This window comes from Macadamia integrifolia, chromosome 11 (assembly GCF_013358625.1).
Source record: "Macadamia integrifolia cultivar HAES 741 chromosome 11, SCU_Mint_v3, whole genome shotgun sequence".
Classification (NCBI taxonomy): Eukaryota; Viridiplantae; Streptophyta; class Magnoliopsida; order Proteales; family Proteaceae; genus Macadamia; species Macadamia integrifolia.
The window spans coordinates 19028135-19100223 of NC_056567.1; the positions used below are offsets into that span (position 1 = coordinate 19028135).

Genomic DNA, 72089 nt, shown 5'->3' on the forward strand with positions numbered 1-72089 from the left:
TAGGTGATATGAGTCTTTCTCATTGGTTGAGAGTCTTAAGCATGTGTCCACGGACCTTCCCCTTTATTGGAGGGATTATCCTTCATTGTGGTTGACCTGGCCAGAATCATAACGGTTAACTCAACTTGGGTTAGCTCCCCTCAATGGCTAACCTGACCAAGGTTAGATCTTCTAACGGCTAACTTAACCATGGTGAGCCCGGGGTTAAGTATCTTGGGGGTTAAGCAATCCTACCTGACCACGGTTAGTGATCGGGTTAGGTAACCGTCTTATCCCAGTTAGCTTTCTTGAGTAAGGTTACAAGAGTGGGGACCTCCCTTGAGAGTAGGTCATGAGGTCAGGGTCTCCCTTGGGAGTTGGTTGAGAGGTCGGGGGGTCCCTTTTGCAGGATGAAGAGCTTAGCTTAAGCTCGTGTTAACAAGACTAGGGGGTATGACTACACGACCATTGACTAGTCAACCACGGTATATGGGATGTCATATGCCCCTCACTCCAGGGAGTACACTTGTACTTATATGGTATATCAATGATGAAAGGGTTTACCAATGATGATGAATACTCTTTTAGTACCGATGGAATGTTTTATTTTTAAGCTTAGGGGATTTCAATGACGTGGAGATAACAAACCTCATAATATACCCAAATATGCAATTAATATGTTATTTCATAATACTAAAATTTAGTATGAAAACAAGTTCATTAGCCCCTTGATGGGGAGAAGTGTCAATTTTAGTCAAGTGGAACCCGCACTAGAAACTTTTTTTTTTTTTTTGCCCAGAACCATCCTTTTTTTTAATACGAAATAAATTATTTGAAATTTATGATAAGAAGTTGTTGAAATCATCAAATTGGGACATTTGGAGCCCAGATCGCATTCAAAGTTTTTGGGTACCCAAAAGCTTAGGTGGGTTATTAACAGCCAGGTCCAAAATAGAGCCAGGCAATTTAAGCACCACAAAGCAATATTTTAGATTTAACTTTAAAATCAACAAGCCGATGTGGCATAGCTCAAGTCAATGTCGAGCGTGCCTCATTCAATGCTTGCTCAATGTTGAATGAGTTTTTCTTCGCTTCGAACATAATTTATTTTAGGTCGAGTCTCTCAATTTAGATGTCGACATATATAGGTCTCATTCAACATTTAGGCACCGTTTGATAATATTTTCAAAAATAAAAATGGATTTTTTAATGTTTGATAAACATGTTTCTCGAAAGGGAGAGAGGATTCAATTACCTCATTTTAGGTTTAAATAGTTAAGAGATTCATCGGGTACAATAACTTTTTTTTTTTCTTTCAAATTATTTTTTAGAAATGACGAAACAAGTCGGACTTGTTTTGACAAAGTTGTTTCTAGAATTGTAAATATGCATAAATTTTGATTTATGTTTCTAGAAACAGGTGAAACGGAACAGCTTTATCAAACACTTTTTAGGCTATTTCTTCGTTTTTGAGAACAAGAATACACAGAAACAACAGAAATGGAACATTGTCAAACGGTGCTTTAGTATCCCCTAATTGTTGAACAATGCCTTAAGTTTCAAATTTTGGGTTTTTTTTATTCTTCATAATTTTGGACTTTATAAGACCCATTAAGTGGGTGAGCCTGTGGCACAACGATTAAGTTCACTATTCCAACATGTTGGTCATAGACTCAAAACTTGGAAACAGCCTCTAGTATCCAGATTATATTAGATAATTTGCATAATAGAGAGTCATTATTCTAGTATACTTAGCCTCATCATTGATCTATATTGTTCTTGAAAATAGGATTTTGTCTATAGGGAGTTAAACTGTCGTTACATTAGAAAACATATGTGTTCTCTGATGAATTAACTAGTCAAACGAACTTATATATTTACATGAGACTCTAGTATTAAATAGAGTATAAAACCAGTTTTACTATAAGTCTACGATTGCTTAAATTTTAGTTGTATTAATAGAGTTATGTTATGATCAAACTTTATTTGAAGTACAATAATATTGTTTAAACAACCATGGATTAATATAAATTTAAGAACATAGAAAAAAAAAAAGAGATAATTTTACCATAATTTTTTTTTTTTTTTTTTTTTTTTGTTTTTGTTTTTAGTAATGTTTTACCATGATAATATTTTTTTTTATAAAATTTTCATATTTGAGAAAAACCTCAACACTTGAAGGTTGAAAATCATCCCTACAATAAAAATTTCAGTTTTTGTTCTTGAACTGGAGGGTTGAATTTTTATTTTTCTGGAAATCTTGAAACTATTTTATTGGATTCAAGTAGGGGTTATTCGTTTTTTTTTTTTTTTTTTAAATGAATATTGTCTTAATTAAATTAAATAACAAATATGGATACATATTGGTTGAAGATCAATAGCCGAAAGAGTTATAAAACTAGGGGTGTCAATTCCAGGCCCGCGCTAATAGACCTAATCGAGCACAACCATTTAAAGCCAGAATCAGGATAGCCCAAATAATGAACATGTCGGGCTAGAGTTCGACACATTTATTTCTAGGTTGTTCCCATTGCAAGGTTGCTACTCGATAGGACTCGATTGAGATCAATTGATTAATAGCCCAACTTAGCTTGACATGTTTAAAGCTTGCTTAAAGCCCGTTTACTAAGCCCTATATGTTCAAAAACCGTTTAAAACCTGATTATAGTCCCTTTGGAAATAAATGTGTCATTAGCTTGTTTAAAGCCCGTATAAGGCCCATTTAGCCTAGTTATTGGCATCCTAATTGAAGACCGATACCCTGCCGTTTACAAGTGGGACCATGCCTAACATATGAAGACTAATTGTTTAAACTAGCCGGTCATGAGCATGGTGCAAGGTCCTAAAGTGGGGAAACCCAACCTTTATTTTGCAGTCAAATGCTTTGGATATATGCTCTAACCATATTTTTGTTTATTTTATTTGTCATGTCTTGTATTTATATTTATTTCATGTTTCACCAAGTAAATAAGAAGATCGGTTTAACCAGGTGGACTGTAGTGCCTAACACTTTCCTCGAACTGCAACCAAACCCTGTCCCTAGCTTTTGGTTCGACCAATTGTGAGGATAACACATGATGACGAGGGCAAAACTATCCTTTGATCAGTGATTCCCTTGGCAAGGCTTCAAGATAAATCCAATAGGCTACTCATTTGATGAATGCTATTTCCGTACAATTGCTTTTTAGCTTTTATCTGTGAAACTCAATTTGTCTTAGTGTAATCTGATATCGAGTATGCATAACTTCTCTGTTCTGTTTTCTCCATCTCCTCTATTATAGGCAACGATCTTCTCATTTCAGATCATCATGACAGCATATGGGAAGGGCTTCATAACTGCAACATCACTCTCTCATCAAATACTCTCTCTTCTTTTTGTTGCGTATTTCTATGTCACATTACACTCTACTTCGGACTATCTGATCAATGATAAGAAACTTGTAGTAAAGAGAACGATTCAAATATAAAAGTTGAGCTGATCAAGAAAATCGGTCAATACATATCAACATGAGTTGGTTCTAGGAAAGATTTCGATCAACTTAACCAACAATGAAAAGCTTTTACTAAGAATTAAATCAATTCCAAATTTTTTGTTATTGATCGATTATCAGAAGATAAAATTCGTACTAACGTGACTTAATTCAAGGGAAGTTATAAGTATATGGTGTTAGTGGTTAAAGCAGTTACGACCAGGATAGGAAGTGGGGTCTAATTAACTGCCCACTAAATATATGGAAAGTGGACTGTTGTAGTTAAGAAGCTGCCAAAAGAGATGGAACCTCACATAAGTATAAAAATGCTGCTTTGGCAGAATAGAAGACATCATCAGCTGATCATACAAACCATCAAGACTATTTTTTTCATTTCATATTTCTTCTTCTTTTTCAATTTTACTTGGTAGAATAGTATTTCTTTTCAAGTTCAATATTTCCTTTTCAATTCTGTATTTCCTTATCAATTTGTAGTTCCTTTCATGTTCTGTATTTCCTTTTCAGTTCTGTAATTACTTTTTAGTATTGTAGTTCCTTTAACCTCTGTTGGAGCATTTGACTTGAGTTCATTTTTAAGCATCACAATTAAAGAACATTGGTAGTCCTTGGAGCGAAGTTAGAAATACATTCTCGAGTCTCTACGACTCTGGCATGCTCGCAATCTCAATACAAAACTTTCATAGTTCACTTGTACAATTAATTTCCAACATAGACTGACTACAACTCCATCAAAATAAAGACTAGTCAAAGCCACAAATGCCACAACAACAAATATATATCTTCCTTCTTTAGATTGTCATTAAGCCACCTCGAAATGTCGTTAAAGACACGTCATGTGCAAAACATGAATTCCGAAAAACCTACACAATAGATAATGATCAAGACATTATCTCCCTCATAAAAATTCAGATTTTCTTGATTCAAATGATACTAGAATATGATTTGAAGGGCTGCAATTCTTCTTATTTGAGCTTCAATATATAGGTTCGGCCTCTAAACGACTCAAAAAATACATTAAGTTGATGATAGTGTAAAAACTAATGTTCTGAAATTGATTTACCTACATTGTCTAGACCACTTCACCTTGTTCCATTTTTGCCTCATATGCCCAACATTATCCTTGTTTGGACTTCTTCTTGAGGTTTCTTCCTCAATCATACATCTATGTGCAAGTGAAAAAGGAAAGAAAAGTAGAAGTTCTATATCAATGACATTATTTTTCTCTAAATTTTTCTACCAGTTATCATTTGCCCAATAGCATTTTTTACTCCCTTACTTTCATTGGTTCAATTAATACCACAATAAAAAAAGACATTCACAAAATTCAAAGAGATTTAGATTGAAATTAAAGAATAAAATTAAATTCTATTCCATAAAATCAACAAAATGACAATGGGATCTCATAAAGGTAAATGCAATTGGGAGATTGTATCTTCTCTTTCTTATTTTATAATTGCGGCTTTTCCTTTATTATTTGAGAATGACTATTTGATCTATCTCGTTGTCTTTGAAGGGCTTCCTCTGCTTTAATGTTGAGGAGAATTTGACACACAAAGCGTACGACAAGGGTTCGATCCCAAGGCTTCTTCCCTTGGGCGCCAACTCTTCAAGTCGAAACTGCCACCACTAGGCTATCCTAGTGTTCGTTGTGTGTTCTTATTTTGACATGCATTGTTATTCACATAAATATACGAATTCTATAATAGAATTCTAAATTAAAACTAAAGACGTGGATAATATTGGAATCTCATTATGCATTTTCATAAAGCATTTTTAAATCTCTAGTGTCATTGGATCAATATGATTTTTGGGCCTTTAAGAGATTTCCACTTAGTGGGACCCAGATAGATAGAAGTTTCTCATGTGTTTCTTTGTCATGTATTCATCAACCATCATCTATCCACGTTTTTTTGAAAAAGGATGCTCCGTGGTAGCAATCATAGCCCCCAGGATAAGCCCCCATACGGCAAACAGTGCTTCCGCAGGACCAATGTTCGATAGTGATCATAGCTCCATTGAAAAGAAACTTTTGGGGGTTTCATCCTTGAAACACCAATAGGAAAGAAGCATCAACCTCATGGGTTTGGTTCAAACTCGGCTAAACACCTTTCTCCAACTTTCAAAGCATGTGAACACGACCAGAGATTTTTATTTTTCTATTTTTTTATTATTTATTATTGTTTATATTTTTGGAGGATGGGGTCTCAACATGCTCACACCCGAAACTAAAATAGCACATTCTCTAAAAGCCACCAATGGCAATTCGATGGGATACAAAATTTGTATACAGGAGGACCTCAAGTTTTCTATTCATTTGCCAGATTTCTTTTCTCATCTGAGTTTGTTCAGGAAATGACATCAACTTGAAGAAGGCAAATTTGATAAGCAGTTCTTAACCAACTACGCTAAACACCTACTCTAGTCATACGGAGCAGCTAACTCAGCTAAAGACACTTTTCAAGCGTTCTTCGCCACTATACCTGAACATTTTTTTAGGGACTGACGTTCAAGTTGGCCTCTAGCGGTCCTTTATCATCTCCCAAATTTCTTTTTTATCGTTATTGTTGTATCTGCTCTTTCTAAAAGGGAAAAAAAAAATTGAAATCCACCTTGAGGTTGAAAAACGATTGACGGATCACCTCTCAGAAAGGGAGGGATAGAGGGGTACCACTTGACGAATGGCTTTCTGCGACGTTAGGAGAGCAGAGTCCAAACCAAAACCAATTAAGCCATTCTAACATTTTAGAGACATGAAAATAGGCCATTCCGGATCTTTTCCTCATGGAACGAGAAGACTGATGCCACTATTGCCTCTTGGCTTTGCTTTAATAGAGTATATTCGACTGAAAGGGAGATTTTGTCTCGCAAGCAACTTCACCAAGGCACTTCCCAATAAACAACAAGGTTTTGGAAAAACGATAAAAAAGGATCACACTCTGGGTATGGATGACTCATTTAGGAATCTAGAATCATCTCCAAGTACCTTTCTCTATGACATGCGAGATAACTCCCCTATTAGGATCCTTAGTAAAGCCTTCATTAGGATCTCTGTTAGCGTTCCTTAATCAAATCTCTGTTAAGGTTGGAACCCTATTGTCGGTCTCTATGGCCTTATGTAGTCCGAAGGCCTATTTAAATCTGTCGAAAGAATGTCTATCTGGTATCTTAAACGCTTACTTAACAAAGTGTGATCTTATTCCATTCTAGTGGCTTGATTAGTAATCAATGGCGAAAACTAAAAAAAATCATAGAAAAAAAAAAAGAAAAAAGATAGAAAGAAAAAGTGGCATAACAATTAATGCAGTATTATGTAGTCTTATCCCAACAATATTGAGAGACTGTATCAACACTTATTTTTTGTTTTATTTTTAATAAGACACTTGAAATACTAATAGGAGCAGGGGAGCAGTTGGGTTTCCTCATCCTTCTATTAGACCATTTCTTTTGGACCTATGAAAGTGTGAATGCACCATAACAACTACAGTCTCGATTCACTAAATTTAGATTCCTCTTCAAATATTCAAACCTGACTAACTGAGACTTTGGAAAAACGTTAAAAAGCAAAGATTGTTCCTGGAATTGTTGTTTGGGACCCAACACTAAATGTGGAATAGGGAACCGTTGGTTAATGGCATGACAGGGAAGTCTCTTCGGTCCCAGATTCCACGCATTAACGTCACCTCCAAGAAAGGCTTCATCATCAAGAATAATACCACTAAGGATCTAGAAGCTGACCACTTTTTTGACTGCCCCTCAAATTGTGTCAAATTACGAAAGTTACCATTCCTTAATTACTACTGTTTTATTGATTTATTTATGGGTTAATTACAGTGATCTCCCCTGTAGTTTACCTTAATGTTATAAGTTTATAACCATCATCTGTAGGACTGATAATTACTCTGTACCCTTTACTATTGACGGTATCAACTTCATTAGACATAAACTGTTAATTAGTGACATCATGTGATAGATTTTTTTTAAAAGATAAAAATACCCTTTTAGGTACTTGAACTACCTATTCTACCTTTTCAACCCAAACCCAACATTCTACATTTTTTTCCCCATCCATCGACGACAAACAACCAACGATGAAGCCTCCGACGAGGTACCTGAACTTCCCTTTCATTGTAAGCACATCTCTTTCTTATGAATCTATCATCTCTCATGAACTGTGAGTAAGAATCTCTCATCTTTGATGACCTCCCTTTCATTATAATCCCATTCCTTTCTTATGATCCTATCATCTCCATAGTTAGCAAATTTGGATTCGGGAATTATTCGGGCGAAGAATTATTCGGAATAATTCGATTGATTAATTTAAGGATTCGGTCAAAAAAGCGGTCAAAAAAGCTAATTGGGTTTTGTTTTGTTTTTTTTTTTAAATACTGTTTAAGTGGACCAAATAATTCGGTTTAATTCGGTTCGGTCCGAATTATTCGTGTTTTATATTCACTTTTGAAAAAATCGCGAATTTTATCGAATTTTATTTTTAATTCGGATTCGGTTAGAATTTTTGATTAAATTCGGAAAAATTCGATTCAGGCCGAATAATTCGATCGAATTATTCGGCCGAATTGATAACACTGATCATCTCTGATGACCTGTGAGCAAGAATCTTTTCTCTTTGGTGATCTGCAAGCAAGAACTTCTTCACTCCGGCGATATGCAACAGTACCAAATATGATTGAGCTATATAGAGAAATCAATAATTGGAAATATGAGTTTTCTACTAATCAAATGAAAATAGAACAGAAAACCAATGCATTCCGCCATTCTCTCTCTTGTTCTCGATCTGAGTCATCCGACCATTGAAATCTTGTTAATCCATCTATCCCATGAATAAATCCCCATATTTTTGTTCTTATTTGTTGTACCTCTACTACTAAAAGATATTCTAAACCCTTCTTTATAGTTCTTTGCGCAGGCCATTAGTTGTAGAGTTTTCAATTGTATTTCTTTTCTGGTTTTGATTTGATTCGTTGGATTTGACTCGTTGGATTTGACATTTTATTTTAAATGTTTAGATGTGTAGGCAGCATAGTTAGCAAATTCGGATTCGGGAATTATTCGGGCGGAGAATTATTCGGAATAATACGATTGATTAATTTAAAGATTCGGTCAAAAAAAGGGTAAAAAAGCTTATTGGGTTTTTTTTTTTAAATACTGTTTAAGTGGACCGAATAATTCGGTTTAATTCGGTTCGGTCCGAATTATTCGCGTTTTATATTCACTTTTGAAAAAATCGTGAATTTTACCGAATTTTATTTTTAATTCGAATTCGGTCAGAATTTTTGATTAAATTCGGAAAAATTCGATTCGGCCGAATAATTCGCGAATTATTTGGCCGAATTGATAACACTGGTAGGCAGTGGCTTTTGGTTGACTTTATATTCGGATTTGAACTTCAAAAATGCTTTCCTGGTTTGTTTCTTCCCTGAGAGAGTTACGACAATTTTATTGCAACCCTTAGGCTGTTTCCCATAGTGATGAAACCTTAGCATCAATGATTGATCACACTGTATCTCTATCTTGGATCCAATGATTAAATTCCATTAATATTGGTTCTTTTTGTGGTTATAAAATTGTCATTTCAATTTATTTAGTTAACACCATCAACTGCAAGGGTAACAGAATAATTATCAGTTCCACAGGGGATGGTTATAACATTAGGGCAAATTACAGGGGAGGCCACTGTAATTAACCCTTTATTTGTGTGGAGGGTCCGCACCCTTCTCTATAGGCGTAGGTAGGGGTGTCAATCAGTCGCGATGGGTTGGTCTCGGTCAAGACAAGTTCGGCTCAGCAAAAATTTTAGGGCTACATCGTGAACATCTGTTTAGCTAAACGGGCTTAGTTACGACAGATATTGTATGATTTAGAATCGGGTTGGTCTGTCTTGGGTTATAATCGGGCTGCCATAAACGAGTCTTAACCAGACCTTAGTTAGGCTACATATCTATTTATCTTAAACGGACTCTAAACATGCCTTCTTAACTTATATGCATTAGTTGAAGTATTCAAGTTGTCAAGCTTATTCCATTAAAAGCATAGTTCTACCTCAAGCATATCCAGAAAACCCACCATTAATTCACCACCACAATTACATAAATTTCATTTTTTGCATTTTAATTTTCTATTGTTAAAGACACTTAGGCTTTTGCTTTAGTTTTCAATTTTATTGGTGGCAAAATGAAAATTCCAAGTAGTATTAAAGAGGTTGAGCTTAAAGGAATTGGTTCAGGTTAGGATCATAAATATGTTGGGCTGGTCGGCCTCCTGTCGGGCTAGGTGGTTGCACTGTGTACTATCTGTTTATAAACATACGTGTCGAGCTCAAGCCCAACACATCTATTAATAGGGCCAGTCCAAGTCGAGCCATAAACCTATCAGACTCGATCGGACTTACCAGTGTGGGCTTGGAATTAACACCCCTAAGCATAGGGGTCTCTCACGAATAGAAAACATTAGACTTATATATATATATATATATATATTTTATCGAAGAGATTCCATAAAAGACAGCGTGGGAATCAATGGAACCACATGGGCAGAAGCATCGACAACGGTATGGTTTTTGTTTTTCATGGGGTGGAGCAGTCATTTCACCCCTCCCTATATCTCTGTGTCAAGGCTATGCTGTTTTCTGGGTTTTTTTTTTTCCCATAAAAATATTAGTGATAGATGGGCTTAATACCATCAATAATTTCAATCACTTCCACCTATTATTTAATCATCTCCCATATCGATTGTCTAGGACTTTGGATATGCATTCCACCTAATAGTTGATATTATTGGATTAGAATCTAATTGGCTATCAAAGCTCTTGATTCTGCATTTTTTTCATCTACTAACACGACGTGAGGAAAAATGTTAAAATCCCATATCGAAAAATCTCCAAGTTCTCAGTGTTTTTATATACAAGATGAGCAATTTCCATATGATAGTCTGCACTTTTCGGTTTGACTAGGACCGTGGGTGTATCTTCATTTGCCTGTTGATTCCTCCACTTAATGGATCAAGCTTATGGGTTAGAATTTAATATAGCAAAAGGAGTTATTCAACACAAAAATTGACCAATTAATAGTTAATTATTTTTAAAAAAATGATCAATTAATGTATTTTTTTTTTTAACTATTTCCTTGGGTTGTGGCTCGCATTTTCTGTTAAAAAAAAAAATTTTGATTTCAAGCTCTTGCAAAAATATATTGTTTCCTAAATCAAGTGGAATAATAAATTTATCCAAAATAAATTACTAAATTTTAAGGGAAAAAAATAAGTATGAAAGACAAAATGGCCCCTATGTCCAGACATAAGAAGGGATAAAATGACCTCCTTTCCCTTTATGGAATACGGAAACTCCTCTTTTGTTGATGTTTTCTCGTGAGCTCCCATTAGCATAGAGTCAACCATTTAGGAACCTTATCCCAAATTTTAAATAGGCTTTAACAAAGACTTGTATTTGAGTAACAAAATTTGTAATTTTAAAATTGACTCTTAACTATGGTGAAATTTCCCAAAGCTCATTGTTCCTCCTCAGAAATTTCAAAGAGAATTCATTATTCAGTAAAAGAAAGAAAGTAAATTGGTAGAGAATGAATAATTCCATTTTATTTTGGGAATGAAATTAGTTTAATCAATCACCTAAAAGATTACTACTCATTTTATTAACTGAGTTTAATTAAAAAAAATTTCTTTATTGATATATTCAATTTTTTTTTTTCTCATATAAAAAGCATAGAGAAGAAAACCTTGTCCGCTTGTGTGGTTCTATGCTCAAACACAAATAATTACGTAAAAACCATGTTACTCCCATCCCAAATTGGGCAGGGTTCTCTTGCCCAAAAAGCATTTTAGACACATAATCAACCTAGCACTCTCTCTCTCTCTCTCTCTCTCTCTCTCTAAACTTACCTTCTCTATCTCTCAAAATACATTTTAGACACATAACCAACCTCTCTCTCTCTCTCTCTCCCCCTCTAAACTTACCTTCTCTATCTCTCAAAATACATTTTAGACACATAACCAACCTACCACTCTCTCTCTCTTTCTTGGAATTTACCTTCTCTATCTCTCAAAATAATTATTGTGAAAGTTAACCTTATTCAGAAAGAATGATGAAGAAGCCAAATTGGATACTAACTCTTGTTGATTCTTACAAACTTGTCAAACGTTCAATATACAATGAGATCTTGATGAGGTAACTTCAACCTAATTAGGTCTCTCTCTCTCTGGCTCACATATGCCTAGATAATCCAAACTGAAGGTTACATCAAGAATGATGAATAAACCAAATAATATAATAACTTTTTGTAAAATTCCTTACAAAAACATGTCAAAAATTCAAAATGCATTGCGAACTTGATGTGGTAACTTTAACACCAAATTAGGTCTCTCTCTCTCTCTCTCTCCTTGTGTGTATGTTGGGAAAGGGGTGGAAAACTTTCTCACCTATGTAAGATTGTAAGTTAAAGATATGACAGCTCATGAAATTATAGACACCGACGAAATTGTGTGTTGATCACAAATATGGATGTAACGTGGAAATCAACAATGAAACTTTCAAAAAGATTTAACGTAGTAAATCTTTCAATATAAAAGAAAAACCACGGGACAAGTCTGAGGGGAACCACTAAAATCAAATGAAAATAACAATTTGTCACTTCTCAAATTTTGGATCCAATTGGTAATGAAACTTTTTGAAACCTAATAGATACATCTAATGCTACTAGGGTTCAACCACAACATCAACACTAAAATTGACTAAAAAAAAACTTGAAATAATTTACATAGTTTACATTAATGAGGGTACATAGAATGCCAAGACTAACTAGTTTTTATCGATTTAATATATATAATCGGTTCAATAATAATATATATATATACGATCAATAGTTTTTTTTTTATCCTGAATATTATTTGGACCCGGGATAGTCCCTAGAGTTTTATTAAAAATAAAACTAATAATAAAAAGACAAGGGGGGACATAACCCGCTTAACCCCAACACAAGGGGACATAACCCGCTTTACCCCAAAAGAAAACCCTTATAAAATAAATTATTACATTCTAAAGACCGGTAAACTAGCTTTGTCCTCTCGAATGATGCAACTAAGATCATTTGGAAGAGGATCATCACCATAGTAAATCAAATTTATTGTAGTCTCATAAGTAAAATTAGCTAACCAATCCGCTGCTCGATTACTTTCCCGAAATGAAAACGAAATGTGGGCTTTCAGAGAATCGCAGAAGTTGATAACTTCCTGAAACCAATACCAACAACTCCACAAATTACAGGATCTTTGGGTAACCAACTTCACAATCAAGGAAGAATCAGAATTACTATCAAAATCAGAGAGGTCCAATTCCCCACACAATTTCAATCAATCTCTAAGGGCTCGCAACTCAGCCATTAAATTTGAATACACCCCATAGAAATTAGAGAATGCAGCAAAAACATTCCCGTTATTGTTTTTAATAATGTCTCCCCCACCACTAATGCCCGGATTTTCCTTACTTGCACTTCGAAATCAATAGTTTAAATGATTTTAGTTTCTTAAAATAAAAATCGAACCATTTAATAATCCATTTTACTTCTTAATAATAAAATCAAACTAATTAATAAACGATTCGATTCAATTTCAATAAACGATTATTTTGCAATTCTCATTTCACACATTAATACCTAATTAAAGGCCAATGGCACGATTGTAATATCCTCTAAAATCAAGTGTATGTTGCAAGTTGCAAGTACATGATTCCACACAACCATCCAAACCCATAATAGATAGCGTTTTTCAGCAGTTGTTCGTCTCACACCCACCAACTTTGTTTTCTCCGGTCAAAATATGGGCCCCACACAACTCCTGACTTTTCAGCCTACCCCTAAATTCTAAATCCCCCAAATCCATACAAATAGACCCACTTGCCCACAAGTTCCCCTATCTTCATGACTGGAATTGATCATCAGTTACCTCTTTTCACTGAGTTACCTCTCAATGAGAGTGATTCACTAGATATGGTCTTATGTGAAGTCCTAAATGAGGCCATGGCTATCACCAATCCAAGGCTTCCTTCCATAGACACAACACTCCACCACAATCACGCTGGCTTAGAACCGAGTGGGCGCGTCGGAAAGAAGCATTATAGAGGCGTAAGACGCCGGCCGTGGGGGAAATATGCCGCTGAAATCCGTGACTCGTCAAGACACGGCGCGCGTTTATGGCTTGGCACGTTTGATACTGCAGAGGCTGCTGCTTTGGCTTATGACAGGGCTGCTTTTAAGATGAGGGGTGCTAAGGCACTATTGAATTTCCCAGCTGAGGTTGCTGCTGCTGCTGCTGCCAACTCTGTAGAGCAAGGAGTGAATCCTGACTCCAACTCCAACTCTAACTCTATCATCCATAGAATGAATACTGGTGGGATCAAATCAGAATCAGAGAACTCTTCTTCAGTTGTGGAATTGCAGGATTTGGGGTCAGATTACTTGGAGGATTTGTTGTCTCAGATGGATTATCCATCCTCTTCCTCTTCTTCTAGTTCATGTAATGTTGTAACATAATGAAACATATGTAATATACTTTTTCTATGAAAGTAAAAATAAAAATAGAGAGATTAATTAAAGGTTAGTCTCTCTAAGGGTGTTTTATCTTGTCTATAAGAGCACTAGTTGTGATGAATATTGATTGCATGCATGTGTTGTGATTCCATTTGATGGGTCAGGTCTTTTTCCACCACCTTTGCTATGATTTTGGATCAGGTCTCCATACGGCAATGTTTTTTATACGGTGTTTGATTCACACTTGAAATCTAATTAATGTGGAAAAAAATAGAGATTGAGCGGATTCTATATGTAGATCAGAAACTATACGAGGACCTGATCCGGACTTAACTGCTTAAGGCATCTTGAGACAGTCGTGCAGGTGGGCTGGGCACGTGCCATTTGGTTTCAGTCTTTTATTCGTTGTCAGTCATTCATACCTTGGAGGTGTATGATTTAAGCCCTCCCTACCAAGGATTAGTTGTGCAAGTGATCCATCGAGGTTCCCCCTTCTTCTGTTGGGTAGGACTCGAAAGTAAAGATCATTTGTTCTTTGATTGTCCATGTACCTTCTAATTATGGGTGGAGATCCATAGGCTTTCTTGCCCTATGAGGATTGCCAAGACTGCACTGCCCTCTTGATGTGCATTGAATATTTTCCCGCATACCCTCCCTATTTGCCAGTTGGCCTGATATTTTCTTTGTCAAACCGACAAACTTCTCTCACCTTTTAATATAATAACATGTAAATAGAAAGAGAAGAAATAAAATGACCTATGGCCCCTCATGGAGGATACTTAAATTGACCATGGAAGTATGGTTGAATACATGAATTTTGAAATTCTGACTAAAGGCTTTATTTCTTAAAAGTATCAATTATCTTTTTGAATAATGGACTTGGTAATCCCACGTGGGGAGAGAGAGAGAGAGAGAGAGAGAGAGAGAGAGATCATCACTTTCACTATATCAATTGAATTGGATGTGCGTTTGTCACCACTCTTTATGATTTGCTTTGAACACACAAATGCTATGATACCTGCATAGTTATCATATATATATATATATATATATATCCTCTTGGATTTGTACCTTCTAGATGTATAGAGAGTATGTACCAAGAAATAACTGCAGGGAAAGAAACCCTTAATGTTTTTATCAAAAAAAAAAAAAAAAAAAAAAAAGAAAAAAAGAAAGAAAGAAACCCTTAATGGAACAATGAAGGGCCGTATTGTCAGCCTATTTAAATCGTTGGGTAGTTTATTGGCCCTACTCTACCCTACTAGCTCAGAGAATTTTTTCCCTAACAGTACAAAAGAAAATGTCACCAAAGTCTCAAATGCCATTTTTTAGGCACTTTCTTCTTCCTTGGTGTTAAGATACGAAAGCAAAGTTAGACCATTACACATTTCTTATTGCTAACGATTGTTAGTTATTTTTGGAGGTGAACCTTCGGGAGATATGCTAATCGAAGGAACGCTTAGACTTGTTCTACCAAGCTAGTGGTCAGGCTACCAATCTCAAGAATTTAAACTTTCCTTTAGTCCTAAGCCAGTTTCTTGCCTCATAAGATGGTTCTATAGGTTTCTTAAGATTCCATACATTGAAAATTCCGATGATATATTTAGTTTTATTTGTGGAATTTGAAATTTCTAAGTTGGAATTATTTCATGAGAACAGTGATTGAACAAACCGACGGATGCATGGTTGGAAAAGACAGTTTTTGTCACATGTGGGTAAGAAAATTCTATTAAAATCGATTCCCCCTTCCAATGTCAAATTTTGCAGCTACTCATTTCAAATTTTCAGCTTCCCAAATAAGTAAAGAATCTTCCAGTTGCTTCTGGGAGCCATGGTTTAAAGTATCTCCGATATTGATACGATACCCTACGATACGTATCTTAAATTTATCCTACCGATACGATACACACCGATATGATACATGAAATTTTTAAAATCCTTTCGTATCGATATATATCCTAGGATACATACCGATATGCACCAATACACTATCGATACGTACTGATACTCTATGAAAAATATAAAATCGAGGTGAAATATACATTTTGGTATGTATCGGTACGTATCGATGAGTATTTGTATGTATCGATCAATACGTATCGATGAGTATCAGTACGTATTGGTGAGTATCGATATGTATCAATTAGTACGTATCGGTATGTATCGATACAGTGCGCTACAGTCATATAATGGCCAAGATGGGTATTTTTTCAGAAAACACGATTTTTTGAGGGGTTTTTGTTCCAAAGTTGCTACCAGCTATATTTCTCTCTAACTAAAATGGAAATCAAGGTTGGGAACAAGGATTTTACATTTAGGGGATAACAACAAACCTTGAATTCTTAGTGCGATAACCTCAATTTAGTGTTTATGCATAATATATGTTATCAATAGCTTTTTTTAACAAATTTTTTATGCAAAAGTATTTAAAAAGGTGTTTCATATCCATTTATATGCGTATCTTTAGCGTATCTTAACGTATCTCCGATACGATACGATACCCTCCGATACGTATCTTAATTTTGGTCAATTGATACGGAGATCAATACCGATACTTTAATCCTTACTGGGAGCAATGGACTAAGCAGCCTAAAATATCCCCTGGATATCATGGAAAAGACTATGCAATTCCAAAGACATTGGGGTGCTAGGCCTTTAGGACCCAAGTCTTCACAACCGGGCTATGTTAGCCAAAGTACCTTGGAGACTGTTTCATGATACTCATTCAAAGTATGCAACCTTCATGAAATGGGTGTACTTCCCACAATGTGATTAATTTCTTACATGCAAGTATCAGTAACAAACCTTCTTGTGCGTGATGGAGTATACTAGAAGGTAGGAAAATCCTTATGCCAGGCCTTTTATGGACGATTGGCAATGGAAGCATATCCATCTTTGGGAGGATATATGGATATATGAATTCCCACCCTACCGGATTTTAAAGTACAACAACTTCAACCTATGGATTACTATGTGACTTGGATTTTGAGTTTATAGATCAACAATTTTGCTCCTAGAATGCGCAACTCATTAAAACTCTATTGCATCCCACACAGTGTTGTGATTTTTGGCCATCCTTCTATCTTTATTCCCTTGAGATTGTCAGTTGGTGTGTCTTTCCATCCATAGTGATGTCACAAGCTATTACACACATGGGTTCAACGGGTGAAACTTGCTGGCGCCAACTATCAATCTTTATCCTTTCCATATATTTATATATATCTTTACCATATTTGTGTTTATATCAATCTCTTTCTTCCTTATCAATTTAGCAATATTATCTCTTGTAATCTCTTGCCTTTCTTATCCCTTAATCAATAAGATCTCTTAATGTAATTGTGTATATAAGTATGCTCATATATAGTGAATAATATATCTTCAATTCCATTCAAAGCTTGAATTTTACATAGCATCAGAGCAATAATTGTGAGTTTTTTTTTTCTTCTTCTCCATGTCTCAAGAAACCGCCCTCACCTTTGGCACTCCTATTGTAGCAAACCCACTACCTCAGCCACCATTGGGATGGTCGACCCCTCTCTCTATGCTCATCATCACTTTGATAATCCCGGCATCATCCTTGTATCGACCCCCTAAACTAGGGATAACTACCCTACCTGGCGGCATGCTATGCGTATGGCTCTCTATGCTAAGAACAAGATGATGTTTGTCAATGGTTCTCTTTCCCATCAGCTTCTCCTCCGTTCGTGGTTCAAACTTGGCAGCATTGCAACTTTATGGTCCTCTCATGGATCCTGAATGTACTATCTCCTACTCTCGCTGATAGCGTCATTTATGCTGAGATGACTTCTTCAGTTTGGAAGGACCTTAAGGAGCGTGTCACACGCAACAATGCCCCTCGTGTATTTCACCTTAAGATCTCCATCTTCAATATTCACCAAGCATTGATTCTCTTGCCTCGTATTACATGCAGTTGAAGGTATTGTGGGACGAGCTCCCTATTTATGTGGTTGTCCCAACATGTTCTTGTGGTGCCCAATTTGCGCTCCATTCCGCCATCCGATAGGAACATGTTTATCAGTTCATGATGGGTCTCTCTGACAATTATGCATCCACCCGTTCTCAAATCCTAACAATAGATCCCTTGTCTGATGTCTACCGTTTCTATTACTTGCTTCTCCAAGAGGAACAATAATGCACTCTCTCTGCACCACCCGTGCTAGATAAGCTGCCATGGTAGTCGCCAAGGACACTTTTTCAGTCAATGCCACCTCTAACTTGGAAGTGTCAGTGGTGTAACAATTGCAAGGTTCACAGTCATACCCGTACCACATGCTGGCAACTTCACGGCTACCCTCTCGGTCATCAGCCCCGTGCTCGTCATACTTCTTGGGGCATCACTTCCAATGCACCCTCCAATCCTGAGGTTAGCCATGCTCAGTTCCAGCAGGTCCTCACACTGTTGGATTCTCCATCTCCCAGTGCACACCTAGCAGGTACTGTGACTAGTCTCTTCATCTCAGGTATGACTTCTTCCTCTTGGATACTCGACAGTGGGGCCTCTGACCACATGACCCATGATCTCTCTGGCTTAACCAACACCACCCCTTACCCTACTGCTTCTCCTGTGCTCCTCCCTAATGGATAAACCATTCCTATCACACATCGGGTGTCAAAACCTTTAACCCTACCCTTACTCTACATAAAGTTTTTTGCGTTCCATCTTTTCAGTTTAACTTAATTTCCATTAGTAAATTAACCTCCTCTTTGAACTGTACCATAACCTTTTTCCCCACTTTTTGTGCTATACAGGACCTGTCAACGAAGAGGCTAATTGGGGTGGGAACGATGCATGATGGTCTCTACTACATATCTCCTCCCAGCTAGCCAAAACCTATTCTTTCACCATTGCATTCTTCTTTAGTTGTTCGAGCTTCACCCTTATGGCATATGCATCTTGGCCACCCTTCCACAGATCGCCTTCGTCTCTTGTCTCCTTTAATTTTAAATACGTCTCATGCTTTATTTTCCCCTTCCCCCTGTGATGTATGTCATCTCTCTAAGCAAACTCGTTTATCATTTCTTTAAGTAATAATCGTTTCACCAACCTCTTTGCACTCATCCATTGTGATATCTAGGGAGGATACCACACAGCTTCTCTCTCTGGTGCTCATTATTTTTTGATGACTTTTTTTGTGCAACTTTGATCTGTCTCATGCGTTACAAGTCTGAGACTCAGGGACAACTAATTGATTTCTATGAAATGGTACACACCCAATTTGCTTCATGCATAAAATCCATCCTCATTGATAATGGCCTAGAATTTTTTTCACAACCAATGCTTCAATTTTATGCTACCAATGACATTATCCACAAACACTCTTGTGTTGGCACCCCCCAATAGAATGGGGTGGCTAAATGCAAGCATCGACACCTCCTGAAGGTTGCTTGTGCTCTACGATTCCAAGCCCATCTCCCCATTCGTTTTTGGGGTGAATGCATCTTAACCGCTGCGTACTTAATTAACAGGTTGCCCACCCCCATTCTAGATGGCAAATTCCCCTATGAGATCCTTTTCCACCAAGTCTCATCTTATGAAAATCTTCGCGTTTTTGGATCCCAATGCGACGCTCATAACCACTCCCCTAGTCGGCGTAAGTTTGATTTCCGCACTAGTCTTTGCATCTTTCTCGGATACCCATTTGGACAAAAAGGATATCAAGTCTATGACCTCACTTCTTGTTAGGTTTTTATATCTCAGGATGTCACATTTCATGAACACAGATTTTCCTTTTCTCGCATCTCTGAAGTATCTTCCCAATCCGTCATGCCTCTCCCCATCCATGAGGACCTCTCCACACACATCTCCCCTCCTTCAGCGCCTGTGCTCATCCTTGAAGTACTCCCCACACCGCCTGCTACTCCACCCCCCATTGCCTCCACCCCTCCACGGCGTTCTAACTGCCCCCACCTGGTTCCCACTCGTCTCAAGGATTATGTTTGTTCCTCAGTTTCTCCCCATTATGCCCTTGTCCACAGGTACTACTCCCTACTCCATTATTGATTTTCTTTCTTATCATAACTTGTCCCCCTCCCATTTTTCTTTTATTACTGCTTTATCTTCATATCATGAGCCCCGTACATTCACAGAGGCAATCAAGCCAACCCACTGGCATAATTCCATAAAGGTGGAAATTCATACCCTGGAACGGAATAACAATTGGTCTTTGTAGCCTCTTCCTGCAGGTAAGCGTTCGATAGGGTGTAAATGGGTCAACAAGGTCAAGCATTGTGCAGATTGGAAGTATCGAGCGCTATAAAGCACAACTTGTCGCCAAAGGCTACACGCAATAGGAGGGCCTTGATTATACTGATACGTTTGCCCTGATTGCCAAGCTAGTCACAGTTTGCAGTCTTCTTGCTATTGCCACTATTCATGATTGACATCTTCATCAATTGGATGTCAACAACACCTTCCTTCATGGTGATCTCTATAAGGACATTATATGTGCCTCCTCCAGGCTATTCCAAACAGGAGGAGACTCGATTTTGCAAGCTTCACAAGTCGTTGTATGGTCTTAAACATGCATCTCGTAATTGGTTTGCCACATTGACTAGTTCCCTTTTGGATGCTGGTTTAACACAGTCTTTGGGCAACTACTCTCTATTTGTTCAAATCACTACCACCAGCTACACTGTCATTCTGGTCCATGTAGATGATATTATCGTTACAGGGAATGATTCATCTACAATCATACGGCACATCAACTTCTTACACAATCGTTTTCACTTGAATGATTAGGGTAAACTCAAATACTTTCTTGGTAAAGAAGTTGCCTGCAACCTCGTCAGAATCTTTCTTTTTTAGGGCAAGTACACCCTGGACATTCTCTTTGAGTCTAGTGTGCTTGGGTCGAAGCCTGTGCCATTTCCCATGGAGTAGAAACTCAAATTGGATCTTCATATTGGCCCTGCACTAAGTGATCCATCGGTATATCGGTGCCTTATTGGTAGAATGATCTACCTCACCATCACCCACACTGATATATCCTATGCCGCCACTACATTAAGCCAGTTTATGCAACAACTGAGGCAACCCCACTTGGATGCTACCATGCATGCCTTACGCTACCTCAAGTCCTCTCCCATGCTAGACTTATGTTCTCTGCAAAGAGCTCCCTCAATTTGATGGATTTTTCAAACTCTGATTGGGCTGCTGCCCCACTACTTGTCAGTCAGTCACTGGATATGTTGCTCTTCTAGGTGGTAGCCCTATCTCCTTGAAATCAAAGAAGTAGCGAATGGTATCTTGACCTCAACCAAGGTTGTATACCATTTCATGGCTAATGCCAAATGCGAGCTCATTTGGCTACATTGTCTACTTGCCGATCTTGGCATCCTGCATCCCCAACATATGCGTCTTTACAGCGGTAGCCAAGTTGCTCTACATATTGCTGCCAACCTTGTGTTTCACGAGCTTACCAAACACATTGACATTGATTGTCATATTGTTCAGGAATGCCTTCAATTTGGTTGCTTCTCCACGACACATGTTCCATCACGATTTAAACTGGCTGACTTGCTCACTAAACCTCTTGGACGTGACCTTTTTTCAATTCCTTATTTCCAAGTTGGGCGTTACTACCAAACACACTCCAACTTGAGGGGGAGTATTACACACACGGGTTCAATGGGTGGAACCCACTGGCGCCAACTATCAATCCTTATCTTTGCCAACTTGTCTCCCTTATATTTGTATATATCTTTGCTATGTTTGCATTCATCTCAATCTCTTTCTTCCTTATCATTTTAGCAATATTTATTCTTGTAATCTCTTGCCTCTCTTATCCCTTAATCAATGGGATCTCTTGATGTAATTGTGTATATAAGTATGCTCATAAACAGTGAATAATATATCTTTAATTCCATTCAAAGCTCTAATTTTACACAAGCCACCTTAAGTGTCTGAATTTGGGAGCATAACTAGGAGCCGTCCTACTGAAACTCGGTATTCGACCGTCCTATTAATAAATAGAGTGGTACATGGATCTGATATTGGTACCAGATAATAAATAGGATGGAATGGGATTCCAACGGTGCTAGTACCGAAATACTAGTTAGGTACCGAATGAAAACCGGAACCGTCATTACCATTTTAAAGGGTATGTTTATGTTCTCATGTTCAAGTTTTATGATTGTAGTCGGATGTATTTAGGTAGTCTTTTCTCTAATGAAGGTTTTAGCCGGTAGACCTTTAGTTTGTTATATAAACTTATTGGTGATGATGCTGAAACTATAACGAGGCTTGTTATTCTTAATTGTTATTTTGATAAGCTTACAAGTGATCTTAAAGAGTTTGAAGAAGAAAAACCATGAAATTCATCATGATTTTGTATTCTAAGTTGCTTTCTAAAGTAAAAGGACACTTTAGATCTCATAATGATGAAAAGATCCACAACATTAATAATGGAACCATTTCGTTAGGAAACATTGAAATTATTTTCCCTTTTCTACAATGTCTAGATCCATTTAGGAATTGGTACTATTCCGTCCTATTAATAATCGAGATGAAGACCTAGGTTCGATCCAATTAATTAAATGAGATGATTTTGAGATTGACAACTTGATACATGTACCAATACAATCTACGAACCCATTCCAAATACCATAAACCTTCCCTATTGACACCCTTAATTGCCACACATGAGCAGAGTTTTGATCCACTACTCGTACAATCGACTGGTTGTATAAATTAGCATTAACACCTATCGGATGGTTTAGTCACACTCCTAACAAACACTATTAGGTGACCGTGACACCAAGGCTACGTTTGGTAGTCATCCAGAAAAAAGTTTCTGATGATGGAAACAAAAAAACGGAATAAAGCGTTTGGTGTCAATTTAGTGTTTTTCGAATTTTTTTTAACCAAAAGGGGAAAAAAAAACACTAGAAACGCAAAATGATGGAACGACGAAACCTTATTCTATCATTTTAGTTTCGTTCCAAATATAAAAAAGGGAAATTATCTGGTACCACCTTTAAAATTGAAAATAACTTGGAGTAACACCCAAAAATGAAAATAATGTCTAGTAGACCCCTCACTTTCATAAAATTATATCTAAAAAACTCATTCTGTTGGGTTTAAGGCGTTAAGTGATGATGTCATCAATCATTTTTTAGCTAAATTGCCAATCTACCCTTATGGGTATGTTAAGTTACTATAATGACCTTCGTCCCCAATTAGTAAAGCAGAGTTTGGGAAATACTTTCCCAAAATCGACAATCACTGCTCTGATATCCCTAACCTCTGGTCACCGATGCACTGCTTTGCTCCATTCACCTGCGAAGACTACACGAAGGAGGAGCTCAACAACATGAACAAAACGAGCATGGAGGGTGGTGGTCCATCGCATTCGAGGAGCTCTCATGCTTCTTTTGGCAGGAAATCTCGATGATAAGAATCTTGATCTCATGAGGGTTTGGGGTTGGAAAGAAATTGAAGTAGTAGTTATAATAGATGCAGCAGAAACTAGTGGTTGTTGTTGTTGGACAAAAGTGAAGGAAGGTTATGGTGCACCGGAATCCCTCTTATGGGTCTTAAGAATCCAAGCTCTTGGTGAAGTTCTTGTTGTTGGTGGTGATGAAGAACTTGATGTTGTTGCCTTTGGTTTTGTAGTAGTGGTTGATGAATAAGATTGCTACCATGGCCATACCAAAGAAGATGATGAAGATGGTTGGAGTTAGATTCTAAAGAGGAAGAATAAGCCCTTGGATTCACCAAGGAAAGCTCAAAAGAGGTATCGGGTTTCACCGCCATCATCATCGTCGAACCAATGGTGTTACTGGAATCTAAAGCTCTCCTCCAAAAACCAAAATCCATCTCTTCATCTGTTTTCCTCCAAGTTGTGGTGGATTTGGTGTTGGAAGGACTAATTTGAAGAGATAAATCAGGTTGTTCAGGGAAAAGCTCCATCATATGCTCGAGGGAACAGATAACTCTAAAATCTTTTTTGCCCCTTTTTTAATTTCCTTCCCTCTTCTTCTCCTCTTACCTCACTTGTGTATAGATGAGAAGGGGTATTGATCTTAGGTAGTTTCAAAGGTGTCGATGATGTGATTTCATGGAAAAATTTTGGGTTTTGTTCAGATGGGCTTGTTGCTGGGGGCTATCCACCACAGTTGATGCTAGCTGCTGCTATGCCGGAGTCACCTTGCTGGAGTCGCCAGATCTACGCAACACAGCTGCGGCCTTCTGCTGCTAACAGTATACTCTCCCAGCAAAGGTCACGGCTAAGCACCTGTGAGAGAGAGCATGTAATGGTTTGGAAGAAAATGGGTTCTTTTTTAGAGTTAAAGTATAAGGGTAAAAGGGACATTTCTCACTTTACAGTTAACGGTGTTAAAAATTAGGGGTGCGGTAGACATTATTTTCATTTTTGGGTGTTACTCCAAGTTATTTTCAATTTTAGGGGTAGTACCAGATAATTCCCTATAAAAAAGGTAAACAACTAATAAATTTATCATTCTTGAAACAGGTTCACCAAACACCATTATTTTGTTCTAAAATGGTATTTTAACACAGAAATTGAGATTCTATTTTTGACATAAAACGTCGTTTCTAGAACTGATTGACTACCAAATGCAGCCCAAGAGACGGTGATAGCCCTCAACGAACCAAGCCCGGTTCGGACCGAAGCCTAGCCCAAACAACCTCTGTTTGGCTAAGTTGATGATCGAGTTCATCGGAACCAGTAAGAAGTCAACCTACAGAAGCAGGCGTGAACGCCGATGGAGACGAGCTTCTTCTTCAACATCTTCTCCGTCGTTTCCACCTGTTTGATCTTCGGTTCCTCTTCTGCCTCTCTACTCCCAACTTCACCCTTCCTCGGAATTCACCCTCAAGGTTCTCTTCTCTCTCTCTCTCTCTCTCTCTCTCTCTCTCTCTCTCTCTCTCCTCGTAAGTTCGTCTAGGCGAACGTCAGAGATTTATGCCTAGTGTTTCCCCTAATTTCAAGTAATTTTTCGTCGATTCAGAGGAGGGTTATTTCAAGTCAGAGGTGATCAAGTGCAAGGACGGATCCAAATCCTTCACCAGGGACAGGCTTAATGACGGTTTCTGCGATTGTATCGATGGCACTGACGAACCAGGTAATCATTTATACTCTAATTTCACTTCATTACAACATTAATAGCTGCAATACTTGGATTCTGTTTCTTATTTTTTATGATTGCTTTGAATATGTAGTAATTTCTATATTCAATGACCATTTAGGACCTTTATTTTAATTATCTTTTTGCACTTAGTTCTTTTGGATCCACTTCCGCTGATATTTAGTTTGAATAATCATTAGACAGGGAGAATGTAGTTTGAATGATCATTATATTTGCGTATGTTGTGCCTTTCTTTCTATGCATACAAGTGATGCACTTCCTAAGACATCCCATTGTTTAACATCTAACTTTTTTTTTTTCGATAATAGTCTCAGTGATCCCTTTTTTTTAAGGCTTGTTGAGTGCATAGCCAATTCACATCTCAATTCAGTAAATGAAATTATACACGGTACCTTTTTGCCTTTAAACATCCTTTTGTAGCTCAGGTTATTTAGTAGTAGTTTAGTTGTCAATGAGGATGCCAAGTTAGTATTGTCTCAGTGTCCAAGAATGTTATATTTGGCAGTTATCAGTTTTTAGTAAAGTTTGTTCCATCACATTTCCATGATAACGGGAGCCATATGTCAGGTCATTCAGTTATCATTCCAATGAGCCCAGGATTAATGTCAGGTCAATTTTGTAAATTTGTGGGAAAATGCTGGCAAGTTCTTAACATAATTTTTCTATTTTGTTTGGCAAAATGGACACAAGTGCAACTCCTGCGACCCTATTTCTGCTCTGTGGTCTGCCAACTTGACAAATATGATTTGTTGAAAGGGTAGAAGACACCTTGCAATGTTCAGGTGTCAAACTTGGGGCCGGAATTCAATTGTTCCTAATGATTTCAACGGTCTCTTAATCGTCAAAAGATTGTTCTTCATTTCTTTGCCTTATTTTGACACTTGTGTGATTAAGATGTTATTGGATATTATTTTGTGTCCATCAATCCAATAATGAAAATTATGTATTTTAATTAATTCGCATTTACTTTAATATAGGCAATTGTGTCCTGAGATGTGACCTCAAAGTGTTTGCAAATAGGGACTGCTAGAACAATAAACAATGGTAGATTGACTTGCTGTATTCCATTGATATATATATATATATATATACAAGGCTATGGTTGGACTTACCAACCTAGGTACAATATAGAATGTAGACTTTCCATACTTCTATGGTTTACAAAGGAAGGAGATATATACATGCCATATGTATGGAGAGTGAAATGGAAGAGGATATTTGCATGGTTGTATCCTTGGAGTGCAAGGTAATCAATATGGAGTTTCCTAAACTGAGAAATCATTCCATATTGGTTGATACACCCCCTCAAGATGATGATTTGACTGGTCGAATTTTCAGTTTGTCTCTTAAGAATTGGAACCAAGTTGTGGACAGACCCTTGGTCATGATATCGACCAGCTGATCAGTAGTGGAAATAAACTGGACAGTCAGCTCTCTCTTGGCCACCTTATCACGAACAAAATGAAAATCGATCTCGATTTGCTTCGTCCGTGCATACCGGATTGGCCAAAAATATGTGGCATCAGTATGTTGTCACACCATAGGATGGGGGGTTGGGAATTCAGAATCCTGAGCTCTCGAAATAATGATTGAAGCCATGTAAGCTCAGCGGATGCATTGGCCAAGGCTTTGTACTCTAATTCGGTAGAGAATCGCGCCATTGTTTCTGTTTCCTTGTGGTCCAGGAGATAATGTTTGGCCCTAGAAAGATGCATAGCCACTAGTGGGTTTCTGATCATCAGAGTTTCCCGTCCAATCAGCATCAGTATAAGCTTGTAATTGAAGATTTGGGAACCTAGAAAAGAGGAGACCATGTGACCAAGTATGCTTCAGATAACGAAGTATCCGTTTGACCATAGTTCAGTGTTCCTTGGTCGGAGCGTGCATAAACTAACATGCCCTATTAATAGCAAAAGCCACATCAGGGCAAGTGAGAGTAATATATTGAAGGGCGCTCACTATTGATCGATATTGGGTACCATCTTGTAGAGGCACACCCCTTGCATTGGAGAGTTTTAGATTAGTGGCAACGGGGGTGGTAATTGGTTTATAGCCATCCATGCTTGCCCTGTGTAAGAGATCACAAATATATCTTGTTGGGACAACAAAAGACCCTTGAAATGGGGAACGACTTCAATGCTGAGAAAGAAACTCCTAGATCCTTTATAGAAAATTCCGCACCCAGCTGGGATAAAAGGGTGGTGATATGGCTTGTTGATTGCTTGTGACCAGAATGTCATCAACATAAATGGGCACATAAGTTGTCAAGGTCCCTTTACGATGCATGAAGAGGGATGGATCTGTTTGAGATGCCATAAAACCATTCTGTAACAAAAAAGTGGAGAAACGATGGGACCAAGCCTGAGGTGCTTATTTCAACCCATATAAGGACCGTGTAGTTTACACCATAGTTTGAAATCACGTCGGCGAAATTTCAGTTTTTTTTTTTTTGTGGTCCAAACGAAATAAGGCACGAAATGGTATGTGTACCAAATTTTGGTATCGTTTTGGTATCTCGCCGAAATTATTCATTCCAAGGCTTATAAATATAGACACCGAAACGATACATTCCAAGGCTTATAAATACACAATTTCGTTGAGACAGAGTTGAAATTTCGGTATCTCGCCGAAATTTCGACTCTGTCTCGACTATCTCGATGGTTTCGGTTCCATTTGCATATTTTGAAAGAAAAACACTCCAACAAGTCTCTAATTAGCCACATCATCACACATTTTGACTTCCATTGGACTCCTACCAGAAGATCTACATATTCAAAGCTTAGGAAAGGTAAAGTTCTTTCTCCACAATCATTTTTTTGAAATAATACATAAATACATGTTGGTAAAATTTCCTAAACAGTTCGACGGTTGCTGCCAAACAAAGGTGCAACTCTAAAACAATGTCATGTTCTAATATTTTTGCATTTTTATGTTGTAAGCATGTTTATTAACATTAAAATAAGCTACCCACCAAGTTTCAGGTCAAAATATGACTGTTTGACCACTGAAACAGTCAACCGAAAAAAAAATACACCATCTCGGCGAAATCTCACCGAAATTTTGGTATGTCGGTGTTTTTGAACCCACCGAAACGAAACAAAACGAAATTTCAAACCTTGGTTTACACACATGATAGGGGTGATTTGCATCCTCAAAGCCTTGCGGTTGGGTCATGTAGAATTCCTCTATTAAAATGCCATGCAAAAAAGCATTGTGCATGTCTAATTGACGAATTTGTAAACCCTGAGAGACAGCAAGGGAAAGAATTGTCTAAATAATGGTGGCCTTAATGATAGGGCTGAATGTCTCATTAAAATCAATGCCTTGTTGTTGATTGAATCCTTTGGCTACCAAACGGGCCTGATAACGTTCTAAAGAGCCATTAGATTTTCTTTTGATTCGCAGACCCATTTGCAGCCCAACAGATTCACATGATCACGCAGGGGGACTAAAGACCAAGTTCCATTGCTTAGGAGCGCATTAAACTTATCCGCCATTGCAGACCGCCACTTAGGGGTTTTTGCAGCCTGGGAAAAACAAGTTGGTTCAGTGGATGGTGGAGACATAGTGGTGGTGTTTGTTTGAGGGGGACAACAAGGGCTTAGGGTCATTGGATGGCTGGAGGTTAAGGGTTGATTGGATGGAGGGGGTGGGGGTGGGGGTTGGGGGCGATGGAGGGGTAGTGGTAGGGATCATGAAGAGGGCGAGTCTTAGGTTGGGGGGAGAGAGAGAGGGAGGGGATAGGGGTGAGGCAGGTTGGGTTGGTAGAGGTTGTGGGGTGAGGAGGCGGGGGAGGGAGGGAAGTTAGGGGATTGGAGGTGTTGGTGAAGGTAGGGGAATAGACATAGGGGTTGAACCCCACAGACGATTGGAGATAGGGGGTTAAGGTGGAGAACCTAAAATGGAGGGTCAATCAAAGGGAAATTTAGTCTCGTCGAAACGCACATGACGAGCAATGTAAATACAATGAGTTGAAACATCCAAACAATGATACCCTTGTGAGAGGGACTATATCCTAAGAACACACATGGGGCAGACCTAAAGTACATTTTATATCAATTTGGAGGCAAAAAGGGAAAACAAAGACACCCAAAAATTCGAAGAAGGCGTAGTCAGGGGTTTTATGAAAAAACAATTGATAGGGGGAGACCCCTTTACTGACAGGGGTGGCATCCTATTGATGAGATACACGATAGTCTCAAATGCGAAATGCCAATAATGCTGAGGGACTTTGCTATGGGCCATAAGGTAAGGCCAATTTCTACAATATGGCGATGGTGCCTTTCAACTGAGCCTTGTTGCTCATGAGTGTGGGGACATGCCAAGCGATGTTGGATACTAAGACGGGAGAAAAATTGTGGAAGGGTGCGATAGTCTACACCCCAGCCAGTTTGTACGAATTTAATTTTCTTGTCAAAGTAGTATTCCACTAACGCCTGGAATTGCTGGAAAATGGTAGAGACATCAGATTTTTTAACGATTGGTTAATACCAAATATACTTAGTAGCGTCATCAAGGAAAAGCAAAAAATAATGGTGACCTACCATGGAAGGAAGAGGTGTGAGACCCCTGAGATCGCTAAAATAACATCCAATGGAATTCACTACGAGAGGGGGAGGAAGGTAAAGAGATTCTACTGGCCTTGCTAATTGGTAGGCAAAACATAATGAACTTAATTTATTTGGAAGATAAGTCAATTTATTTTGAGTAATCATTTGATAAAGGATGCGTGCTTGTGGATGGCCAAGTTTGTGATGCTAGCCATCATAAGGAGTCCTCTCAGCAAAATTAGCAGGCGGATTAGATACAGGAGCCGTAGAGAATGTGTAAAGCCCACCCTTACTTGGACCGGTATGAAGAGTAGCTTTGGTTCGCCAATCCTTTACAACAGAAGAAGATGGGTGAAACTCAAAATATACATCATTATCAGTGAAAAAATTTTGAACAGAGAGTAAAGATTTTGTTATTGTAGGTACATGTAGCACATTAGAAAGTTGAAATGTTCAAGAGGGGAAAGAAAGTATTGCTTTACCAGTGAGAGAAATAACTAGACCTTTACCATTACGAACATGGAGATGATCCTGACCAGATAGGAGGATAGAGATTACAGATCCGAAGTCACATTATGGCTTGTGGGTAGCCCCAGTGTCCGGAAACCATGTGTAGGGTGCAGGGGACGGTGTGATGGGCTGATGGAGGGTAGGGATTAGGGGGATAGGGATAAGTAGCATGGGGTGGGGTAGGGTATGGGGGATTGCATGGCTATTGGTGGTCGTAGCAATTTTGTAGCAACATGATTTGTGCGCTGGCAAATGACACAGTACAAAGGTCCATTATGGCCTTGTCCACGACCACAAGAAGAGCCACGAGTAGGAGAGGATCGTGGTTCTCAGAAGGGTACCCAGCGTAGGTTGGGGATGGCAGTATTAGCAGTGGGGGAGTCCGTAGTAGAAGATGCTTCAGTTAATTTATTTAGAGAGGACCCATGAAGAAATTCATGACTGAGAAGAAGTGTATGGAGATCTGTGTATGATAGCGGCTCAAGGTGGCATAACAGAGGGGATAATATCACGAAAGTCAAACCTTAGGGCACGAAAAGCATAAATGTTAAAGTCCTCCATAAGGAAGGGCTTGCCAGCTGTTAGATATTTCATCAACAATTATTTTTGCACGATAGAGAAAGGCAGTATTTGATTCATCTGGTTTATGGACCAAATGTTGTAGAGCAAGATGAAGAGATAGAACTCTTGTGGTGGAAGGGGAATCAAAGGTTGTAGTGAGTGTTTCCCAAATCTCATGGCTAGTTGTCTTCCCAACAATAAGCGAAAAAACCTCTTCATTTAAGGATGCAATGAGCATGCTCATTATAGAGTTGCCCTAGCGATGCCAATGAAGGGCAGTAATGGATCCAATGGATATGGGGTTGATTCATCTAGGTAACCAGATAGGTTTTGTTCCTCATTGGAGGGAATTATTTGAGTCCTCCAGAAGAGAAAGTTCTTCAGGTCAAGTTTGATGGACAAAAAATGATGAGATGGCATGAGGGAGGAGGCGGTGTGGGTGGTGGCGGCATGGGTGGCGGATGGCATGGTGGTGGGGAGGGGGGCAGTTGGTATGTTGTTGTTGGCGTTGGATAGAGGAGGAGAGTTATTAGTAATGGAGGGTGGGGATTGGGGAGTTGTGTTGACGTCAGCCATTAGAAACACATGAAGAAATCCATGCAATGGGAGAAGCACCAGCGGTAAGAGGAGAGAACCATGATCATGCAGGCTCGTTGGAGCCAAGAAAAAAAGAAAAAATAAAAGTGATTTAGGCATGCCTAGTTCTTGATACCATGCTCGAACAATAAACAATGGTAGAATGACTTGATATATTCCATTGATATATGTTGTATATATATATACAAGGCTATGGTTGGACTTACCAACCTAGGTACAATATAGAATATAGAATTTCCATACTTCTGTGGTTTACAAAGAAAGGAGATATACACTTTCCATATGTATAGAGAGTAAACATGGAAGAAGATATTTGCGTGGTTGTATCCTTGGAGTGAAGAGGATCTACCCCATGTCCATTGGATCCCATTACTGCCCTTCATTCACGTCCCTAGTACAACTCCATAATGAGCATGCTTATTGCATTCTTAAGTGAAGAGGTTTTTCTGCTTATTGTTAGGAATACAACCAGCCGCGAGATTTGGGAAACGCTCACCACAACGTTTGCTTCCCCTTCCACCACAAGAGTTCTCTCTCTTCATATTATTGCTCTACAAGATCTGGTCCATAAACCACATGAATCGATTACTGGCTTTCTCCATCGTGCAAAAATAATTGTTGATGAACTATCGGTAGCTGGCAAGCCCCTCCTAATGGAGCACTTTAACATTTATGTTTTTCGTGCCCTAAGATGTGACTTCCGTGATATTATTCCCTCTTTGTTATGCCACCTTGAGCTGCTAGCATACACGCATCTCCATGCACTTTTTCTCAGCCATGAATCGTTATGGGTCCTCTCTAAATAGATTACCTAGAAGCATATTCTACTACGAACTCCCCCGTTGCTAATACTTCCCAACCCCAACCTGTGCAGGGTGCCCCTTCTGAGCAGCCACGATCCTTTCCTAGCTGTTGCTCTTCTCGTGGTGGGAGGGGGCGTGGATGTGGCCGTAATGGACGTTTGTACTATGTCATTTGCCAGCGTACAAATCATGTTGCTGCAAAATTGCTACTACCACCAACAGCCACACAATCCCCCATACCCTACCCCACCCCATGCTACATATCCCTATCCCCCTAATCCCTATCCTCCATTGGCCCATCACACCACCCCCACCCCCACCCCTACACCCTACACCCTACACCCTACACCCTACACATGGTTTCTGAACACTGTGGCCACCCATCACGTGACTCCGGATCTGCAATCTCTCTCATCTAATCCATATTCTGGTCAGGATCATCTTCATATTGGTAATGGTAATGGTAACAGTCTTGTTATTTCTCTCACTGTTAAAGCAATACTTTCTTCCCATTCTCGAACATTTCAACTTTCTAATGTGCTACATGTACCTACAACAACAAAATCTTTTCTCTCTGCTCAAAAGTTTGCACTAACAATGATGTGTATTTTGAGTTTCACCCATCTTCTTTTGTTGTTAAAGATCAGTGAACCAAATCTACTCTTCATACTGGTCCAAGTGAGGGTGGTCTTTACACGTTCTCTACAGCTACTGTCTCTATTCTATCTACTAATATTGCTGAGAGGACTTCCTATGATGGTTGGCATCACAAACTTGGCCATCCACATGCACACATCCTTCATCAGAGGATTAGTCAAAATAAATTGCCTTGTCAAAAAAATTAAGTTCATTATGTTTTGGTTGCCAATTAGGCAAGGTCAGTAGAATTTCTTTACCTTCCTCTCATTCCCGTAGTGAATTTCAATTGGATGTTATTTTTAGTGATGTTTGGGTCCCACACCTCTTCCTTCTATAGCGGGTCCCTGTTAGTTTTTGCTTTTATTTGATGACGCTACTAAGTATATTTGGTATTACCCAATCGTGAAAAAATCTGATGTCTTTGCCATTTTCCAGCAATTCCAGGCATTAGTGGAATGCTACTTTGATAAGAAAATTAAATTCTTGCAAACAGACTTGGGTGGAAGGTATCACACTCTTCCACAAATTTTCTCCCGTCTTAGCCTTGGGATCCAACATTGCTTGGCATGTCCCCATACTCACAAGCAATAAGGCTCCGTTGAGAGGCGCCATTGCCGTATTGTGGAAACCGGCCTTACCCTCATGGTCCATAGCAAAGTCCCTTCAGCATTATTGGCATTTCGCATTTGCGACCGATGTGTATCTCATCATATGATGCCCTCCTGCCGTTTATCTCTTAGAATTGGACTCTCTATTTATGCAGTTGACGTATTGCATGTATTTGGGATTGGAGATTCCAGACACAAATGTGGGTACACTTTTGTTTGTATATCAACTTGATCATTGGAGAACTCTACATGGTTTACTGTCGGTTATCTTATGTGTAATTGGATTCTCGTGATAGTTGTGTGGTCCATAGACTTGAGAGGTCTTTATCGTGGTAGACCGACTATGTACTTTAGTGCACATACAACTGATGCTTCCATCTGATTGGCTATACATCACTACACTAGGCCCACTATGTTTTCATGTCAATGAAAGTGTGCTAAAGTGGCGCTTAAGAAGGAATCCACTTACTGTGTTGGGAGAGTATATCAAGAGAGAATCATAAACTTGATTGGACAGAAATTCGAGCTTGGTGGTTTTAATTTGTAAATTGTTTACAAAACGCATTGTTTTATTGTCCAATAATGATCATGATACTTTATACCAGTTGTTCAATGGACTAATATAATACAATAATTTGATTCCATGCCCTTAGTTCCATTTTGAGATGTTGTTAAGTGGAGGGACCTACATTTAAAGTTTTCTGTCAATTATGGATTTTATGGTTATTACCAAACTAAGGTGTCCTTTCGTGTATTTTACATATTAGTTGATAAGTTTGACTCAATGTAGGTTAACTTGGTGTATGACCCAATAGGATTGCATCACTTCTCACTAACAATCCTGAGGAAGAAATGAATTGGAGTAAGGCTATATAAGAGCCTTGAAAGGAGAGAAAATAAGATGTCATTATTCTCTTTGCTCGTAAGATTTTGAGAGAAACATCTCTCCTAAAATTCCAGACTCTCTCTCTCCAAAAGTTGGTGATTGTCATTGTTCGAGAGAGAATCCCTCTGCGTTCTTCTCCATTAAACTGTTGATTGGAGATTGATCCTACTTTTATGGGTTCGGTGGTCAAGTGTTGTGAATCACTAGAGGTGCTTCTATTGCGGCACTATAGAGGTCACCCTAAACCCGTATTGTATTATTTGATTTGAATACCCTATACTGCGTGTGGATCGATCCATTGTATCGAATCAAAAAAGTTTCAATTTTGTACTGGTTCCTCCTAAATCAGATTGGACTTAACTTGGTATACAAGTAGGGGAGAGTGGGACCTACTTCTCACCAAAATATTGGCCCCACCTGACATGACACGTGGCATATGGACTGGTGGAGGTGCAACCCTGCTGGCTTGTAACTGATCACCCTTCTGTGTTTAAGAAAAAATAGGATCTTAATAGAGTTCTTTCTATAAATATGAGGTGATTGAGTGGTTTTGCAAAGAATTTGAGATTTTGAATTATGAATGAAGTTTATTTGATACAGCTGCTAAGAAGAAGAGATGAGACTTTATCCTGCATGTGGTTTTCTTTTGATAATTAGGAGAGTAATCAACAGTCCGGTTGTGGGGTTAGTTTAGAAGTTATTTTGCTAATTGAATTCTATTTGTTGTCCTAGAATTAGTATCTATTGCGTTGTACTTTTTCCTTTTCGGTCTAGTTTGAGTCTTGGTTTCAAATCAGTCTTAGGAATCAGTGATTCATTGTGTCCTTCTATGAATAGATGTAAGGCTTTCATGCTAATAAAATCCCAGGTTTTTTTAGCTGGTTTGCTGTAAGACAGTTACAGTGCTTGCTTGGTGGATTAAGGTGTGTTGCAGGTGGATTGACTTTCTTCAAGTAGTCTGAGGATTTCTGAATAAGACAGGCTTTGACCATAGAATCTCTCACAGCATTTGTTATTTCCCTTGGGAGGGTTGTTTCAAGAATGTTGGTGACTTTCATTGAATCCTTTATTTTATTGGGAGAAGTCTACGTGGGGTTGTCAGAAAAACAATGACGACAACAAACTTGGCCTTATCCCCGACTTAATGGGGTCGGCTACATGGATCCGAGCAAAAACAAATAGGAGAAATGAAAGTAAAAGGAAAGGGGCACAGCATCAGTAAGTCGGGAAAACCTCAGCTAAATTGAGTCGGCTGCATGGATCCTTGCTCTCCAATCGGCTCTATCCAATGTCATACTTGGGACAAGACCTAGGCTATGCATGTCATGCCTCATTACTTATTCTATCCAGTGTCAGAATTCACTAAAATAAATAAGAGAGGTACATGGTAGATTTAAGAAGTAGGGCTGTAACCTGGCGCATGATCTGCTTTTGAAGGGCCCTCACAGCCCAAGCTTTTACCATCACCCCAAGCAACAGCCCCTTGAGAAAAAGAGATGATAGAATCTTTGTCCAAGTTTACGTTTAAAACCTTCTTGTATGTATTGTCTGACAGAGTTTGATGCTTATAATTTACATATCTCATTAGAAGAGTGCTTTTCAATTAGATAGTGTATTTGTGGGGCAATACTTTTTCATTGTGCACTTAATTGGATTTTCCAAGCTATCTAAGTTCATTATTGGTCAGTGGGTCTCATGGCAAGTTACTCTGTCAATGTAGGAACTTCGGCCTGTCCTGCAAGCAAATTTTACTGCAAAAATGTTGGAAACATTCCTCAGGTGCTGTTTTCTTCCCGAGTGAATGACCATTTTTGTGGTAAGGATGCAAAAGAATTACGTTTCCCTTCTATTTGACAAGTTCTTATTAATACAATTTATTGAAGTTTGTTATTGTATTTCTTTGGAATTAAAGTATGATGTGTGAACAGAGCATCATTGATTGATGTGGTTCTCACCCCTTCCTGTACATGTGAGTTAATCCTTCATTTGAAATCATTAAATTGGTGTGTCACCTCTTCAGTAGCCTATATTGAAACATTACACTGATTGGTAGTTGCTGCCAAATCCAAACCAGCTTTTAGTAAATAGAAAGAAAGGTGAAATTTATGTAGTGGTACAGGGTATTTATGTGGAAATTACAATTAATTTTGTTTAAACATCTTCTTGTCGAAGTCTGTCACCTTTGAATTGAGAGACCTGCATTCGAACCACTCTTACTTTGTTAGCTTCTAAACTTTAACTCTAACCTTGACTTTCAAAAGGTTGGGCAGGGGGTAGAATAAGGGTTAATTACTTGGACACCCCCTGTACTATGGCCAGATTGCTTGACACCCCAAAAGTTTGAAAAGTTTACTTGAATCCCTGTGAAACCTGACGGTGCTAGTCTGCTGTTAGTGGTTAAATGAAAAGATCATTTTACCCTTATGAGTTATTCAACCTAAAAAAACACAAATCGATTTAAATAGTGAGTGAAGGGATTCCCCTTTCACCCATCTTCTATCTCAAGATCCTTCAACCAAATTGGCAGCAAGAGCAGAGCCCTTGGGTCAGCTTCCTCAAGGTCCCTACCGAAACCCTTTAGTAGAGCACTTTCATGACTTCTTCCCCCCCCCCCCACCCCCACCCCCCCACCCCCACCCCCAAAACGAACGATCTTTAAATGCCATTATATAAATGAACTAACCCACTTGCTCAAAATATTACGCAACAAAAAGAAAAACCAATCTCAATAAAATCTGGTTCAGGGACTCGTTAGGGTTCCCAACTGATTAATTTACGAATTACAATAATCGTCTCTTGCCATTCTCTTGCAAGACCTAAAACTCTAATTAGACCCAGAAAGGGGACAGATCACAACACCTTAAACCCTAGCTTTGTGCGTTGCCAGTGCCTGCGTTTCGCATTGTGCCTGATGGTGTTATCAGTCCTCATGTGGATCCAAAGAGGGACGGGCTTGTTCTGCCTCATCTTCTTTGCGAGCTTCTTCTTGATTTTCAAGATTCTATGCAACGGCATCTTGACTTCTGATTTGGAGCTCGGGGATGAGGGTATGGAAATCAGAACAGAAGCTAGAAAACCCTCCAAAGAAGAAACCCCCTTTCATCACCGATTTGCATCCTTTGAGCAAGAAGATCCTCAAATTGGCAAGGGTCTGTGGGAGGGTTGGGGTTTTCTTAGTTAAAGGGTAAAATGGTCAATTCACTACCCTTCAAGGGTAGTTTGGGCATTTAGGATTTTCCCTAACCATGATGTCATCACTAAATGGTAACTCACTAATGACAAGGGCTAGTTGTAATAAATCTAAAATGCAAGTGGTGTCCAAGTAAACTTTTCAAACCTTTGGGGTGTCGAGCAATCTGGCCATAGTACATGGGGTGTCCAAGGAATTAACCCTAATAATAATTGGAATGACTCAAGGAGTAATACAACAGGTCAACAACTAGTGGTAAGGTTACGTCTTTGGTTGATTTTGGGTTTCTCTTGGTTTAATTTTTCTGATTGACATTTATGTGCAGTTGAAAGCCCCAAAAACTTATAGGACATATTTAATGACCTGGTGTTCGTAGCTTGCCAGTTTAATATTCAAAGGAATGGGCTCAACTTTACTTAGTTGATAACATGTCAAGTTCAACCTGGAGCATCTCATTAATTGATATCAGAAACATGTTATCTGGAATTTGTTGACACAGGAGAATCCCCGAGAAAAATTCCTGTGGTTCAATTGTTCGTTATAGTCCATTAGATTGAGATTGGAGTTTGGGAGCATAGTATTACAGAAAATTAGTTTATTCCATCACTTTCTTTTGGATCTGTTTCTGGAGGATCAAAACTTATTTTTTGCTGTGATTTTGGTTCCATTTGAAAGCTTTTTAATTCATCTTTCCAATAAGACCAAGAATCCTTCAATTCCAAGCTATATTTGATAAGTGATCAACTTTCTAATAAAATGTCAATTGTGACGATTACTATTTCAGGAAGTCCAATTCAACTATGAGTCCTATTTTGGATTTATTATTATAATAGCAGTTTTATTTGTTTAGGAAAGGGGCTTTAGCACTCATAGTTCTTGCTAAATTCTAATTAGACTCAAATTAGTAATTCTAGACTTCAGTAAGAGTCAAAAGGTCAAATTCGTGTAGGGAATTAGGGGTCTGGTACTCCTGTTATTACCTATATAAAGCATTATAATGAGCATATTTTGAGTGGAATTGTTTAGTTTTTGGTTATGGGTAAGAAAATGGTTTTCTTCCAAGTTGTTTGATGGTCAACCCTCGCTTTATACATGATGAGCAAGCCCCGATCTCTTTCTCTTTCTTGTAGTCTGTTCATGGTTCCGTTTTCACTCATTACCTACAAGTTTTCTCAATTTATCTGCATCATTTGTTTTGGCCCATCTCAGTATTTTTCGAGAGAGACTGAATCTCTACAGAAAATTTACAGTTAGAGCCTAGAAGGGTTTGTATGTCTCAGGCATGATGCCTATGCATACATAGTCCAGACAATTTGTTTTTCCCTATTTATTGAATAGTCATTCATTTATATTCAAAGAGCTCCAAAAGATGGTTCATAAATCAGTTGGGTGTGATCAAGAAGATTTTTGGTCTTGGCAATCTTTGGGTGGCACCCCTCCCAATGGCAAGTTTGATCCTCTACATGATACATGTGGTGAGTTATTGCGGTTGTAGACCTATGGAATCATGTACCATATTGTAGAGGTTTGATATGTATCGGTATCGTGTGGCAATGATACGATGCTTTACAGATACGAAATAATGTATTTTACGTATTTTTTTAATTTTCTATTTTCGGGTAAATAAAAGATAAAAAATTGTGCTAATGGGTGTTTAACTTGTCTAAAAATTATCTGTAGAGGATGAAATACATGATCCTCATTAGTTGTATTATATTTCTGTTTTTATTAATTTTTTTTCTATTATGGGTTAAAAATAAATTAAAAAACACTGCAAATGAGTGTAAATGTGTACAAAACAATATATGAACCAACTCACAACTCTCTATGGTTTTAGAAATCTCATCTTCTATGTAATCAGTTGAATCCACCTAACTGGTAGTACTTTGTTTTCCTTTTTATACATCATATATATATATATATATATTTATATATTGCATGATAAGGTATTTATGCTCCAAAACTATATTTTGCATGTATCAATGCATTTCTTAACCATTTACATTTGTATCTTTAGCATGCGTCTCTTAGAATCACCCTCCCAATATGCTGACCGATATCAATACTTTACATTGTGTAGGCCCACTTACGGGTCCAATATGTTCCGTATGATATTTCATATTCACATAATATAGCAATTACTGTCTGTGTGCCTACCATTTTTTTTGTTTTTTTTTGGTTTTTCCTTCCTTGGATCAACTTCTTCTTAGATTGCTGTGATGGCAGTGATGAGTATGACCGTGTTATCAATTGTCCAAACACATGCTTCAAAGATGGGAAGACTTTGCAGAAGATTGATAACAACTTGATAAGACCTCATCTGGTTAGCGTTGATGCAAGAGAAGCTAGTGGTAGAATGAGCTTGGAGGATGTGATTCAGAAACTAAAAGGTATTTGTAGTTTTTGAGTATTTTGGCACAGCTTAAACCATGAATAATGTTTAAATTGACATTTGTGTGTCCAGAGTTGAAGATAGTAGTGGTGGGAGAGGTGGTTCTTATGAGCTGTGTGATGGCTTTCCTACTTTTCCGGCGGCGTAACAGGTCTGGAAGAAGAAGAAGATATCGTTGAAGGAACCCATCTGTGATCTCTCTTACCCGTTTATTTTTGCCTTGTAATTACACTACCCAATGTTCATACTCATTAGAAGTTATTCTCATCAGCTAAGGATCTTGTAAAGGTGATATCTTTCACAATGGAGTCCTCCCATGAAAGTGACTCAGATTGAACTACGTAGATATTGTCATACACCAGTTAAGTTACTTTTTGCAAAATACGAACTACAGCTGAGAATTCTAGATCCTCCAAGTCAATCAGGACCTCGAGTTGGAAATCGAGTGCATCATATTTGCAGTACAGTCTGTGTCTGTTTTCAAGTTAAGGAGCAAGTATCAGAGTATGCATGGAGTAAGCTGTATAGCTTTTGGTCACCAAAGTTGTCTCCATGATACATTTCTTAGCTCAAGCTTTTTGCCTGGGTTCAATCATGGATTACTTGGATCTGATGGACGCATCAGAAGGTTTTTTTCCCTCTCCTCAGCCAACCCCTCCACCCAAATATATATATATATATATATAGAGAGAGAGAGAGAGAGAGAGAGAGAGAGCTTAAACTTATACTTCACTATGCTTCCTTTTCATCAAGGAGGATCATTTCTCGTGGTTGGAACCTTTCTTTTGTTTTTCTTCGAAAATCGCATGAACTTTTGATTTTATTTTATTTTATTCTTCCACCGGGAATGACAAAAAAATGAAAAAAATAAAAATTTAACTTTGGGAAATCACTTTCTTTATCATTGCTGATGTGCAATATCAAAATTTTATACATTACAGTTTAACCCAATTTTGGCTGCCTCATGGATGATAAAAATATGCATGTTATTAAATTTTTGTAAACTTTTGCCTGAGGAGATATTGAGGTGGTGTTTATTGGGCTTTGAAGCTTTTCTCCTTTTGCACCATGTCCATCTGTTTTTGGTTCAAGCCTGAGAATGATGTGGTTTTTTTTTTTCAATATAGCTTACAATGCTATGGTTAGGAAATCTTTTATGTCCATCTGTAATCCGGATAACAATGTTGTCATTTCTTTACTTTAATGCATTTATTTCCTTTTCTATTAGAAAAAAAAAAAAAAAAAATTGGATGTGATGATGTTGCTTGACTCCCCCTTTTTCAGACAATCTTTTCTAGTCCTTGTGATGTAGCCGTGGCAAAAAGATGCAAGGATATTCTAAAGGCTATGTAGTATAAAATGAAGAAGTTTTGCTATGTTCAGTTTGTTTTAATTTAAAAATACTAAAAAGTTCAGAAATTAATCTCATATTAAAGTTACATAGGGAAATTTTTTTTTTATGTACAAGCCTTACAGGATTTCTTGAAATCTCACTGGTACAAGTCCTAATAGTCTTCTAACTCCATTATTTTTAGATCAATAATAAAATTTATCTAGCTATGACCAGCTAACCATTTCTCGGAAAAAAATTTATATATTCAGTATTTTACATGAAAACAAATGGAGCCTTACTGTACTATTTACAAAGCGAGTGTTGAGAATGCTAATGTGGTCTATGGTATATGATTATGTGTGTATACCAGACAATAACTCAGCAAACATGTAGGTAGTTATTCTTTTCGAATTATTGAGATAATAATAGAAGAGAGCATTAGCCCTTTAATTATATAAACTTCTAACACTGAACAAAGAAGAGAAGGGTTTTATGAAATTTGATTGAAGGAACTGAGAGTTATACTTCCATTCCTTGAGCTTTTGACTGATTTGCAGCTTGTCCTAATCATTGGAAAGATCAACTCCTGCCCCTCATCTTTCATTCATTCTACTGCTTGAAGATCATATAGTATGAACACATATATCTGACGCCGCAAAACCTTGCCGGCCACCATTTGGAACATGGATATGCTTACAAAGATATATCTTTTTCTCCCAATTTCATTTAGAATAGTGGTATATGAACAACAACAAAGCCTCACTAGACAGATGCCTGGCAACAATGAATATGTTGCATCAAGCTTTTTCAGCTTGTCCACATGGTTGAAGAATTTTATACATCACAATTATACTGTCAAAACTTGCAGTACTAACACTAATGAATGGATTTTTGTCATCATTTTTTCTTCATTTGGGGAAGATTGTCAGGAAGACAACAAACTCTCCAAGTAATCGCTCCCAAGGTCCTGAAACTCCAGTACATCAAATTCACTCCATAACATCTGCTCCATATTAGCTAGTTTCTTCCATGCAGGTTGCTCGATCATTGGCCTACTCTCAACATTCTGATCCCACTCTCTGGCAGCTCTTTTTTGTGGCTTAGGAGTTGCTTCCCTTCGTCCTGAATATGGGTAGGGAGAGCTGTTTTGTTCTGTAGTATAACTGGCTTGTGAAGATGTTGAGAAACAGTTCACAGAATGTGTGTCTTCCATAGCCTCTGCAACAATCTCCAGCGGAAAATTGAGATAAGTCCGAGGACCGCTTATTCTCAAAGCAGCTTTATCATAAGCAAGGGCAGCTTCTTCAGCCGTCTCGAACGTCCCAAGCCAAACCCGAACTCCTTTTCTTGATGAGTCCCTTATCTCTGCTGCATACTTACCCCACTGTCGCCTCCTCACTCCCCTGAAGTGTCTAGTTGCCACCTTCTCAGCCTTGATAGGATTTGGTTTTGGAGTTGAACTAACTGCACTACAATCTGAATCAAGATTCTTGGAGCGTTCGTAATTATTTGCAGGCTGAATTCCATTGAGCAGTTCCTCCCAGCTTTCAGCTCCCATAGATATCCATCTCCCTAGACTGGGAAGCCTCTGAAGAACTTCCATTGACCCATCTCTCCCAACTAGAAGTGGTAACTCCTCCCAAATTTGGGTTGATGTGGGTGCCATGTTCAGTTCTCCTCCGGATGCATTTCCGCCGATGAAATTTGCTCATACATTTTCTAGGAGTCCATCAGGGGCTGTATGGTGCTCCAGCTCTATGGTCATCTCACTGCCTCTTCTTTGCAGGATGATTTGGAGAAGAGATCAGATTGGTATTTGAGAATTATATAGCCATAGGCATCTCTTTGATGGGAACAACTTTATCTCTTATTTGTCTAATGTCATGAGTGTGAACTGAGTGAAAAACTTATGCTACACACAACAGACCAGCTTAATTCATGGAGGATTCTTGGATTCAAACAATAAAAGAAAATAGGATAAATATTAAATTTTATGATATATGGTTGACTTATGTGGTAGTACTAATCATTATGAGGTGTATACTATGCATATATCCTGTATCATGATAAATCAGATAAGGAATACTGAGAGAAAAGAGTAGAAATCCAGGATTATTCTCTACTTTAGTTTTGTTTATTGATTTGTAGGTGTTGCTGTAGTGTCAAGGGTAAGGACTTATTTACTTTTGAAGAAGAGGTGGAAGGGGAAGGGTTTTTGAGAGGTTTTGCATCATTTCTTCCCAGATACTTAAATCATAATTTGGACTTCTAAGATAACTTGTTCTCTTGGAGACTCTTTGCATTAAAAAGTCTAAAGTGCAGTTCTTTCCAGACATTCTCTTTCTCCTAATTGTGTTCTTAAGTATTCTCTACTCTTGGGTCATAGCATGATACAGTTGCATTGCAGTTGTGGTCATAATAACTGTGCCCATACCATACTTGTTAAATCATACGCTTAGCAGTGATTGTTCCATCTCCCTCACTTGATTCAGAATCCTAGCCATCTTGATTTTCACAAAAGTTGATCTTTGAATACCATTGTATGACAGTGACATTACGATCCCACATCAGTCATATGGGGCAGGGCTGATACCACATCGATTTCGATAGAGATTTGATGTGGATTATTATGGTGTTGGTTCCCTCACCTTGTAATCCGGTTTGTATAGGGTTGAGTTATTCCAAGTTCGCATTAGACGGTTCTGGACGGTTGCATTATTTTCTAAGATGTGACAACTTTGACACTGAATGGCATAAACAGAGTCTAGTGCCTCAAGCACTACCTTACTTGATTCAAGGAAGATTTGGAGTAGGACATGGAGAAGCAGAATGAAACAGTCAATAGCTGTAGGTTGAGAAAATTGTTCTTGAAGCAAAAAGATAAATATTCAATATTTTATACATTGAATTCAGTGTATTTGAGAGAAGACGACTCTCCAGGAGCGCTGGAATTGGTGGCATATTGAGAATGTCTGGTGGTTTAACCAATGCAGTTGCTATTTATGTAATCTTTTTTTCTTTTTTTTTTTAATTCCCTTTAATTGATTTTTTTGCTTGTCTTGTCAACTAAGTGAGGTCAACTTTGTATAAGGTGTTTTAGCCAGCTGGAGCCTGAAGGGAGTCGTGTAGGCTGAGTCAGAGTGGCCAACTCGTTTGGTGGCTGGAAAAGGGTCTCTTGCCAACAAGGAATCCAGGTTTTCAGTGTAGCTTTATAGGGTCTGTTTGGATAGGGAGGCTGCTAGAGCCTTATTCAATGTCCCAACTCTAGACAACCATTCAGGGTCTCTTATTATTATGGTGCACTTGGACGTAGGCCTGATTGTCATTTTTCAGAGGGAATTTTGCAAGATTGTACAGAAATGGTTTTGTTTTTTGTTTTTGTTTTTTATGAGAAATAAAAAATGCATTAAATAAAAACAGAATGTATATCTACATCATAACTGGAGAGTGAGATACGTGTTTTACTGTGCATAATTTGGTAGGCAAAAGTTTTAAGAGAAATGACCACTTCGTTGGTGGGCCAGACCCAAAAATTTGCATTGGCAATGATATCATAGATATCCAAAAAACATGGGATGAAGCTCCAAGGCCATGTTTTGGTGCCTTTTTTTTTTTTCCAAAATAAGCTCTTCAAGCTCCTTCGAGTCACTCTAGACTTCTATCACCTTTTTTTTGGGGGGTAAACTCAGACTTCCATCACCTTCCATCCATTATCTTTAGCTTACTTTAATCCATACAAAAAAATTCCTTGATGACAGGAAAAAGTTTTGAGGGATCATCACGGGGCCTTCTCTATGGGATTATAAAGGCTAATGAGGAAGGATGGGAAGTTAATGAGACATTGAGTGATGAGGAATAACTTGGACCTTTGCTAACAGAAAACCAAACTAACTTTTGGCCATGGATTACTATCCCACTATGTTTAAACGGAGTATTTTTTGTGTAAAGGTTAATAACAATGAAGTCCCTCTGGTTAAGCACATTGCCTACGAGGCAATGACTATTTGTAGAAAACTATGAACGCCATCTTTTGAATAAAATAAAAACTCCTTATGACTGCTTCAATAAAATGGGTTTTAATTTATTACCAATCCAAACTTTGCTTTAACTATTTTTTTTTTGGGGTGAGCTTATTTCAACCAAAACTTTTTTGGTCAGGAATTAGGATCGATGAAGAATCGGTCAGAATTTGACCTAGTTTCCGTATAGTAATCGGCCGATCCGGATTGATTACTACTAGAATTGACAATGATCGATTCTAATCCAAATGCTTATCTGATCTCAAATTTTTTATCATTGGCACTTGTGTGGAATAAAGCTGATCTCCAAGAGAAAAATATCATCTCCAATTAATTGGTGGTCCAATTAGTGATCCAAGGGCTGGGAGGATATGGGGATACATGCTCATGTATTGAGATGGACGTTTGGGTCCTCCTGCCATCTACATTAAGATGGAGGATCGGTGTGAACATGATCAATAAAGTACTTCATTGTTTATGTGTATCTGTGAGTTTAAATCAATCACTAAATGCGGAATTACATCAATAAAGATCTAGATGCATACCTCCATTAGGTCCAAGATTGATTCCCAAGTTGCTCATGGTTAAGCTTGCCTTTCCTTGTGAGTGACTCAAAAGTAATGTGCTCCTCTTTGATGTATATATGTACTTGACTAGTCTTTTATCCCTTCTTAATCCCTCTCTCAATAACACTAAGATGATGGTTCTCTTGTGTTTTTATCAACCAAAGAGATGCAATCAATCTCTATTTAATATCTCTTTTTTTTTTTTTGGTAAAGCTACTTAATATCTCTTACTATCAACAAACAAGTAGTTAAAGGGATTACAACTCCTATCTACATAACATAATTAAGGAAGTTAGAACCTCTCATTCATTAACTTATTAAAGTTGTTTGATATGACAATTATATCCACATCAGTTAAAATTCTCCCACTTGAACAGATTGTCACATGCCAAGTAAATGATTGGAATTAAAAACTATATATGGTCATTTCAATTTTATAGATTCAAAATGTGGATGTCTTTATATTGACAATAAATCTTAACTTTATGGATCACAGTGAATCAATTTCTCAAATTTTAACTTTTTTCCTTCCATGTATCACAATGAATTATCATTTTCAAAATGTAGAGAGAGAGAGAGAGCATGATCATATTTTTACTTATTTTTGAAGTCTAAACTACTTTGGAGACCTCAAGCCAAAGAACTTGTAGATTATTTGTCTTGTGTCATGAGTCAGGGAGTGTGAAAGCAACTTGTCACAAAATGAATTAAATGTACAATGGGAGTAAAAATCTTGTAGCCATTATATTCCTCTACCCACACGAAATTGTATGTATAAAAATCTGATGATTCTATTGTGGAGATATGGTTGGAGATAAGCCTCTCTAAAAGAGGAATTACGCGAATGCACGCATGTGAACATGTATCCTCCAATGTCACAGACACGTTGAACCGAAAATAGGGAACCACCTATGGGAGAGCCTAGGACCAAAAAATATGTCTCTCTTCCCCTTGGGATGGAAAGAACTAATGGCTAATGGGACAAGATATGGTTTGCGTTCAGATCTCACGATAAGTGTCAAATTATAAGCTGAGAAGATATTAGGCACCTGACTGGCTTGATTCGGACCGGTCCCCTTTTATCTAAACCCTATTGCATACAACCTATTTGCTATTCATATACTAGGTCATAAGTAAAATTCTAATTTATCTAAGGAATAAAGAATGCATTAGCATAACCAAGTTGTTAAATCATTTTATCCTATATTACATTACACAAAGAACTATTTAAACATGAAGGGTTATGCATAAAAGATGACAATTATTGAATGCTTATACTAGGCATGGCATTCATTGATTACACAAAGCATGGCAATCTACTTAAAAAATATATTAAATATGTGATCATGGCCTCATAAGCTAAAAGGCATTTGAAATCCCTTTTTTATGAAAGTTTTTTTTTTTTTTTTAATTTTTTTTTTAAGTTGAATTCTGAAATTTTATATTTTTGAATAAAAAAAATTTGGTTAAAAATGCATTTGAAAAGAATACTTTTTTTTCTTTTAAAGTTGGTTCACATGTAAATGAATGAACCCAAATTCTATGAAATGCAACATTTTTTTAGTGACGAAAAAGTGATTTGATTTCATAAGAAAATGAAAAATAAATAAATAAAACCCAAATCCACTCAGATTTCATGTAGTGTAAGAATCGATATAAACTCATGCTTGTAATGCAACTCCAAACCGAACCTGTGATGCCTAAACCTGAACCAAAACTTTAACTGATCCGGATGGGTCCCAAAAGAAATCTAGGCCAAGAATCATGCTCAAGTCTATCCAACTGAACCAATTTGAAACCTATTTAAACCGGTTTGATCCATAGAAAACTCAAAAGATAAATCCCAAGCAATTTCAACCTTTGATCAAAAAATCAAATGGAATCAATTATAACCATGGATTTAGTTTTCGGTATTGGAGAGGATCGGTGGGTATCGGTCACTTTTGCCCCTTGTTTTTAAGAAAAAAATACTTTTCTTTTACTGTTTTACCCCTGAAACAATACAAGAAACCGATTCAGATCAATCAAGGATCAAGGATCGGTCTCAACCGATACCTATACAATATGGTCGATATGATACCGATACTTGAAAATATGATTTATAACTTTTAATTAAAGGGTTTAAGAATCAATCACAATATTGATATTGCAAAAGATTCGGGTGTTAGATTCTTATAAATTCACGCTGTAAAATTCAGGTTTGGAAATTCCCAAGTGATCTTGGCACATAACCAAATTTACCAAAGACAAACCCAAATAAATCCAATCAGCCTAAATTCAGATCTTCCAACAAAGACTCAAACGGGGACCGAGACCAACCCACAGGATTCACTCCAAAATCTTACCAGCCTAGGAATCCAAACCTTACTGATTCCAACACCAAAAATCTAGATAAGCAAAAGAACCAACTCGAAAGATTTAATAATTTCATAAGCCTAACCCTACTTAATAAACGAACTCAATTGCTAGCTCAAATCGTGATTCCAATTGAAGGTTCTCAAGTTTTCCTTAGGCTTTTTGTTACACCCCACCTTTATTTACGTGAAGGCTTGTGACTTGGACATACTCTCATATCCAATATTCCAACTAGGATCCTCATGCAGTACTTTAAGATAAAAAAAATATAAAATAAACTAAAATCCACAAGTATTTAATAAACCGTAAGATAATATAACTAGTGAACTCCTAGTGATAAGTATTGTATTTATACAAGAAGAATGTGAATTCCTGTCAAGACGTAATTACATGTACTATCCAGAGTATTACATCAGGTATCTACACAAAATAATCAAAAGGTAAGAATGACATCTATCATCCTCAGCATGCCCTATAGGCATAGTCATCACAAACACAACCTTGCTCGTGCTCTGCCAGCTCCTCTACCCACAGCTCATCTTCAAACAATGTTGGAGTCTCCACAATGGTATTGGAGGGAATACCTGAATCAAGATCTTAAAAAAAAACATACAACAAATGTGGTTAGCTTCCATGAAGCCCAGCGAGGGGTGGGACATATAAGCAAGCACAATCAAGTATGATGCAACGATATGTATTAACAAGATTAAATGAATGCAAAATATGATCCGATTATTATCATACAAATATAATTATAAAAACAAAGTCCAGATAGGGTCTTAGTGCTACTGCAACATAGATGGTATCCCTGGTGCTGAAATTCTCAACAGTCACCTAGCGATATAACCTAGTTGAGAGTTAGGAGCATACTGGTCCCTACATATGCATTTTGATTGCCTGGTAAACCCTTATTAATAATTCGGAATCACCATCAGCCACGCCGGGCATGTCCGGCTCCAGCAACAATCACCTCATACTGTGGATGTGATATTCTGAAATTTGATCATTAGACCTACCACAGGTGGGTTTAGCTAATACCTTTCCCTCTACTAGAAAGGGGTTGTAGCACCAAGGTCTGTTAGCCTAGCCCAATGCAATCTAGTATAAAAGTACATCACATCACAATAGTAAGGTGGTCACTGTTGGAATGTAAGATTATTGTCACGCAAGCCTAACATCAAAGTTAAATCCAAATGGAGTCTTACTGCTACTGCAATATAGGTGGTATCCCTGGTCTCGGAATTCGCCATCGGTCACTCAATGATACAAGCTAGTTGCGAGTTGTAGACCCTGAATTTTGACACCTTGGGAGAATGCCTTGGCAATGATGATCAAGACCCAACTGATTCACAATGTGACCAAATGACAGAGATTACCATTTTACTCTTGGTGTATTTCTTGGTATCCCAACCCTAGATTTTGGCCAAAACCATTGAGATGACCTCATTTGGTTGTTCTAAACATGTATGTAAAATATCATTCAAATCTGATGTTATTTTATGGATTTTATCTTTTTATCTGAGATTTATCACCGTACTGATGGAAGGTTCTCAGCAAATCTTTCGCGTCGATATGTGGCACGTCAAAATGACCACACGGATTGTAAGATATTAATGTTTTAATTTAAGCCTTTTAAAATGGAACAACCGAGTCAACTCTGTTCAACCCGGTTTGACCCTGTCCATCTCAACCTGGTCTAACCTGATGCAACCCAACCGAGCTAGGAATGAACCTACCACAGTGTCAACAGGGCCATTGTCGGTGGGCCTGGCCCACCACCCATATCCACTAATCCTCAAAAACCCTGTAGTGATGGTAGCCACCATTAAATCAAGGTAGACTGGTGCATTGTTAATGAAAATGTACTCTTCCATCTCTCCCTTCCTCCAAACCAATATATTAAATGAACCTAGTAACAGCTGCTTGGATTTTTTTTTTTTTTGGAGGGGTTGGGGATGGAGTAATAGATTTTTTATTTTCATTGGATGTTATTGTTTGCATGCTTTTGTTTAAGAAAATAGTATGCAAGGATTTTGCAACTAATTGTCATCCACAAATAACATATGATTAGACTCATGCATTTATCCAAGAAAAAAAAATCATGCATTTATAATATAAATCCATATATATATATATATATATATATCAAGATTCCAAGTGTGCTCCTAGGGTTGGAAAGTTCCATCTAGCCTATCTGTTTGAAAATTTGGCATAGTAATATCTATCTTTAAGTCTATTAAGCCCAAAACCTATATAGGCTGAATAGCATATCTCCATTGCAAGTTTTGATTACTTTTCCTGAAAGCAGATTAGCAACCGCAAGTACAAGTTGTCAAAATTTACTGACTAACCTACTTTATCAATCCCCACAAGCATTTAATCCCTTCCCTCAACAAATAAAAATAAAAACTTAAATATTGACTCCAATTATAATTCTTAATCAAATAAAATTACTAAATAGAAATCCATCATGTTTTCCAAAATAGAAAACTCACCACAAACTGATATCCTAATGCTTAGAATCATAACTTCTTGGACTCATGAATAATGTAACTAAATAATCTTATTTTTTTCAATTTTCCTAGTAGGCAACAGTAAAGAAGAAATTGTGAATGAGCTTTCAACCAGGATCATAGTCACACAATTGACAAGTTTTGACATCCCAAGAATTAGGTGAAACAGGGTCGGGTTGGGCCCAGTTTCTTAAAACCCAAGCCCAACCATGAATCCTTTTAATTGGGCTCGAGCCCCGCACAACAAGTTTGGGTGCTCTTGAGATATCTTTATTATATCTTTTCTTCTAATATAATGAATCAACTTCAGCTTTGCCGGTGGATGTAACATATCACATTAATGTATGAATCACGTTAAATCTATATATCATCTTGTTTTAATATGTTCGCCTTTTTTCATGTTTCTTTGGTGTTCGTTTTAACAAGGAGAAAGAACATTGTTGACGAATGGACCTTTACTAAGAAAATTATTTCTTATAAGATGTTTCCAACTCTCCATAATGGGAAAGCTATTGGTGAGCATATAAAGGCTCAAGTACTAAGTTGGAATCTTCATAAGAAAGATTGCTCTATTATAGTGGATAATGCACTCACCGCTGATGTTACGATCAATCATATATAGCAATGGATTAATCGTAAATGAGCTTTGTTGCATAATGGTGAGATGTTTTCTGTTTATTACACCACGTATTTTTTAAATCTTATTGTTTAAAATGGGTTGGTGGTACTAAGAGGTGCGTTAGTAAAGATTCAGGATATGATTAAGTGGGTAAAGTGAAAGAAGTGCACAAAAATTGAGCAATGTTTATAAATTTATTATGATGCCACAAAACACAGTTCATGAAGCAAGTATCTTATTGCAAACTTTAACGCTAAGGATGTCAATGAGATTCATCATAATTTGCTTAATTAAAAAAAAAAATTGGATAATTGTATCAGTTCTATGACTTTCACAATGACATTAAAGTTTGAAAAATATTGCAAGAACACTAACTTATTTATGGTGTTTTGAATTATTATTAATTCTTGCTATAAGATGGAACTCATTATCTTTGCTATGAATAAGATTTATAGGGATAGTTTTAATTACTATATTAAGAAGATCCAATTTTATGTGGTTGGCATTCTATTTTGATTTTGCTAATAAATATAATGATTCTTGTTCCCTTACACCTGAATTGCTCTAATTGTGTAGGTGGTAATGAGAATGATTCTTGTGATGGGTGTGCTTTGAGAAATCATGATTACGATGGCTTTGATGGTATTTTTCGTAAACATGGTGGTGATCATATTTGCTGCCTTGCGAGGACATTGGTCTTTATACCAATTTTACTGCATACTTTTTAGCACACTTTTATGGTTTACATTTGGCTAAGAAGAAATGGGTTCAAACCCAAGGGGGTAGCGCAGTTGGTGAGCAATGAACTTGGTATGAGCCGTAAACTCGGACGTTCTAAGTTTGACTCTCACTAGACATACCTTGGGCCACTCACATGGGGGTCTTTAGTGCTCTTCACTACTTTCAATGAAAGTTGAGTGATTCTCATTCAACCCTGGTATGACCGGGTCCATGAGGTTGTGGGGTCAGTATGGACCCGTGGGACTAGTCAGGCCCATAAATGATTTTGGTTCACCTTCAATAATGGTTATATGTCAAATCATTGCTATCCTCTATTGCTTGAAAGATAATCCATTGTTATAAAGAATCAAATTCAGCAGTGGTCTTCCTTTGCAGAAAAAAGCAACACGAGTTAGGAATACTTATTTTTGGGATGGCCATCTGAATTTTGTAACAATATACATATCTAGGGATGCTAGGGATGCTCAAGGGCGATTTAGGTATCAGTTTGATGGCTAATCTTGGATCTCTTATTTATTATAGTTGATTTGATCCCTTTACCGATGGTAATGCTAAAGGTAAAGATTCAAATCGATTTTATACTTAATTTTCTTTCTGTCTAGGTATGCTTGGACATCAATCATGTACATGTTTTTATTTATTTAACCTATTCTTTGCTTACTTCTAGTAACAAAAAAATAAAATGAGGGTAAAGAGGTAATCTACTGTTGAGATTTGAGAATTGAAGACACTGCTCTTCCTATTCACCATTTTAGATCTTATTAAAAATTTAGACTTTCTTAACAGGAATCCGTTGTATTCTACTTGGTTAGGATATTCGGCCACATGTTGGTCAGGGCAATTAATTAAGCCTTGGCTTTCCATGGATAATTTTGCATATATTTGTCTTACTTAAACGTGAGTTGTTATTCTTCCCCACTTTGTTGCATGCCAGGCTTGGTCACCATTTGTTCTTGGGCTGGAAAGTTCCAGCAGTGGGAGGGAAGTGACTGACAAGAACTTGGGTGAACCAATGGATTCCTATGTGAGTTGAATTTTACCATTCTCTACCTGTTGCAGTAGTTACGATTTGTGAACTGTCATTTTCCCCCTCAGATAACTCAAACAAACTGATGAAAATGATAAATTAAGAAGAACTTGGCTGGGTTGGCCATAGGGGTTCTTTGGGGGATTTTGTCTAAGGCTGTCAAAGCATGAATCTGATGTCCAAGTGTTTGGGCCACCTTAGTCAAATTGTAGACAAGTTCATGCCTGGATGATTACTAGCCCACATCAAAAAGATATTTGGTTTCTTTTTAATTAAGGGTTGGTATCATATGCTGACAGTAATGGGTCCACATTCTTTTGTCACTTTCAGCACATTTACACCAACACACGCCCAAAGGCTCAAAGATGTTTTAAATTTAGATGTTGAATTCAACTGTAACCATTGAAGGAGAAGCAAAATAAAGCCATCTTCCTTTGGTAAAGGGCCTGTTCAGATAGTTTGAGTAGCCATATGACCATATCCATTTAGACAGAGCTAGTGAGTTGAGTTGTGGCAGCCAAGTAGATGTCCAGAGCCTCATATAGCTGCTCTTTTCCCAAAATATTAAAAAAATTCAAAAGGGAAAATATAAAAGATATAATAATATTTGAAAAAAATGACCTCAACATGTGATATGAAAGTTTCAATGATCAAAATGCACATTGTCAGATAGTACAAAAGGAAGTATGCAATATGGAAATATAGACGGAAATATGCAATATGGAAGCTTAAAAATGCCTCGTATTGCATAGTGTAGTCCATATTTTTCCATCGGTTGCGACTTATGTCCAAAGTTTCTGACAGTGTGTTATTTGATCTTTTGAAACTATCACAGTGAATATTGAGGTTTATCTTCTTAATATTTTGTATATATGCTAAAATTTTCAATTTATTGACCAAAACGAGTTATACCTAAACTATCCCATACCATACTTTTACTGTCTCTGAATTTGCTAACTATGCTTTACAATAATGTTAAATTGAATTGAAAAGACAAGAACAAAGGAACTCTACATTAATGATATTCTTCTGGTAGGGTGTTGACATGAATGCTAAGGCTTTTGTGATATCTTGGTTTACTAAATCAATGTCTTTGGCATCCTATTTTCATCTACTTCTTGCAGTACCTAGGCTATATGTTGTTCCAATATCTGGTCAGTGTACTTGAAGGGGATTTCTTACCTCGTAATGCCGTGGATAAAGGTGAAATAATTCAGATTTAATTATATGGTCCCTTATCCCTCCATCCCTGGGGAAAAAATAAAAGAAAATGAAAAGTAGAAACCCAAGGAGTCAATGATTAGCTAGACTAAAGCAGTTTTCTTTGGTGAATCACAGAAACCATGAACTGGGTCCTTCTCAGGGAGTCCTTGCTCAACATGCTTCTAGTATAATGACAAGCCTCATTTCCTTTTATCAGCAAGAGTTCCATTTAAGTACTAAGATGTGTCAGACATTCATTTATAGACCTTAATTTAGTTGTTTCTGTTCCCAGATCTTTTGGAGCATGATTTTGTATGACCAGGATTCAAGGAGGATAAGCTACAGAAACTTAATAAAGGATTGCTTGTCCATCATATCTAAAGGATTCCATTCACACGCTAAATGTAGCACTCATGAAATGGAACATGCTGAAAAGTCTCCAGCAAGAACAGTAAATGAACATGATCCTTCTTGGGCATTTGCTTTGGTTGAACTAGAAAAAGAAACTTTTTTGGTTGAACTAGAAAAAGAAACTTGTATCGCTCTGCAGAAATTTTTGGAGCTGGTAAAGTTCATTATGTGTCCTCCTTTGAAGAATCTAGGAGATTCTTTCCACTAGAATGACAACTTTATTTTGCACCCTTCTAGATTATGGAGCTTGATAAATCAAAGAAGCAAGCAGATTTACATGGTCAAACTTCCAGAGCTGATGGTGTGAAGTAAATTAAATTTTTTTAAAATTCATTTGCTCATATTGTAACCATCTAATTAGTAAAGTATCACTTCTTTTTTTGGGGCCATGCAGAACCCACTTGTGGATATAATTTGCTCATAATCTACTCTTGCAATCTCTCTTGGTAATTATTTATTGCCCTTTGGTGCACATTATATAATTTCCCCTCATTTCTAATGTTTGACTACTTTGCTTATGGTATCCTCTTCAAATTTAATTTTTCCTTTTGTATATCATTTCATCCAAGGAAATTGAAGTGTTTTGATACCTTTTCTGTTTTTTTGTTTTTTGTTTTTGTTTTTTACATAACTGTTTGTAATAGCATCCCCATGTTATACCTGCACAGGGGTTGTTTTCACCTTCATTGCTGTAAAGTGAATAGTTCTAGAAATGGTACTCATGTTAGGTTACATGTATGGTTACTATAGTTTAGCAATCCTCTTTAGCATATATAACTTCGATTTGCACATGAAACCATTAAGGTTAGTTTTGTAAGTTTGGTCAATTAGGTTAAAGATTAGCACTTCTTTAACTTTGGTGGCATCACTTGGAGGCATCAATGAGTGGAGTAGATTGGGAAGTTAGGTTTGATTGAACAAAACCAATCAAGCTCTGAATAGATTCTACATTTATGACAGAGTTACAATTGCAATCTCCAAGAGATTCACACCATCACATTCCACTGCTATTTCAAAAGGGCAAACTGTAGGGCATGATAATTTTGACTTGAGGACCTGATATCTTTATTCTCTACAGACCAAGATACTGCTTGAAACTTCTGTTCAAGTTCTGGTATTTTAAGTTGTTCTCTGCCAAATTGACAAATTATGCTGTCTGATCTGATTATATCTTGTAGTATTGTCATGTTTGGCTTCTATATAGCTTGTGTTGCTCCACAAATGTTTCACCCTCGGGTTGATGTGGTTGGATTTGTAGTGCAGCACTCAATTGGTTATACTGTGATTTCTGGGTGTTGGACTGGGTTTATAGTAGTAATGGAAAGCACAAAGTGGTGCTAAAGTGCCCCTTTCAGCCATAGTTTGTTGGGTTGACAGATTACAATTGTAAAGTTGAATGGTTAACGTATTGGTAATGATGCCCTGTAAAGGATGATAAGTAACTTTGATGATTGGCTCAAGGAATACTATTCAGCCATGGCTTATGATTTGGCCAGAGTATAGGATGAGACCATCTGTGAGTGCCAATATTATAGGGATCAAAATCAACAACAAACAAGATCTAAATCTATTGTTCTGATCTGACATGAAGGACAGGAAGCTGTAGGTATCAATGATTACTCTGGGTTGTGTCCACTTTAATGTTACTTTTGTGTCATTTGTAAGTTTAGTCTTAGTCTCTATTCTATAGTTTGGTCATTAACCTATGGCTAAAAGTTTGACTGCTCAAATAATGAGCGTATTTGCTATTTTTGAATTAGAAAATGTAATGGCATAATTTCAAGGTATGATTTCTAAGGACATAAACTAGAGTGCTTCTCTACACTCTTCTTCTTTATCATCTTTTATTTTTCTGCCAGTTCCATCACTATCTCTCTCTGTTGTACAGAAATTCTGATAAAATCTTCTAACTATGTTCTTCTTTACACTTTAAGACTCCAAACCTCAATTCTTAATACCTAGCCTAGATCCAAAGCCATTGACCAGCCCTTTGTGGACTCATAGCCCGTTGACTTTGGATGAACCTTGAAAATCTCCCTGGACATAGGAACCAAACCATCATAACTCTGATTCTAGTTCTCAATTTCCCTTTTCCTTCCTTACTAATCATATTTCAACTCCAATCCTAGTTTCGCATCAAATTACCTAGTATTCCTTACTGCTACATGATTAATAGTAAAATCCACCTTTCAAACTTTCTTTTCCATAGATAATCTGAAACGCTTGCCTTGATATTTTACCATTGTATTTCACAGAGTTAGTTTGATTTGGCCTAATTCTATCTGAGTAAGTTCACACACTAGCAGGCCATCGTATATACTTAAGGTATTACGTACGTGTATGGGGATCCTAAATTATCCAGTATATGTAGCTCCGATATCCCACGAATCTTCTTCTAACCTACACTATATGAAAACCATGCATAAAAAAGAAAAAATATAAAGAAATTCCAATTGATAATGTGTAATTAATATGCTAAGCAAACAATGTTTAGTAAAAAGAGAATAATGTTACCTCAACTAGTAGCATCAATGTGCAAGGTCCCAACATCACTTTCCTCCTGCCCAATATGCTTACCAAAAATATAGAGAAAAGTGTATTCACTACAATTGCAACTCCAATGAATACTAATGACAATGAGGCCTCGTGTCCAAGTGAAGGGCCTAGAAGATTAGGGGTGCATAGAACATCACAATGTCAACTCCCACCAGCTGTTGACATACTTGGCTAGTGATGGAGATGATCACAGAGGGAAGATTCTAAGATTTGTACAATTCCTTCCACTGGTTTTCCACTAATCTTTCAGCTTCACAAGCTTTAATAATTTCCTCTAATTCATCATTTATATTCTCAGATCCCTTCATTTTCCTTAAAATCTTTCCTGCTTCTTCAAAATTCCTGCACCTAACTAGTCTTTTCGGTGTCTCATCAAGTGCTAGTGAGGCACAAAGAAATATAAGGGAGGGGATGAAAGCAATGCTGAGTGGAAATTGCCACTTGAAGTGGAATCTACTAAATTTTCCAGCAAAATGAGTTGCCAGATTGGCCATAAAGAATCCACTGGCGATCCCAAGTTGGAAAATGTTGTTTTCCTTCTCTTTAGCACTACCCCAGTTTGTCTCTGATGTATACTAAGGAACAGCCTGAAAATTATCACATTTTTATCAAAATAAGTTGCTAAATAAGTTGCTAGTTAATTTCTTATATTCACACTAGTATTGGGTTTCTGAATCACCTCAAAGTTAGGAATTCAGAAATCCCTTAGTAAACCAGAACTGCATGGAAAACTAGAATCCAACGAACAGAGAATTATTTAAATAGAAGTAAAACAAGTTTGATGTGGCTAGTCTTTTGGTCAAATACCCTATTCAGCCCTTCTCAACCCTCCATCGAATTCTCTCTCTTTTCTTATTTTCCTTTTATTTGTTTGCTGTGAGAGAGTGTTGGAGAGCTAGAACCAAGCCTATCGGAGGACATCTTCTCTATTCAGCAAGAATTTCAAATCTTGCCTGGGATTGGATCACTTGTGGACCAATCTTACATTAAGGTATCTATGAGTGGGGTCTCTCAGTTGTATTGGTATCACACTACAATCTTCTAACAAAGTTCTTCTTGCCACTATTGGACTCCAAACACCAATCCTTGATACCTTGCCTAGAACCAAAGATACTGATAAGCCCTTTGCTAGCTTTCACTACCTATAGCCAGGTGTAATGCAGATCTCAAGAGAGATGATGAATACATAACCAAAATTAGCCTATTTTATTAGGAATAAGACTTGGATTGGGTTGTATACATATTGGGACTTTCGTCCAATGAATTTTCTTTGTAATGGACCACCTTAATGGGCGTATAATATGGGTAGAGGCTAGGCATATGAAATTATTTATATATCTTTATTTTACTTGTTATTAAGTGTTTTAGTTAAGGACTTGATTAAGCCTACTCTTTTTAGTGTTGGGATTTGTATTTTAGTCTTCTATAGGGTGCAATGCATTTCTTTTCTGTAAGCAGAATTCAGGTTTTCCAGCCATGCAGAAACAAGAAAATCATGTTCATTGTTTTTACTTTCTACAGCTTAGTTTTTTGAAGGAGAATAGGGCATTATCACTGAAAAATCTGAAAACTTGAGGTATCGTTTGGCTAATTTACATTCATAAGACTAATTCTGCAATTGGGTCTAACGGGATTGTAAAGAGTTCACCAGAAGAGTTCAAAGGGATTTTTATGAGAAGTGATCTCACCGTTTTTTTCTACAGCTTGGCTTTTCTTTTCATGGTGTGGAGAGGGGTGATCTCACCGTTGGAACTAGATAATATGAGAGAAAAGGGATTTAACTAGATAATATGAGAGAAAAGAGATTTTATTTTGGGATTTTTATGAGGGCACGTCTCTGCAATTGGGTTTTAGAAGGTTGTTGATTAAAGATTTTATCCAGAATATATGATTATTATCGTTTTGTTCTTTCTGGTAACGGCAGACGAGAAAATGGAGCATGGAGGAATTGAAGAGTGTTCGATTGGTTAGTTCGATGTCCAGATGGGTCGATAGAAGTGGAGCAGATTCAGAGACTCCCTCAATATCCATTTTTTATGAGGATGAGCTTAGGAAAGAGGCTTATGAAGACGCCAAAGAGAGTTGATTCCTTTGATGTTGAAGTTCCTTTTCTTTTTTTCTGTTTTTCAGTAGAAGCCATGTATGTTTCTAACTTAACATGGACACTATTTGAAGGTACTTAGTTCTGATCTTCACCTTTGTATTCCATTATTATCCTCTGGGATGTTGGGTTTTCTTCTTTTGACTCACTGTATGCATTTTGAACAGAAACGTTACAGTACAAAGCCTTAGCCTTAGTGTCCCAATCTTTCTAAACTTCTACTGAAAATAAAATTACTTCATTTCCATCTGCTGTTTTCATCTTGCTTCTATAAATCACAAACCCTAAACCGGCATGGTATAAAACATATTATATTGGTTTATACATGATGCATATCAGAGGTATTTCTTGAAGTGCTCGCAGGAGGAAGCAGACCAGGCCAGAACCAATAATATTTGTGAATCACTTAAGAATAAGGAATTTAAAAATTTATTAGTAAACCAGAAACCAGCAAACAGAGAATTATTCAAATAGAAGTAAGGCAAGTTTGATGTGGCCAGTCTACTGGTTGAATACCCTAATCAGACAACAGAATCTACCAACAAAATTTGAAAATAATCCAATGGCTGGATGTCAAGATAATGAAGTTGGATAGTGGAACAAGGAAACTAGATATTGGGAACAGAACAAAATTTGATTTCGGGAAATCTCATAATTCAAACAGTAGCCTTAACAAAGTTATAAAATAAAACCCGGAAAACCAACTTAGAAAACAAAGAATTTTAAAGTATGATTGTGAGTAGGAAACTAGCCAACACCATTTAGTTGGGATAAGGCTGAGCTGTTGTTGTAGTATTATGAGTAAAAACTAAAATCGACTAGAAAATTCAGTTACATGTCGTTATTGTAGTTTGAACTTGAAACTTCTAGTTACAGAGCAAACAATTATGTTTTAGTTTGATCTTTGAAACTTGGAGTTGCAGGGTAGAGCCCAGCCATATTGCTGCTTCGATGGGAATTGAAGGGAGAAGTGAAGCTAAAGCATGAAGAGGAAAACCGAGTCAACATGGTCGAGTTAGTTTATTGATCTCAATCTAACAGGTTGATCCTCGAGCTGGATGACCTGATTTCAGAATAATACATGTGGTGGTTTAGATAAGGCTGAAATTTGTAGGCCAAGTAGATCCCAAGATCAACATTCTCAACAAAATTGAATAAATGCAAACCACACAATTTTGCACTGCATTTCAGCACTAGAAATAAAATAGAACTAGGTTCCTCCTATAAACATATATATAATATATATAAATAAGCACATAAATAATTTGTGGGGAGGAACTATAATCCACTATGCCTAGTGAAGCGTATCCCTTCCTCCCTAAACATAGAAGTACATTGGTGGATCCAAATGATGGAGGGTTAGGGAGTCATTTCATTAGAAAAAATACGAAATAATCATATGAAGATACTAACCCCATCGAATCTAGTAAATCACTGATCTCGCTGGTGACTTTACTCCATAAATTTATATCTTTTTGTGGCTCAACTGACATCTTTCACAATATTCTTGGTAAAATGCACTTTAAAGATGATCTCCTAACCAATGGAAAAAATATATATATTTAGATTTTTTGGCAAAACAAAAAGTCATTCTAAGTATAAGGAAAAGGTTATCAATATTATTATTATACCTTTCAATATGAAAAAATATTCCATGAAAAAAATGTATTCGTTTTCTATATAATTCAACCAGAAAACATGTTATACACAATCAGACAAACATTTAGAAAATGAGAGAGGATTACCAAACTTCGGATAACAAATAGAATATCTGCCAATTACTACAACATTTTTCTTCTAACCACTTAGAAAAGTCTAACATTGTTACATATGGCAAATATGAAGTAGCTTGGAAACACCTTATGATTACATATACCAAAAAAAGGTCTTGAATACCTTTTACTTTAATAAGTCCAATTTATTGTTTAGGAGGTAAAGACCAAAATATCCCTTTGTTTTACATAATAATTGAACTCTTATTGAAAGGACAGGAAAAGTGAAATGGCAAAGTTAAAAAAAGAAATTGAAAATGATCACGCTAATGTATATAGTGAGTTTTCAACTAGGCAAAATCCCTTGACTCTAAGTTGCCTGCGTTGGGGCAAAGATCCAAAACATAGATTCCATCAATCACTAGCCTCACCAAAGGGACGCCCCAGACAAGGTTACAACGAGAACATAACTATCCCTGATATAGGGGTTCACCAACTAGTTTGCACAAGAGGAGATAATACATAACCATCCCTGATATAGCTTCAATCAAGATTGCATTGCAGAACTATAACTATTGAAAAACAAATCTAAAAAGTAAAAAATTATCGGAAAGAAAAATGGAACCCTACCTCACTATTCAATGAATCCGTAACCATAACCCCAGCTTCTTCCAGTTACCTTTTCATAAATAACCTACAAAAGGCCACTAGAATTTCAGTCCCCCTACCACACAGCCATGCACACAAAGAGAGAGAGAGGAGGGATGCAGTGCACCCATAAAACAAAGATTTTCTCTATTTTTTGGTAAAAATAAAAGAAAGTATAACTAGAATGAAGTTGGGGACACCTCTAAAATTACACTTGAAATTTAACAATTTGTAGTCATTAGAACAGCTCCGAAACCATAAATATTTCCACAAAAAACTAAACCCACAGATTTAATAAACGAAAAACAAAACTAGAAGCAAAACAAACCTCAACCATCTCAACATTTTCCAACCATAAAAACTTCCACAAAATTCTAAGGCTCCGTGAAACGATGTTTCGTGTCAGAAACGAAAATTTCAGTTTCTGTGTCAATACACCGTTTTTAAATGAAAAGAGAGTGTTTGGTGAATCTGTTTCCGGAAAGTTTTCATAACGGAAAAACTATGGTTGTGGCATTTGGTAAAACTTGTTTCAGAAACCCCTGTTCTTAGAAGCATACAATTAAATGGGTCTTTCAATCTCCTTGTATCCTAATCTTCCTTCCATTATCATATGATATTTGCCAGGGATGAAAAAAGACTCATTAGGGATGGGGCTTATACAACAAATTGGTTAACAGAAATTTCCAATAACACTCTATCATCATGGTAACCCAATCAATAACAATTTCAGTGGTAAACATGATGTGAACACAGAGGCAATCGGTTGCCGATAGTTTCAGTAAAAGGAAAGGAAAGAAAGATAAAAAGATTCAGCCACATGGGGAATCGATATCAAATCTGAATCCAAGCTAAAATTAATGGAAAAGAAAGAGAGAAGGATTTATTTGATCAGTATCGGATTGCCTGATCCACTGTAGGACAAGATTATACCAAATCCATTACATTTTTCACTTGAATAAGCCCCAGTCAATCCATGAAATGTTGTCTATGATAGTATGGTCATCAAGATGCATCAGTTTAGAAAGTATGTCATTTCTTTAGTACTAGAGGAATTACAACATATATGCACTTACAAAGGGAGCAAAGAAAAGGACTTTCTCCAGCTGAAATAAGCCAAAGTCATTAACACATGTAATACGTAGAAACTGATAAGTAAAAAAATGGTATAGCTGACATCATATCTAAATTCAAGACACTCAAGTATTCTACAAATCAAACCTTAGAAAATTTATGGAAAAAATATATGGACGGGCAAATACTTGATATTGGAATTATAAAGAAGAAAATCAACCTAACAGAGGCTCAATACTACACGGTTGTGTACTTTCACAGTTCACATGCACCGTCTCTTAATGGTCCCTGAAGAAATAGAGAGACAAAAGAGAAAGAGGCGAGAAGAGGAACTGTGCGCAAGTTAATATCTTCCACTTTTGCGCACAACAAGAGAGCAGAGAGAGAAAGGGAGAAGAGAAGCTCAGACCTTTTTGTGAACAACCTCAAAACAAACCCTAATCATAGCAAATTAGGTCGAAAATGGCATCCTAGCACCCCCAAGATGAAATTCTTCCAGAATTTTAAGTTCCAAATTCAATCATACTTCAAACTTAGAGCCGATGAACAGAAATCTGATGAACGATGAAGAATAGGGGCGGCAGCGTCATCTCTCCTTTCTGGGAGAAATCAAGTTTTCCTGCTTATAGGAAAAAAAATCAAGAGCGATATGAGGTTGAAGAACAGAGACGCGGGTAGAAGAAAAAGATGAAGCTACAGGGGCCGGCGACGTCACCTGTTGTGAAGAGAACTAGGGGCTTCAGCGGCGTGGTGTCTTCTCTCCTCTCTGCACAATAGTAGGGTGGTGTTGAGAGAGAGGTGAAAGACTATCGGGAACGATTTGTCAAAAAAATTCTTTTTTTTCTACGTTGGAACGAAACTGGAATGACGGAACGAGGATTTGTCGTTCCGTCATTTCCCATTTCTACCTTTTTTTTTTTTTTTCACTTTTTGTTCTAAAAAAAATCGTTTTTTGCCACAAACGCATCAAACACTAGATTTCGTTTTTTTGTTCTATTAGAACGAACAACTCTAAAATTTTTTCAAAAGAATGATACCAAACGCAGTCTAAACCCACATATTCAAAAACGAAAATCAAAACTAGAGGCAAAACCGACCTCAACCATGCCAACATTTTCGGCATGTTCAAAAATTCGGGCAATCTCAGCGCTGTCGACACTAAAGGGAGAGGTTACGTATGAAGAGTTTCTAATGCAGTTAGGCGTTGGGCTTTAGATAGCCTTTGATTTGATTCCTTTTTTTCTTTTTTTTCCTTTTAGAGCTAAAATTAGTTGGTAGTATTTTTAATTAGATTGAATTTTTATTTTAAGTTACCAATTAGGATAGTTTCTATTTTAATAAACTACCAATGTTATGTTTTGATTCTCTTTATATAGCCATGTAATGGAAGAAAACTGATATTGAGATTTGAAGAATTGAAGTTTGAAATTGAATGTTTTTGCTTGGCTGAACAGTGGTTGTCGTGAACTCCATCCATTTCTCTTTTCTGATTTCTCTTTTTCCTTTCTTATCTTCTCGTTCTTCTTTTCTGGTTCTCTCCCAGCCTCTATTCTGGGTGGCAGTTGCAGCACCATAGGAATGGATAGATCTCCACCGATACAACCCCTTCCCACATAAATTTCTGGCGAACGCTATTTACAGATAGGTGAACTAAGCCCTTGATGCTTAGCGTTGAGAACATCTCCTTTTGAGAGGAACGAACAAAATAAGAGTTTGCTTCTCTATTCAACACCAGATCTAGTTGCAGTTGCAGAAAACTCCCTTGTGCCAGCTATTTCATTCTAAAAAGGGTTTTTGAGTTGTGCCATAAATTACATTACTGCCACTGGTTTGTTTAAATTGAATTATTTGTTAATTGTGGGCCCATAAGCGATCTGATTACACCAGATCCGCATCAGTTTCAAAGCGGGAGAAAATTTCTATTTAGCTTCTTCACTTAAAACCTCTTGCTTTAATTCAGAAGAAACAACTACTTTATAAATGAAAGAGTTGTAACTCTCAGTTGTCACCTCTCTGCACTCGACCTCTTGTTCTACCCTATAGACCCTCCCTTCCGTCTTTGTCTTGCTTTTTATTCTTAGGGTTTATAGTAAGTAACTCTCTATCTCCCTCTATGAACTTTTTTAATGATAAACATATTTACTATTAATACCCATGGGTTTTTTTTTTTTTTTTAGTTGTGTAGGCAAGCAAGAAATGGTAACTCACGAACTGTGCATGGGTTCTTATGGTTTGGACATGGAGACCCAAGTCCGAACCGACTGTCTTTTTTTATTTTCAATTTTATCTAAAACTAAATCGATAAAATTTTAGCGATTGAGATTTTATGTGCTAAGATCGATGGTTCACAACGTTCATGGTGGGAATAAGGGTTGCAACAATGCAATGTTGCCATTTTTTCTTTTTGGAAGATGTTGTAACCTTTTGATATTTAATTGGACAAGTGTTATCTATTTAGGAGCATGGGATTGGGATGCACTTCAACACCAATGATTTTCCAACGACCCATCCAATAGTTGGGAAGGCTTGGACACACAACTCCTAGTCGATGGCCTCAGGCTCCTCTCCAGTAGCTAGAGTTGGAGAGGCCACTGAGGGTCCCAGCCATCGGAAGGACCCAACTATGTGTTGTGGCACGTGCCAGGATTCATCTGACTATATGGACCTCACTGGCAGCCTGTCCAGCCACTAGAGAGGAGCTACCTCCTGATTGATGCCCCTATACGCCCTCTCATTCGCTAAGGCACTTGCACTGGAGCCACGCTCCTACTAGAAAACATCTTCTCCTATTTAATTGAATAACGTTAAAAACACTAAGTTCTTGGAAAAATTCGGGCCAAACCTCGATATGGTTTTAATATTTTTCTCAAAAATATCCTCTCAATACTCACACGGTCAAATCTATTTGTAGCACCGCATTGAATGGATTATCCATTCATTGTGATCTAAAAAACTTGATAAAAAATAAAACAAAAAATAAGACATCTCCAACTGTCAATCAGCTAAGTTTGGATGCACAAATAGAAATTGGTGCAAGTAAGGTAATTTGGATCACATTTCCTGACACAAAACTCTCAACAATATATTCATCCTTACAAGAAGCATATCCCAATGAATATCAGATGACTGATTTGTGTAAAATCACGTGGATTTAATGTTTTTTTTTTCAGAAAAAAAAAACTTTATTTGCATTCTCTTCAACAAATATACCACCAAAAATCCATTAACAATGGTCCAATAATAAGCCAATCGGTGGTGCATTTTGTAGGTAATTGGTATTATTGGGAGTGGTAGTGTTTGAGATTTTAAAATGTAACGCAAGCGTATGGATAAGTGTAGCTACGGGTCGAACACAAGGAGAGTAGCCACTTTATTTTTTTGCTTCTTTTAATAATGTGAAAGTGAACCGATTAATGATTGTGATCTAATTCTAATTACCGTCCTAAACATATGTATCTAAAATAACGTCCTAACCATTCTTCATCTAAGAATTTAAATACACAAGCCACACAATTAAAATTAAATAAATAAATAGCTGAAAATAAACACCCCACGCAATTAAAAAGCAATGAAGGAAAAAAAATGCTGAAATAAAAATAAAGTAAAAGAAAAAGGATAAAGTTAGAGAGAGACTCACAAGGAGGTTTCTCTACTTAGCCTGAGGGATGCATCATAATATGAGCTTCCCTACTTGACCAGAGAGTCACTCTTACAAAGGTTACTCTACTTGGCTTTAGGGAAAGGGAGACAATTAAAATAAAAACTATAAAATGATGGTTCTATGTCTAGGAGGGGCAAAACCAACACATACATTAACTATAAACCTTGGGGGAAAGGGATAGCAATAATGTAATGTCTGAAAATAAAATCTTAAATTAAGAAATAAAGGGTAGTCAAAAGAGGGAATGAGAGGGAGGAGAGAACACTACTGAAGGAGCCTACTTACTTGAACTTCATCCCTTGAACTGAAAACTTGATCGATTTGAGATACTACCAGTACTAAAAACCAGATCTGGAATAAACCAAATCTGAAATTTCTGATACTAGAGAAAACAAATCGGAAGAAAAAAATTAAACTTGAAAGACATACTTCATAGCTTATTCTTGTTACCTAGAAATAAGCCTAGAACTAGAACTAGAACTTGAAAATTACAACTTCAATTGTTTAAACAAAAAAAATAAAAGACTGAATCAAAAACAAAATTACTAGCATTAATTGAATAAAAAGAACTTACAAAAGTGTTTAAAACATAAACCTAGAACTAGAGCTAGAGAAAGAGATAGAGCAACTAAGAAAAAACCCTAGCAGAAGAATGAAATGCCTCCTCCCCTTGTGTTAATTCTATTATATAGAGAATAAGGGAGGGAAGCTAACGATTTTAGCTTTTAATTTTTTTTTTTTATCTTGTTGATGAAGTGGAGGAGAGAGAAGAGAGAAAATGTGTGGAGAGAGATATCCCATGATTTTTCTTGCCTTTTTTTTCCCTATTTTTCTCCCTTTTTCTATTTTTCTCTCTTCTTGTGTAAGAAACCCCCTTTGGCCAATTTTTCTTGCTTGGATTTAGATAATGTTCTATTTTAATGGAAAATTCCATCCATGCCATTGTCTTTTCTTTTTTTCTTTCTTCTTTCCTATTTTTTCTCTTTATTTTCTCTCTCTTCTTCAAACTTGCGTACAACCATCTTGGCTGACCTCCTTTAAGTGATGAGTAGGAGTGAGAAAATCTTCTAAAAAAAATCTCAACAAAATGGCAACTAAGAGGTTCAAACTTGAGACCTCCTAATAAGGAAGGGATTTTACACACCACAACTCACCAACTAGGCTAGGTAGTTGTTGTTACCAAAAATGAATCTTCAATGACTTAAGGATATGGTCCATCTATCCTTGTTGGCATTTGAAATATTTCTTATACCCTTAGGATAACTGCAGATGGGCTAGTTCTGCATCTCGGTTCAGTTCTAATCCATTATTCTTTTTCTGACCTGAAAAGAATAATCACTTGTACAGTTAACCAAATGAATGTGTACTTGCAATTGAACACGTCCATCTTGGTCAGATCTTTGTCCTCTTCACAACCATGAAAAGAAATAGGACCTCTTGAAATGTAAAATTGGAGATATAACGTCCGATAGTCCTTAAGGCCTTGAAATTATAAAACCTACAAAAAGAGAGTAAAACCCAAGGTAGCTCCATTCTAAATATGTAAAATGTATGTTTTTCTACAGTAGATTTCACACATAAATGTGCTCATCAGAATTCCCCACACTTAGACTTAGCTCGTCCTCGAGAAAAACAAAAAGAAAAAGTATAAAGCCAGAAAAACCTAACTCGCTTTCGTAGGAATCACGGTTGCACTTAGCATTTGCAACAAGCTTTTAAACCCCTAGGTCACCCCTAGTGGACGAGTAGTGTCTCGTGGGTGTTTGCACTGAATATACATCCAAAATTCAGAATAAAAAAATCCCAACCTTGGCTAAAGGTAAGAGCCATTCCGATCCATAGCAAAGATAATTCCTCTTACAAGGGAACCCCACACTTGAACTTTGTTACCATTTATCAATTTCAGGCACTAGCATATTTCTTAATTTGGAGCTCACTTCGACTCTTCCAAAACATCCTTATCTTAAGGAAAAACCACTTTTGAAGAAAAAGGGAACCAATGACTAAGGCGTTGGAGTGTTTTTGATCAAACATGCTACCTAGCATTAATGACATTTGCACATTTTTTTCTCTTTTTTTTACTTAATAAACTCTATTCTACTCCACTCCTTTTGGCCTGAATGATATGGTGGAGCAAACACCAGACACCCAAATTACTATGTAGCTTCGCTTTTTGCATATGCCCACAGAGACAATGATGCTAGAGTTCTTTCAAAAGTTTCCTCCCTAGGAATTTCGATCAAGACACCACGTTTCCTAAGGCGTAATGCCCTGTCTAGTTCCAAGGGAATCAACTCTTATTCTTCTTTATACCACATTTCACATTTCATTTAAAATTGTGCATTTGTCAACCCATGCCAAATTAAAAAGAATGTCTCAACTCCAAATCAAAAGTATAAGGAACCCACAGACTTACATATGGTCCAACACCATAAAACAAGGGTCTCTTATTTTTCAAAAGAAAGTCCCATCTCAAGACATAGGCTTGTTTCTTTCTTCTCAACAGGGTTTTTATACGTTCAAAATGGGTACCTTAATCAAAACTTTTATTTCCATACATCAAGCAACCGACTGGTATGATCATTAGCCAAAAACCAAAGTAGGACTTCATCCTTAGCAAGCTCAAAAATAAAAAGAAAAACAAACAAAACAAAGTGAAAGAAAACAAAAACTGGTTTCTCTCCCCCACACTTAAGTCATGCAATATCCTCAATACATGGAAAGAATTAAAAGCGAAGACAATAAAAGTGGGTCATACCTAATTAAAAGTTAGTCATCAGTGTAAAGAGGTTCGTGGAGATCCATGACCTCTTCACTACCAGTAGTAGGAAACTCGAGGAATGGTTTCAAACGCTGACCATTAACCTTCGAAATTACCCATGTTCCTAGATTCAAAATCTCCACAACCCCATGGGAATATACATTATAGACAACAAACGATCCATCCCATAGGGATCTAAGCTTACCAGGGAAAGGATGCAATCGAGAGTTGTACAATAAGACCTTATCATCAATTGTAAAAGATTTACGCAGAATGTGCTTATTATGAAAGATTTGGTCTTTTCCTTGTAAATCTTAGAACTCTCATAGACATCATTTCTAAGTTCCTCCAACTCAGATAGTTAGAGCCTACGATGAATTTTTGCATCAGACAAATCAAAGTTGAGCTTCTTGATAGTCCAAAAGGCCTTATGTTCCAACTCAACTGGTAAGTGACAAGCTTTTCCATACACCAAACGGTAGGAGACAGACCAAGATCGGTCTTGAATGTTGTCTGATGGGCCCATAAGGCATCAATGAGCCTAAGGGACCAATCCTTACGGTTGGGATTAACAGTTTTCTCCAAGATTTGTTTGATCTGCCTATTAGACACCTCCACTTGGCCACTAGTTTGGGGGTGATAAGGGGTAGATAACTTATGGGTGATCCCATACTTTTTCATTAAGGCCTCAAAAGGCCAATTACAAAAATGAGTACCTTTATCACTAATTATTGCACGTGGTGCACCAAAGCGGAAAATAATGTTCTCTTTGAGAAATTGGACTACTACTTTGTGGTCATTAGATTTATAAGGTATGGCCTCTATCCATTTAGAAACGTAATTAATAGCCAAAAGTATGTATAAATTTTCAAAGGAATTAGGGAATGGTCCCATGAAATTGATACCTCATACATCAAAGATCTCAACTACCAAAATAGGGTTGCGGAGCATCATGTTCTTCTTATTAATACGACCAAAAGACTGACAGGCGGGACAAGCCTTGTAAAAATAAAAAACATCTCTAAAAAGAGTAAGCCAATAAAATTCGCATTGGAGAACCTTTGTGGTAGTCTTCTTAGGTCCAAAGTGTCCACCACATGCATAATTATGGCAAAAAGAGAAAATAGAATGTTGCTCATGATCAAGAACACATCGTCGGATAATCTGATCCGGATATATCTTAAACAAATAAGGATCATCTCAGAAAAAGTGCTTAACTTGGGAATGAAACCTATACTTACCTTGGGTGGACTAGTGATCCGGAGTCACACTTGAAACTAAGAAGTTGACAATGTCAGCAAACCATAGTTCACTGGACACTGCAAATAACTATTCATCTAAAAAGTTCTCGTTAACTGAAGAATCGACAGTCAAGGAATTGGGAAGCCAAGATAAATGGTCTGCAACTAGGTTTTCAACTGCTTTCTTATCCCTAATTTCTAAATCAAACTCTTGCAAAAGTAAAATCCACCTAATGAGATGGGCTTTCGCATCCTTCTTCTGAACTAGGAATCTAAGAGCAGAATGATCAGTATACACCACCACATATGAACTAACTAAGTAAGACCAAAACTTTTCTAATGCAAACACAACAGCTAAAAATTCTTTTTCAGTGGTTGTATAATTGAGTTGTGCATCATTTAAGGTCCTACTAGCATAATGAATGATAGTGGACAACTTATTAATCCTTTGACCCAAAATCGCTCCTATGGCAAAATCCGAAGCATCACACATCAGTTCAAAAGGTTCAGTCTAAACAGGTGGTTGAACAATGGATGCATTGGTCAACTCCTTCTTACGTTGTTTGAAGGATTCTAGGCACTCTTTAAAAAACTCAAAAGTTTGATCTTTGACAAGTAATGAAGTGAGAGGTCAGGCTAACTGACTAAAGTTCTTAATAAACTTTCTGTAGAAGCCTGCATGCCCTGGAAAAGACCAGACGTCCTTAATAAATTGAGGAGGTGATAAATTACCAATTAAATCCACTATGGCTCTATCTACCTTAATTCCCTCTGTGGATATTACATGGCCTAAAACAATACTAGATTTAACTATAAAATGGCATTTCTCCCAATTCAAAAACAAAATTCTTAGATATGCACATTTTCAAAACTAGGGAAAGATGATGAAGACATTCATAATAGGAATTCTCATGAATTAAAAAGTCATCCATAAATACTTCTAAGAATTTTTTGACCATGTCAAAAAAGATGCTCATCATGCATCGTTGGAATGTAGCTGGGGCATTGCAAAGCCCAAAGGGCATACTCTTATAAGCAAATATTTCATATGGGCATGTAAAAGTGGTCTTATGTTAGTCCTCTAAAGCAATTGGGATCTGGTTATAGCCAGAATATCCATCAAGAAAATAATAGTATTCATGTCTAGCTAACCTCTCTAACATCTAGTTAATGAATGGCAATGGAAAGTGGTCATTCTAGGTTGTCACATTAAGTTTCCGGTAGTCTATTCACACTCTCCACCCTGATTGGACACGGGTTGGAATTAGTTCATTATTGACATTGAGAACTACAGTCACCCCAGACTTCTTAGGCACTACATGAACTGGGCTTACCCATTAGCTGTCAAAAATAGGAAAAATTATTATATGATCCAAGCACTTTAGGATTTCTTTCTTAATGGCTTCCATCATCACTGGGTTAGCTCTTTTTTGGGGTTCCGTGGATGGTTTGAAATCCTCCATAAGATGTATATGATGTTGCACAATAGAATGGCTTATTTTCTTAATATCAGTTATGGTCCAACCAAGGGCTTCTTTATTATCTTTTAACACTTTAAGTAATTTCTCTTCCTGGCTAGAAGTCAAATTTGAAGAAATTATTACAGGAAGAGTCTGGTCAGGCCCTAGGAAAGGATACTTCAAATTAGATGGTAACTCC

At 37.2% G+C, this 72089-nt stretch overlaps 3 protein-coding genes, 1 long non-coding RNA gene and 2 pseudogenes across 5 annotated transcripts; 3 read left to right on the forward strand and 3 right to left on the reverse strand.

Moving 5' to 3' along the window:
- Positions 1–13411: 13411 nt before the first annotated feature.
- LOC122094299 (pathogenesis-related genes transcriptional activator PTI5-like) lies at positions 13412–14144 on the forward strand. The gene has a single exon (XM_042665061.1). The coding sequence runs from the start codon at positions 13415–13417 to the stop codon at positions 14024–14026; it is 612 nt and encodes a 203-aa protein (XP_042520995.1). The 5' UTR covers positions 13412–13414; the 3' UTR covers positions 14027–14144.
- Positions 14145–23292: 9148 nt separating this feature from the next.
- Positions 23293–23954, reverse strand: LOC122092957 (annotated as a pseudogene).
- Positions 23955–24696: 742 nt separating this feature from the next.
- On the forward strand, positions 24697–40310 carry LOC122093185 (glucosidase 2 subunit beta). Of its 2 annotated transcripts, XM_042663467.1 has the most exons (5): positions 24697–24884; positions 25016–25129; positions 36028–36123; positions 39708–39887; positions 39962–40310. In XM_042663467.1, exons 1-5 carry the CDS (start codon positions 24770–24772, stop codon positions 40066–40068), a joined length of 612 nt encoding a protein of 203 aa, XP_042519401.1. In that variant the 5' UTR covers positions 24697–24769; the 3' UTR covers positions 40069–40310. The 2 variants fall into 2 exon arrangements, with proteins under 2 accessions (XP_042519401.1, XP_042519402.1); XM_042663468.1 differs by lacking the exon at positions 24697–24884 and having other exon boundaries at positions 24926–25129; positions 36028–36086; positions 39724–39887.
- On the reverse strand, positions 37158–37322 carry LOC122093553 (60S ribosomal protein L39-like). Its single transcript, XM_042663908.1, has one exon. It carries the CDS (start codon positions 37320–37322, stop codon positions 37158–37160), a length of 165 nt encoding a protein of 54 aa, XP_042519842.1.
- Positions 40311–42147: 1837 nt separating the features above from the next.
- LOC122093538 lies at positions 42148–42987 on the reverse strand (annotated as a pseudogene).
- A 15723-nt stretch (positions 42988–58710) lies between these two features.
- On the forward strand, positions 58711–59427 carry LOC122093310. The gene is made up of 2 exons (XR_006144416.1): positions 58711–58808; positions 59157–59427. It is a non-coding gene; the product is annotated as an uncharacterized LOC122093310 (long non-coding RNA).
- The last annotated feature ends 12662 nt before the right edge of the window (positions 59428–72089 follow it).

Excerpts from the sequence above, each read along its gene's own strand:
- LOC122094299 (XM_042665061.1), top strand. The coding sequence starts at position 13,415 with ATGACTGGAATTGATCATCAGTTACCTCTTTTCACTGAGTTACCTCTC.
- LOC122093185 (XM_042663467.1), top strand. The coding sequence starts at position 24,770 with ATGGAGACGAGCTTCTTCTTCAACATCTTCTCCGTCGTTTCCACCTGT. Across the intron at positions 24,885-25,015 it reads CCTCGGAATTCACCCTCAAG|AGGAGGGTTATTTCAAGTCA; the intron begins GTTCTCTTCTCT and ends TCGTCGATTCAG. Across the intron at positions 36,124-39,707 it reads AGTGAATGACCATTTTTGTG|ATTGCTGTGATGGCAGTGAT; the intron begins GTAAGGATGCAA and ends ACTTCTTCTTAG.
- LOC122093553 (XM_042663908.1), bottom strand. The coding sequence starts at position 37,322 with ATGCCGTTGCATAGAATCTTGAAAATCAAGAAGAAGCTCGCAAAGAAG.